We start from the raw sequence: 65,395 nt of genomic DNA, 5'->3' as shown, positions 1-65,395 counted from the left end.
CACTAAAAATGATATAAGTTTCATCTTTAATGCATCCATAATGTCAGGTCTAAATTTGACCTTGGAACATTTATTATTAATAACTCACTTTCCTTTAATTTATTAGTAATTCCAATTGTTCGGCTAACATGGAGCTGGAGATAAGAGGCTTTTCATTGCCTTCAAAAATAGTTGGAAAATTTTCCAATTGGTATAATTTTGTTATGCAATATATGAAGTCTTTTTCTGATAATTTTTAGAATATAAAATATTGTGTTCTATGTCACAAATTTAATATTTGTCATTAGTTAGAAAAATGATAGCATGACTTTTACTAACTCTTAAATAGCGCCTTCTTTGTTTTTATTGCTAATGATGGGTTATGAAATGATATAATTATATATATATATAAATTCTGTGACGAAATGTGAAATTTGCAATTCAACCTGGTCTCCTCTATTTGATAAAAATTATTTTACTGAGGTTTTAATGCCTAAAAAGATAATCTTTGGATTAAGATCTTCAAAGTGATTTGGATAAGGAACTCGGTTACGGTTAAATATACCGATATCCGGTTTGGAGATTATTAATGCACATATTGAATACTGAATAATTGCCAAGTTTAACATGATCTTTTTTATTTTCGGTTTTGGCAAAGTGCCAGAATTATTTTATTTTGCTCATAAATCACGAACGGTTTATTCCGCTGCTGCCCGGATAGAAGATCAATTAACGGGCTACACAATGGTATAGGTTTCGGTAATTGATCCTCAAATTGTTCCGCCAGCTTTAAAATTTCTCACTTTCCTTATTTTGCTTATAACTCATTAACCTTTGATTTCGCTGATGTCTGGTTTGAAGATCAATTAGTATCACTTAACACTCTAAATATTGGCATATGTTTTGTTAGAGGCAAAATATGGGCAATGAAAGCGACTCATGAAGCCAAATTATAAAGAACAGAGATGAGGATGATTAGATGGATGTGTGGGGTATCTCTGAGAGAAGGAAAAACTAGCAAGGAATTACGAGCAAGATTGGGTGTAGAAATGATTAGAGTGGTAAGGTAATACGGCGAAATAAACCAAGATGGTTTGGGCATGTGGAACGTATGACAATGACTGGGTAAAGAGATGCTTCTTGATGAAAATAAGAGAATCAAGACATAGAGGAAAGCCCAAGATGATATGGACAAATGTGATATTGGTGGATATGAGAAGCATGAATTGTATATTGATGCTCAGGACCATCAAAAATGGAAAAGAAAAATCAGAGAGAAAACTGGCCTACCTGGGTAAACCTGGAAATCTCCATAAAATGGAGAAGAAGAAGATTATCATATATTGAACAAGTTAGTGCAACTCGTCCAATCAAAGAATATACCTACATGGCTAAGATATGAAATAACATTTCCATTAATTATTTGTCCAAATTTTAGATACTATTGGCAGCAGAGGTTTACTTGTGAATCAGAAGAGTAATATTGCAACGGTAAAAATTATTCACTAAATTTTATAAAAAAAATATGACATTAGATGTAACAATTATTGAGCCTTTTCATGATCTTTTGCCTCTGTGAAGTGATAAAATTTAAAATATTAATACTTTTTATTTAACAATAAATTCCTTGTAAACTATTCACAAAAATTCAAAGTATGCTATAAAATAATAAAAATTAACAAATTTATACAGGGTCAGGCTGGAAAAATATTAACTCCATTTTAAAAGTAAGGTTTTCTAAAATTAGGCTGAGTCGAGGGCGATCTTTTTTATTTAAAAAATCATTAAAAACTAAATAATTTTATATAATTAAATATCGATAGCGATTTTCCTTGATATTAAGGAAATGTAAATTTTTTAACGTTTAGGGAAAGAGGGGATATTAAATAAAAAAATTTATTTATATATTCACAGATAAGCTGACACTTTTTTATTGTTTGCCAATGAGGAATATTATAAGGTTTCTTTAGAAGTCCAAACTATAAACTTCCAATGGTGAACGTCCAAATTATTCATAAAAAAATCTAATTATCATAAACGATAATATAAACATTAATATAAAAATATGTAAACAAATAACCCATAAATCTCACATTACAAAATCGGTTCCAGTAATCCAATATACCTTCTTTGTTCTTTTCAGCTGGCATCTCCTAATCTCCTCATTCTCCCTTCTTCCCCCAAGGAAAATTAAATCTTCTTGTCAGAAAAAATGACTGATATTTAGTATATTATATTAAATTTATTTCTTCTTTTTTCTAACTGCTACAACAGTTTCAAACAAAGACGCTCTTTCAAATTGTTCATAATATTACTAATAATCCTTGTTCGAAAAATGTTGGCCATACATATAGGAAATTAGTTGTGCTACCAATAATATTGGGAAAATATTTCTAATATTTTAAAAATGGCCCCTTCTTTTATTTCATATTTAAATGATCGTGGGCATCAAAGCATAATTTATTCTCAAATAATTGGACAAAATAACTTTATCTTAGCTTAGGTGATCACGTGTTATTACCTATCCGTGGGACAGATAAAACTAATATCTGTCCTAAAAATTTAGAAGGGAAAGTATTAAAAACTGAACAAAATAAAATATGGGTAGGAACCTGTGCCGGAAGAATTTCAACACCATTTATTGCCTCTAGTCTATAAAAAACTATAAAATTAAATGATTTTGAAGTTCCCAACAAAGATATATCAATCATAGGTAATTAAGCTATTTTTAGAGTAACCACATATACTCCTCAAATTAATTCATGTACATAAAATATATTAATTTTTTATTTATACTGCTAAAAATATTTAGGAGCTTCCCGGAACGTCACAAACTATGGAAAACACCGTTATGCAATTGCAAAATGGTTTGCATGAATAAAAGGTACGAGTGTTTCAAGAACAACCTTAAATGTTAACAAAATTCATATAGCATTGAAGAATTGTTGCAATAAATAATTATTTTTAATTTGGATTTTTTTAAAATATATATTCATGTGAAAATATTTATGATTTTATAAATTTATAAAAACAAATTTCATTCTTTATATGCCTTTATTATTTACTTTTTTTAACATTCTTTTTTAAATCCCTTATTTTGGCCTTTTAATCATATCCTTTTTGATAATTTATATCAGTTATTTTATTATAACAAAAAAAGAAAATATTATAAAATATAAACAAAGCAGATATCAAACTTGAGGTCTGCATTGGGCGGGGTTTTGGCCCGCCCGCCCACGCCCGCCCATCTAAGTGGGCGGAAGGATGGGCGTGTGAAAAATTTTTCGAAAATGGGCTGGCGGGCGGGTTAAAAAAAATTTGAAACTATGGGCGGGCTGGGCGGGCGGGTTAAAAAAATTTGAAACTATGGGCGGGCGGATTAAGAAATTTGAACAATAGGCGGGGTTAAGGAAATTTAAAATTTTTGTTCAAAAGTAAACTAAAAAAATAATTGTTTAAATGAACTATAATAACAATATTTCTTTTTTTATTGTACCAATCGTTTTTTTTAAGTGGAGAACATTTACCTAACTATATTATGTAATAAACACAACAATAAAACTTTTTTTCTTATAAATAAACATTTTTTCTATTAAATTTTTCCTTTTATGGGAATGTAATAAAACTATTCTCTTAAAATTTCCTTTTTTTGGGTTTGCAATCTGCATTGTATTATTTTATTTTAGTAATAATTGTTTATCTTTATAATTGCCTTTTTCATTTTTATTTTATTATATAATATATAAATTTTATTTTTTATAACATAATTTTTAATAAAAAAATATATTTTATTTTAATTTAATTTTTATTTTAATGAATAAAGAAAATATATCTAAAAAAATATAAATTATTTACATAAATTAAAAGAAAATTCAGATAATAATAAACTAAAATCTTCAATGTGGAAACAATTTTAAATCATTTTCGATGAAAATGACAAAAAGCTAGATTGAATTCGCTGCAATGATTGTGAATTTATTTATAAATATAATAACAAAAGTGGCACATCCTTCTTCCTTCATCATCAATGTTCACTGGCAAATTGTGAAGATTTGATAGATAATAAAAAAATATCCGAATATTTTCAAAAAGACAATTCTCAATTAAACAAAACGATAAAATCTGTAATCGCCAATTTTGTAGAATATTGCGCTAGAGATATTAGGTATTTTAATTTTTATTAAATTATTCTTTTATCATTATTTAGGCCATTTTAAGCCATTCAAGGACCAGGATTTGTAAATATTTTACGAAGATTTTTAGACTAAGGGGCCACATATGGAAAATTGGAAGACGAAAAAATTATTCCTTGCCCCACAACCGTTAGCAGGCACATATCCAAAGTTACTAAGGATCTTAAGGAAATATTACTTCATAAAATTGGAGAAATGATAAAAAATTCTATTTGCTCATGTGCTATAGATATGTGGTGCGAGGATTTTACAAAAACCGATTATATATCTTTATCAATCCATTATATACAAAATTGGAAATTAGAAAAAAAATTTCTTTTTATTTCAAAATTTCCAGAGGAAAAAAAGACGGGAGAAAATATTCTTAAAGAATTATTAAAAAAATTTTAAAACTTGGTGTACCCCGAGAATACTTTTCCAAGCTCATCTTTGTCACCGATCAAGGAGCAAATATTAAAAAAGTGCTGAAGGGGTAAATTTTTTGTTAAATTTTATAAAATTTATCTAATTGGTAGATATTATAATAATTTATGAGAGATTCTGTTCTGTATACACCTAAATAAAAACATTCATATTTAGAGAACTATATTTTCCGTTTATTTTTTTAAATATTAGATTTAATAGACTAAACTGTTCAGCACATATGTTGAAGACAATTCTCCGCAATGCTTTCCAGCCAACTTTTATTTTGGAAATTACTCCTGAGATTAATAACATTTTGATCACTGCAAAATCGTTGACCACATTTTCAAACAAAGTGGCAACATAAAATACTGAGCAAGACGTTACAACAAAATATTGATATAAGATGGAATACAAAACATAAGATGCTACAAAGCATTTATATAATGTATGAAGAGATTTTATCCTTACAATCTCGTGATATGAGTGAAAAAATGGGATCTATGGGAAAGGAAGGTTTAAAAACATTGATAGATTATTTAAAGCCATATAAAGATGCAACTAATGTTCTTGAGAGTGACTGCAGGCCTACACTACAAAACGCTCTTATATGGTATAAAAATTAGTATTTTGGGATTTATGCATATCATTTCATTATTTATAAAAAAATAGGTATAATCTTCTTCTACATGAGCATAATCAAATAAATATGGATATAATGGGAAAAACAAATTATGAAAAAGAAATAGATTTAATAAAGAAAAGAGCTAAAAATATTATTTGAAAAATTTGAAATCCATATGCTTCATAAAATTTCAACATTTTTAATACCAAAGTTCCGACAAATGAGGATGTTGACATCGGAAGAAATTAATGAAGTAAAAAAAACATATTGAAAACATGTTGGATTTGATTTGCATCGAACAATATGACATCAACGTGGATGAAAATCTGATTTTACCCCTTTCTCCAAATGCAAAGAGAAACAAATGAAAGGGTATAAATAAATCATAAAATTGCTTGGCTCTATTAAATGTAATGTTTGAAATAAATAGCATCCGCTTCAAAATTAAACCCCAACATATGGGAGGATGAGGTTGTTACAGAGGAGAGTATTGTACCTAAAGATATAACAAAATATTTAAATCTTAATACCAGTTTTGATATGTATAATTTAGCAAAATTTTAAGTTGCATATTACAATTAATTTAAATTTTAAATTACTTTATTAAATTTATTATTATTGGTTTCACTTTTATTTAAAGATCTCAATTGAGGAAGAGGATATACTTCAAATAGATATCCTACTTTGGTGGAAACGACAAGAAAGAGATTTGCCAAAGCTATCAAGATTAGCAAGAAAAATATTTGCAATCCTGCAACTAGTGCTTCTTCCGAGCGCGGATTTAGCATTGCGGAAAATTTTTAGAACAAAGAAGAACGTGTTTGAATCCAGAAAATGTCAATTCATTGTTATTTTTGCATTATAATTACATATAATATTAATTTACATTTATATTTTTTTCATAAATATTCAATTTGACCAAATAAATTGTCCATAATTTACATTGATTATTTTTATACTTAGATTAATTTCCTAAATTATAAACTTTTTGTAGAGTAATGAAATATTTTTATTAGATGCAAAAAAATGAAAGAAACCATAATTAAATTTTATAAGCGGGTTTGCGTTAAAATTTTTTTATAAATAATGGGAGGGCAGGTAAAATTTATAGACTAATGAGCGGGCGGGTAAAGAATTTTAGACAAATGGGCGGGGCGGGCGGGTATATATTTTTTTGAAAACTATGAGCGGGCTGGGCGGGCGGGTTAAATTTTTTTGAATACTATGGGCGGGCTGGGCGGGCGGGTTAAAATTTTTTTAAAACATTGGATGGGTGGGCTTTTGGTCGAAAAACCCGCCCAATGCAGACCTCTATACAAAACCACGTTTTTTGAGCAAATTAAAAGGTCAAAATTTTCAATTGGCGGGAGAAATTTGGTCAAATTTTTTAGAAGAAATATGAATAATGCGAAAAGTTTCTTTTATAGATCTAAATTATGTAGACCTAGAGAGGGCCGACTACCCGCCCATTATGTTTTTAGAAAATATATATGCCCCCTCATAGTTTTGATAAAAATATATTCTCTCCTGACAAATGAGTTAATAATTAGAAATAAAAATATAATTTAATAGTTTTAGAAAATATGGGGATTATAGCTCGAATCCCCACGTTGGGATTCCGTATACCAATTCGACATATATACATTACTAATATATTTTTAATGTAAAATTCTATATTTATAAAAAGGATCAATACAAATTTTTTGTAGACTAACTGCAAGTTAACCTTATCGTAAGGAGAAACCATGATTGTAAGTGAATTCGTATAAAATATCCCTAAAAGATTAAACCAAACTGTTATATCTGATTGAAAATTTTAAATCAGTATAAATTAGGCTATTTTTTTTTATCATATAATCATTTACAAACTGTAAAATATATATTATAAGTTACTATTTTTTTAAAAAAAAAGCATTTTAATTTTTTAAGTTATTTTTCGCTCTGGCGGGCTCTCTGAGAGCTCAGCCAGGAATACTAGAACTGATATTACATAAAAAGGTTCATTATTATGATCTAAAATCTTCGATAGCTTATTAAATATATTTTGAAATATATATAACAAATTTTATTTATTTTAGCAGAGTAATTTGTAAGATATAAGCATTTCGTGACGATTGGGGTCTATCAAACCCCACTAGAATAAATTCGCAAGTTTTTTTTAAACATTATTTAAGATAGACATTTTTATAAAAATTTCTATTTTATTTAGAAGAATAAATAATAATGAAATGTCAGTTTCAATATCCAATATTAGGGCTAAAATTTTGGTACATGCTATAATTATCCTCATCCTTTTTATTTAAGCATAGCAAATTAAAAAATAAATATTTTATATGGTTTAAGGTTAGTTCTATCTTATATGAAAGTATAACTAAATAATGAATATAAATGGAGATTAATATATATTCATTGAAATTGGAGTTTAAGACCCCACTAGAGCATTTATGTCAATTTTTCCACCAGAGTATTGAAGTGTTAAATCACTTTAAGAATGAACTTAAAACAAAAGAATAAATTATATAACTGGTAATGTAATACTGATTATAGATAGAGCTTGAAAAATTAGGCCCAAGGCAGATTAATAAATAGAATATCTAATTGGTATTTATATAGAAAATTAGATCCCATCTTAAATATATAAGAACCCCCACTACAAAAAAAAATTATTAACTGATTTTATAAAAGTGGTAATAATTTATATTTATCAGACCTGGTCAAAATTTAAGGCTTGGCAAAAAAATTAATAATATATAGCATTACATGAATTAGACCTATACAAAAAAGAATCAAATAGTAATAAATTTGGAATAGTAAATTATTCATTTTGTAATACAAATAAATAATTATTTCGAATATATATTACATAGTAAAGTGTATTTGTTTATTTTCAGTTTTTTTATGCAATTTTAAAATTATACCACCTTTTTTAAATTTTATTAGAAATTTCAAGCCCTATTAAAGGTAAAAATATAATACATTTTAAAATTAATATAATGACTAAGATGAATTAATTTGAGAACAATATAAACACAGCACACTTTTTCAATCCTAATAGATTCAACTCCAATCATGTTGCAATAATATTGACTTTTTTAACCTAAATCATCAACTTTTTTATCTATAAAAACTAATTAGATAATATGTTATAATTAAAACTTTTTAAAATAAGAATATATAGTATTTAACTGTAAATAGTGATGCATAATCACTCCATTTTAGCCGATTTTTAAAAACAGCTAACTCAATATTTTAACCAAAACCATTAATCCTCAAGATTTTGCTATTACAGTTGTAACCTTTGTGCCATCTATGAACATAATTTCCAGGTGTTTAATATTCTTCTGAATATAACACTAAGTTAGCCGTTTTTAAAAATCGACTCAAATGGAGCAATTTTGTATCACTAACTATAGATTCAAGGGGTTTTAAATATTTTATAAATGAACTTGATTCATTATAAACTTCAACACTCAAATTGCATATATATAATACATATTCAGAAAGAACAGTTGGTAAGCAAAATATAATTCAACAGAGTTAGTCAAATTTTTTAGCTAATATTTATAATATTTAGGATAATTCAAGCAACATTTATTTATACAACCATGACAATATATATAGATCCGGACATCACATTATAATAGATGATATGAGTGTTAAGTAGTTAACCTTCACCCAATATTATCTTAATCATAAATATAAAATCATTATAAAATATATCTAATTAACGAATATACTAATTCATAAAATACAAATAATATAATGATATATTCATCAATATATTTCCATGATATTAATAATAATTATATATGTATACTTTCGATATTACTACATTTCCCCTTAATTAATTGTAAGGATACCTACATCTCTTAGAGGCATCCACGACTTAAAGTTTCTCCTAAAAATCTGTGTTCGGTCTCCATTTACCTTTATTAATCTCTCAAAAGAGCATTAATATTAGCTGCCTTGGTAAGATTAATCGAGTATCAATATCGTTTCCTTTGTTGATTGATCTCCCACTGGAGAATCGATATTGATAGATATCCCACCGAAGTATCGTTATAAAGGCCATTGTATGCATAATCTCCCATTGGAGTATCAATCTCAATAAATCTTCCACTGGAATATCGTTTATCGAGTCCATTGTAGATTGGTCCTCATTGTGCTTGAACAGCTCGAGGTCACTGTTATCCTAGAGCTGTCCAAGAGATCACTATCCTTGGATGGCCCATGAGGTCACTTTTATCGGAAATCGCTAAGAGATCGCTATCATTCTTGAATGGCCCATGAGGTCACTATTATCTTAGAGCTGGCCAAGAGAACACTATCAATATATCGCACAAGAAGTCATCATTTGTCTTTAACCCAAATATGTCTACATCTCACTCCAGGAAGATCTCTTTGTTTTGCATAGGTCACGTGATTTGAGAGTCCAATATCCTTATATCTATATGTCTAAATTAGTCTGGTTTCTTTACCATTATTTATTTGGAAAATGTCTATATTATCATAGTTCAATATAATCCATAAACTCAATTCCATGTAATTGTCATTTTATCATTAATAATCCTATGTTTTCCCATATAATTGTTACAATAACGTTCATTTCACTAAGAGTAATCAATTTCCATAAGTAACAAACTATACCATATTTTCATATACATCCATATGATTGTTAAATTATTATTAACAAATTTCCAAATATTCACATTTTCCAAAATTATTCAGTCATTAATGATTATAATTTAATATTTTTCATATTCTAATGTTTAATAATTGTATTGTGAATTACTGTTGTTAAATGGCTGAGCCAAGCCGGCTTAGCCGAAAACTCAGCCAGTTTTTGAGCCAAAAATTCGGCTCAGGCTCAAGCCGGCTCATTGAGCCGGCTGGCTCAGCCGATTCAAGGCTAATCCGGCTAGCCGTTTAACAACGCTAACAAATAAATAAATTTCGAATCAATAGTCGGCTTGAGCTAAGTCATGAGCCCACTTGAGCTAAATTTGACTCAAAAAGCTGGCTTAAGTCAATTTTAGACTCAAAAACTAGATGAGTTTTCAGCCGTTTACCAATACTAATCTTAAGTAAATTTCGGCTTGAGCCAAAATGAAGGTCATAACAATTAAAAAAGGTCTACGACACTTATTTCATCGGTATAGCAAACTTTTGTTTTTTTTCTACCGAAGTATAAATATGATATTGCACGAAGTATATTAAAGATCTGCAAGAGTAGGCCCGGCCAGTACCTGGTCCGAACGGGCTTCGGGCCTATATTTTAAAAAAAATCAGGTTCGGGCTGGGACAGGCCTAATATTTTTTTAAAAAATTCGGGCCTGGTGGTGCTCAGGCCTGATAAATTTTTTTATCTAAATTTATCAATTTTATGTTGAATTTTTTATGCAAAATAAAATATTTGTTTTTATTTATAGAAACTAGACGCCATATAACATATATATCGTTTATTTAGAATTATTTATAAAAACTAATTTCTATATTTATAAATAGGGCCAAGCCGGTAAATTTTTTCATAAATAATTTCGGGTTCGTGCCGGGTCGGCAAAATTTTATTAAAAAAATTTCGGGCCAGGCCGGGTTTCAAAAATAAGGCCCGATGCAGATCACTAAACTATATTATAATTCCTGATGATATTAAATGATTACTTAGACAAAACTCATTCACAAGTCTAATATTACATAAGTATTCATTTAAAAAAATGTTATATTTATTTTTAAAAAAATAAATAACATAAAAAAATAATATACCACCCGAGACGAGAGTGGCAGCATCCGGAAATTTTAAATCATTAATTGTATTTGTTTGAAATTTACTTTTTACAAAGTTAGATTTTTTATATTTTTTTATTATTAAATTTTTTATAATTATTATAAAATAAAATCCATGCTTTTTTAGTTTATGTAAAAAAAAAGTAAATAAATTCAAATAATTTATTTTTTTTAAAAAGTAGGAGAAAAGTAGTTAGTTACATAATTTTGTTAAAATTTGTAATCTTAAACGAGATACATAGTCTTTTGTTAATTAAAACAATTTTGATTTCATAAATTTGAATCTGCATATTATTTTATTAAATCAACTAGCAATTCAATTTAATTTAGGTTTATGGCAATATGCTAATTGGCTCAGCATCCGATTAGGAATTTAATTTTTTCTTAAATTTTGAGGAATATAAATATCAGTTTTAGTTTTTGTCGCTAAATTAAAAGGTTTAATTTTTCCTTGTTCAATGGTTTCTTTATTTTAATGATGGCTCATTTATTTCTATTTAATTCCTAATATAATTAATTTTTATTATTTTTGGTTAATTTGTAAAACTTTGACACTGCAGAATCCAGATTATTTTTTTCGTTTAAATATAAGACAAAATATTACTATAAATTAATGATGTTACTGGCCTAATTTTAAAACAGGCCTGAAAGTTTTTTAAAATTTATCCTATCCGGAACGAGTTTTTTAATTTGTTCCGAAAAGTTCGACCAGATATATAAATAATTTTTCCGCCCAGCCCAATTTTATATAAATTTAAAATTTTTTTATTAGAAAAAAAAATTTTTTAAATTTAAAAATATTAGTGCTTTGTTTCTTGAAATATTTTTACAATATAGATCTCAATTTGACACAACTTAATGATAATAAGCCAAGCTCGGCCCATTTTTTTAAAAAATATATCCTATCAGGAATGAGTTTTTTAATTTGTTTCGAAAAGTCCGACCCAATATATAAATAATTTTTCCGCCCAGCCCGATTTTATATAAATTTAAAATTTTTTTATTGGAAAAAAATTTTTTTAAATTTAAAAATATTAGTGCTTTGTTTCTTGAAATATTTTTACAATATAGATCTCAATTTGACACAACTTAATGATAATAAGCCAAGCTCGGCCCATTTTTTTAAAAATATATCCTATCCGGAATGAGTTTTTTAATTTGTTTCCAAAAGTCCAACCCAATATATAATTTTTCCGCCTAGTCCCATTTTATATAAATTTAATTTTTTTATTGGAAAAAAAAATTTTCTTAAATTGAAAAATCTTAGTGCTTTGTTTCTTGAAATATTTTTACAATATAGATCTTAATTTGACACAACTTAATGATAATAAGCCAAGCTCGGCCCATTTTTTTGAAAAAATATATCCTATCCGGAATGAGTTTAATTTGTTTCGAAAAGTCCGACCCAATATATAAATATTTTTCCGCCCAGCCCGATTTTATATAAATTTAAAATTTTTTTAATGGAAAAAAATATTTTTTAGACAGGCCTAAAATAACATAAAAAAGTTTAATATAAATATTTTTAAAAATTATTTAGAAAAAACTACCTCTCTATATATACAAAAAAATAGATAATTTTACAAAGATGATTAAAAAAAACATAAAAGATTTCACCTCAAAGATTGTTTATTTATAAGAAAATTCTCCAAAAAATTTATCAAATGAAAATTTAAAATTCTTATTATTTTTGAGTTTCAAAAATTTTTTTTGCTTAAAAATTTGGACGCGTGAAAATCACTAATAAATAAAAAATAATATTACAATACAGGGTTGCCATGCCTCCCCCCATCAGTGGGAGTCTCCCACAATTTTTTAGTTTACCCACATACATCTCACTCCCACAAAACTCCCACAATTAGAAATCTCCCACAATCTCCCACAAAAATCTCCCACAATTTTTTAATTTCTCCCACAATTTTTTTTTTAGCATTTTAATGTTTTTAATATATAAAATTTTGAGAGACAATATTTGATTATTTTTATATTTTTAAAATAAATTTTAAATATTTATTCGAAAAATATGTCTAGTTCTTTTATTTTATTTTTCCGCTAATTTTAAATTCTCCATCCAATCCAATCCATTCGACATTTTCAAAATTTGAAGTTAGAATAGTATGGGAAACTAGTGCTTTTTTTATATTTTTATTTATATATACCATGATAGTTATCTTCTAGGTGAGATTTAGATTGTTTTGAGGTTAAAGCACTAGTTTCCAATACTGATGTTGTTTTTTGGACAATAAAATGTTATAATTAAATATATAAAAAGAAAAATTATTTTCAATATAAATTGCTTATGTACTATTATATATTAAAAAATATATTATTAATATTAGAAGTAATATTTTTAAAAATTAGCAATCTTAGAAAATATTATTATCCTAATCATCTTTAATCTAAGCTTAAAAAATCCTAAATATTATACATATTTTATATTTTTATTTATATATACCATGATAGTTATCTTCTAGGTGAGATTTAGATTGTTTTGAGGTTAAAGCATTAGTTTCCAATACTGATGTTGTTTTTTGGACAATAAAATGTTATAATTAAATATATAAAAAGAAAAATTATTTTCAATATAAACTGCTTATGTACTATTATATATTAAAAAATATATTATTAATATTAGAAGTAATATTTTTAAAAATTAGCAATGAAAGTGGAACTCATCTTAGAAAATATTATTATCTTAATCATCTTTAATCTAAGCTTAAGATATCCTAAGAGGCCGAGTTAATGGTTAAACAAAATTATAAAATGTCATGCCAGGATTTTTATAAATATCTTAATAACGACGGTAAACGTTTAGTTCCATTATTTAAATCTCATATAAAATATAATTAACTATAACTATTTGACTTTCTATATTTTATAAAATCTTATTTATACATTTGCATAAAATCAAATAAATTTATTTTTTACATTGTAAAATTAATATTTTGAATATTTTGGCAAATCATAAAAATAAAGAAGCAATACAATCTCCTCAAACATGACATCATATTAAATCTTATTAATAATTATCCGATAATAGTAATATTCTTACTTTGGTATTTCTGCAGCATAATTTAGTGAGCCTTTATTAAATTATATTCTTCTGATTGCAACTGCATATTAACAGCATATAGTAGATTTCCTATATGTAAAATTCCTAAATATACTTCTGCCATTTATTTTTGAAAATTATTTTCAAATAGGACAGCTTTTATAATCTATTTATTTTTTAAAGGTTTGTATTTTAAAATTCTACGATGGCGCGTATTAGGAGGAACCTGTCAACCAACATTATGCTGACTCAATTCTGTAAATACACTCTGGTTTTTGCCAAATTCACTGAGGAATTATTAGATCAGAAAGCTACCATGCAATTCATTGGTAATGCCAAATCTGCCATATTTACCATTATATATGGTTAGCTATGTCTTTGGATATTTCATATCTGGAGAAATTTTTTTTAATAGTTTTATTAAAATGACATTAATTTTGTTGAAATAGGGGAGGATCAAGGGAAATGTTTTGATATCTCCTTATTAGATGCATCTGTTAGATTTGCATATGTTTGCACATCTTTCAAATCGTCAAGAATTGACCTTCTGGATTTATATCCTAAAACATTGTTGATAGCCTTGCTCATTTTGTGTTTTACAAAGTATTCTATTCATTTATATTAGTCGTTAAATATTATGGGGAAAGATTCTACCAACATTGATATGTTGAGTAACTCTCTGAATGTTGTACTGCATGATAGGTATTTACCATTTCCGCAACTGTAGTTGCATCTATATTATTTCTTATTTTTGAAGAATATTTTTGTTTTGAAATAGATGTTGATAGAATGCCCTGTACTGATTTATGCTTTGAAGATTTTTGATACCTCAAAATATCATATTCCCTTCCCCCATTTATTTTTTTACATTGTAAAATTACAATTTTTTATAAAATTTTATCTTGTTTACATTCTTTTGTATTTAAAAAAGATCGTTGGTTATTATTTTTAAACAAAATTAATATATTATAATAAATCAATATGTTTTTTTAATAATAAAGATAGTACTCTAAGAAATTTTGTGTCGTACAGTAATTACCTATTTTGAAAAATAGTTGGGTATTTTATTTTGGAAAATAGTTAACTATTTTATTTTGAAAAAGAGTTGGATATTTTATTTTGAAAAATAGTTAGGCTATTTTATTTTGAAAAAGAGTTGGATATTTTATTTTGAAAAATAGTTGGCTATTTTATTTTGAAAAATAGTTGGCTATTTTATTTTGAAAAATAGTTGGCTATTTTATTTTGAAAAAAAGTTAGCTATTTTATTTTAAAAAAAGTTAGCTATTTTATTTTGAAAAATAATTACCTATTTTATTTTGGAAAATAGATTAGATTTTATATTTATAAAAAATAATAAGTGGATAACTAAGTCAATTCTAAATCCCGGTCCTTTGCAGGCCGAAGGCCTGCAAAAAAATTTTTTTTAGCAATTTCTCCCACAAATTTTTATATTTCTCCCACAAAATACCTAATTTCTCCCACAATTTGAAAATTTTGACCTGGCAACCCTGTTACAATACAACAATAGCAGCATATTATTTTTTTTATTAAAAAAACATCAAATCAATAAACTATTTTCATAATATATAAATTATTATGTTTAAAAATAAATAAATAAATATTATATTGTTTTAACATATTTAAATAAATAAATTTTGGCTTAAAATAAGACTCGAGCCGGGTAATTCCATACCAAATCAATAACTTTTCGGCCCGACCTTTTTAATTTCGATAAAATTTTGTATGCTTAGAGAATATCATTTGAAAGCATCGAATCCAAAATTTTAGCTTCCTAGTACTCATAGTTCCAGAGATATCAATGGTCAAAAGTGCCAAAAATGACCTTTTTTCGAAAAATACGATTTTTTGAAATTGAGATAAGGTAAAAAAATAATGATTTTAAAAATATAAGTTATATGTCATTTTGTAACTCTATTAAAGGCCTTTTATTAAATATTAAAGATTTTTTGAAATATTACGCGGTTTTTATTTATGTTATAAATTTTAAACATAAAAATTCCAGGTGTTTCGCTTTCCAAATTTTTTTGAATTTAATATTTTCTTATTCTCTAACCTTATATCTATTCATAAAAAAAATTTAAACTTGGGACAGCCATGGGTTTTTTAGTTATTACGATTTAAAAAATCAAAAATAGATGGCGCTCCTTTATAAAAACGTATTTTGTTATAATTATTATTTTTTAAAATTTTTTTCACTTTTAAACATAAATAATAAGATTTTCCAGCATTACTATCAGGAAAAAATATTATATAGATCGTTTGATAGGCTTACTTATTATTAGAGATTTGCAAAGTTAGGCCCAGCCCGGACGGGCTTTGTGCCTAATTCTATTTAAAATAATCGGATTCGGGCCGGGCCGGGCTAATATTTTGAAAAAAATTCGGGCTGGGTCGGGTCGGACCTTGGAAACTTTTTTAAATATATATAAATTTATCAATTTTATATTGAATTTTTTATGTAAAATAAAAATATTTGATTTTATTTATTGAAACTAAACGACATATAACATATGTCTTTTATTTTGAGTAATTATAAAAATTAATTCCTATATTTAAATAAATTCGGGCTGGGCCGGGTAAAAAAAATTTCGGGTTCGGGCCGGGCCGGCGAAACTTTTTTTAAAAAAAATTTCGGGCCGGGCCGGGCTTGAAAAATTAGGCTGGATGTAGATCACTACTTATTATTATTGATAACTTGTAAATAGTTTTTATAATAAATGATTAAATTACCTAAAAACATAGTTAAGATTCCGATATCTCATACAATAAAATATAATAATTAATTGTTGAAAGATAAAAGCTAGTTTTCATGTACCTGCCCTAATATTAATTAATTTTTATTTTACAAATAATTTGATATTAATTATTTTTCTTCTTAAAATTATTTATAATGTATAAATATAAATGCGTAAATCCTTTTAAAGAATCTAAATGCTTTAATTATAAAAAGAACCTGCGCAAAGTCATGACGTGGATGACACAATATCCAAACATTGAGGCGGAACATTATATTTGTGATAAATGCCGTAAAAGGTTATCACAAAAAAATATCGAAAATATAAATTCTGATAGTGAATATTCAACGCTACATATCATATGCCATATAATTCCAAAATCATTTTAGAAGAAAAGGGGAGTCTTTCAACTCCAAATCGAAAGCCTGCAAAATATCTCAATCAAAAAACAGTTGATATTGTTTAAAATTTTTTTTGCATTGATAAAGTTAGTAGATATTACCAGGAAAAAAAGATTGCATATCTATCATTGAAAAGGGGGAACGAGTGAACGCTCAAAAAAGGTTAGTTCTTAATAATTTGAAAGAATTATATAATCATTTTAAGGCGAGTAATTCAAACTTAACAATTGGATTTTCGAAATTTGCTAGCTTAAGACCAAAAAATTGTATATTAGCAGGGTCTAGCGGAACACATAGTGTATGCGTTTGTAGCATACATCAGAATATTAAACTTATGATTTTAAGCTGTGAATTAGCAACATTGACTAAAAATGTTATAACTTATAGAGATGTTATAGGCAGAATGATTTGCAAGCCCCCGTTACCCACCTGTTATTTTGGTGACTGCAACGAATGACAATATATCCACGTGAATATATTTGATTGAGGATCTGATAATCGATGAGATTAGAGGATATGTAACATGTGCATATGAAAACGATTGGTGGTTAGGATTGTACAAGAAGTGAATGTAATTAGAGATGAAGTAAAAAATAATTTTCTTCACCCTAAAGGACCAGCAAATTCTTTTGTTTATCCAGCTGCACAAAATATCCTTTTCATACCAAAAAATAATATTTTAACAATAGTTAGCCCATCAACGGCTACTGGGCGTACATATAATTTATCGCAAAACGAAATTTTCATGGCAAAAAAACTAAATTTAATGAAAAACCGAAAATAGGTAATATCTTTCATGAATTTTAATTTATCTATTATATCTTTAAAATTTATAAAATAATTTTTTGAAAATTAAAATTTTTTACAAAAAAATGATTATAATCGCAGCTAAATAATCTCATTTCATGATATTAATGCTGGAAAATCTTATTATTTATGTTTAAAAGTGAAAAAAAGTTTTAAAAAATAAAAATTATAACAAAACACGTTATTTTATAAAGGAGCGCCATCTATTTTTGTAAAAAATATTTATTTTTTGATTTTTTAAATCGTAATAACTAAAAAACCTATGACTGTCCCAAGTTTAAATTTTTTTTATGAATAGATATAAGGTTAGAGAATAAGAAAATATTAAATTCAAAAAAATTTGGAAAGCGAAACACCTGGAATTTTTGTGTTTAAAATTTATAATGTAAATAAAAACGGCAACAATGTTATTTCAAAAAAATCCTTAATATTTAATAAAAGGCCTTTAATAGAGTTACAAAATGACATATAACTTATATTTTTAAAATCATTATTTTTTAACTTATCTCAGTTTCAAAAAATCGTATTTTTTGAAAAAAGGTCATTTTTGGCACTTTTGACCATTGATATCTCTGGAACTATGAGTACAAGGAAGCTAAAATTTTGGATTCGATGCTTTCAAATGATATTCTCTCAGCATACAAAATTTTATCAAAATTTAAAAGGTCGGGCCGAAAAGTTATAGATTTGGTATGGAATTACCCAGCCAACTCTTAATCCGGCCTGAGCCAACTCAGTTGGCTTGAGCCTGAGCAAATTTTGGCTACGACCTCGAGGTCGTAGCCGATAAAACTTGGCTTTTTAACAACACTATTGTGAATATACTTTATTATTCTGCAATTTCATGCAGTTAGCTATAAGCATGAACATTTTCATTTGTACCAAATTAACTATCATATAATTTTCTGCAAGCTCATTCATCAAACAATTTTTGTTTATCAGCAATTATAATAATTCATTACTTTGTTCATATTAAATCAGATATAATTGTTCCTTTTCATTATCTCAATATTTTAATATCAGATTTCAAGATCATAATTCATTCATTACCATTAATATATTTTCCAAATTAAGTCCATTAACAACCATAATTTTATCTTTATCCATGATTTAATTTTATAAAATATCCAATAGATATTGCTCAAAAAAATATCACATTTACAAAATAGTTCATACTTACCATGACATTTTCCAATCATTCTCCATAATTTATTTCATAAAAAATCCAATTAATTCATATTTTAGGTTCTTTGTCTCGTAGTTGCCACTTTAATAAATGAAATTACATTAATACAACCATAACAATATATATATATCTGGATATTATATTACAATAGATGATATGGGTATTTAGTAGTTAACCTTCACTTAATATTATATTAATCATAAAAATATATATAATATGATAAAATATATCTAACTAACAAATATACTAATTCATAATATACAAATAATATAATATATTCATATATATATTTCCATAATATCATTAATAAATATATGTGTATAATTTCCACATTACAACAATATTTGTATCAGTTTAACCTTTTTAGGGATAACAGTTCATTTTATTGATCAGAATTTTAGGACAATAATAGTGCAATAAAAATGTAAAAAAATTTTGCCAACATTTTTTGTCTAAACTATTTTAAAAGCAAATTATTCAAAAATGAATTTAACTATAAAGTGAATATAAACCCCTATAATAATCAACCAACAATTTATTTTTACCTTGTGGAAAATTTACTACTAAGCTTAATAACCAGAACAGAATACACAAAATAATTCTCTAAGAAACAGGAAAACTTTGACTTTAAAAAAAAATTTCTATTTTAAAAATTAATTTTATAAATATTTTACACAATTAGATTAAGGAGGAATAAAAAGAAATTAATAGATATAGGATTTAAATAATAACTATACTTTCTAATTATTCTTTGAAAGCATTAAGTAAATATTTAAATTAGATTATAAAAAAATAATAATTAAATTACTTTATTCATTAGTATGTCAAAACAAAATACTATATCATAGAGACAAGTATATAATCAAAATATTATAATTTAATATATAAAATTCATCAAAGAAAAATAAAAGAAATAAATTAGACTAATATGTAAAATAAAAGTATAAAAAAAATTATATTTTAATATGATCCCATTTATCAAAATAAATTAATATATTTTTTTTCTATCTGTCATTGTCCTTATTATGCTTCCATATCCAGTAACATTAAAAATCTATATTGTTATATAAAAAAAGTATTATTTTTAAAAAAGAACTTTTTCATGCCAATTTAAAAGTATGGAAGAATTACCACCTTCAGGGTATTCAAAGCCTTTATATATATATTTCATTAAAGTGTCTAAATTATCCTTTGTTAAATTATTAATGGCAGAATTGATATCGCCAGATTTAAATGAATATACAGTTTGCATGACATTTTTAAAAATCTTTTCCTAATATAAAAAAAATATAATATAAAGTTAGCTTTTTTACTCGAGAGTGAACATCTTTAACACCTGTAGGTGCATAATCTAATATAAACCTTAGTGCTTCAATATTCCTACCAGTAAATTTTAGGTTAAGGATATTAAAGAATTCATGAGTAAATAAAATATATTATTAACATTAATATATTTAAAAAGGATATCTTTGTAGCAGGTGTTTCAAATCATTTTCATTAAATACTTTTTTCAAACCTTCAGTATTAGGTTCATCAGTTAAAAAATTATCAATCACAGTATCGTCAATATCAAGTTTTCTAAATTGAGATTGTTGCGCCATCAGAACTGTTTTCGCAGGCATTATTTCTTCTCACATAAAAATTTAACATGCGACAGTGTAGGTTTGCCGAAAATAGAATGGATGGATTACCTAAATTTTACTCTGGAAAATAGCGTTTATACACTTTGAAATAGAAAATGTGTTATAAGCAACTAATAAATTAATTCATAATCGATCGATTTTTATTAGCATTTTTATAATAATTTAATCCCATATTTTTGTTTTAGGTTTCTCCTTTCGGCATTCTGAATCTGGAACTTAATTTTAACTTTGTCACTACCTTATCTTGACCGTTATTTTTATTTAATCAGGCTTGGGATTTTACCTAACTTTTTTATTTCCCATGAGCTTTTAAGTAAGTGGCTTTTCCTCTTGCAACCACTAGCAACTGCAGTCTACATAAAAACTTGTGGATAGGTTTCTCTCTTAGGTTACCTCAAAGTTCTTAATCCAATTAGATGGGATTTGAGAGAGGTTACATAGCTATGCTATATCATATAGCAAAATAATCAATGCGTTGTTAAACAATTATATATCCAGGAAGAGAATCAATTAAATATTTAAAATGATATCGTTATTGAATATATTACTTTATTATGTTGATTAGTAAGGAGTACCTCTAAATAATTGATAGTTAATCCGTATAAATTTGCAAAGATATTTCCTTTCTTCATAAAGCAATGTGCTACAACTAACAGATTTTATTAAAAATGTAATAAGACCTATGATATTCTTACTCACTTTTGATCTGCTAAAATCATACATGTAGCACATAAATACTTAGTTAGCTTTAAAAGAAGACCAGGTCCTTTCTGGAGTCGAACCTAGGTAGAAGTATAAATTAGTTCATCCGCTAACCTCTATAAGAGTTTTTTAGTTGATAATGATAATTTACAGCGCAATCTAATATTTAATTAAAATCACATAGAAAATAAAAATGTTCGTCACTAAGTATCATTAACCTATAAATTTATATTTTTATTGGTTACGTGTATTAGTTTATAGTTACATTAATTATTCGATGATGAAGCGTCACAAGTTTACTACTAGAGAAGTAATTAATTTTTTTTATATTGGAAACATATAAAATTTAGATTTACAAATAAAGGTAATTTATATGTTTTTAAGTAAAATTATCAAATACTATCTTATTAAAGTTATTGTGGGATTTTAAATTTAATTAAAATTAATGATCGATTAGATAATCAATTTTGACTAATTCTGTTTCTACAATAAGTTTTTATTCTTTTGGATGAATATCCCCGTAAGAGATATGCAAAGCCTGGCCCATCCGAAAGTTTTTGTGCCAGGTCGGGACGCTCCGGGCAATTAGATAAATAAAAATCGTGGCTTTTAAGACATTTTTATACATATTCCATATTATTTATGATTTCTTTATAATGATAAATCAGTAAAATAAAAAAGTGTTTAATTCAAACATTTCAAAAAGATAAAAATACTTATAATTATTTTATATTTTCCCTTATACATGAAAAAATATAAATTATGGAATTAAATATTCGATTATAATATTATAAGATGAATGAAGGATTGAGTCATAATTATGAATAAAATATAATTTTATTCTATATTTTTATATAGTAAAATAATTTTATATAATCTTATTCCCTATTTTATATAAAATTATAGACCGGGATAACCATTTATAAATTTTTATGGCAGCCGGTCATTTTTTGAATTTCATACTAATATTTTGACTAATACTATTTGAAAAATTATTATAATATGCTTATTTATGTGTATTTTACAGGGTTGTGCATTTGACCGGTCAAATACAATTCGGTCAATTGACCGATATTTGACCGGTCAAATATGGTCAAATACGGTCAAATATGGTCAAATTCAAATAAATGTTTTTTACACCAATATTAACTTTATTTTGCATTTATATAATATTATAATAAATCTATGTATAATAATAAATATCATAATATTTTTTAATTCATTCTATAGTCAATGTTTCACCCTCCGTGGCAGAGTCTTGTTCCGATTCATATTCAATATCATTATTTTCTTTAATATTTTTAATCAATCTTAAATTATGATACACTCTTACTAATTTTCCTGCTGTAGAAGCCTTTAATCTATTTCTGTTTTTCGTGTGAATATTGCCCCAAACCGACCAATTTCTTTCAGAAGAAGAAGTCGAACTAGGAAATGTTAGTAAAATATTAGCGACTTCTCTTAATGGGCAAGGTGGGCAAAATGCATTCCACCAACTTGAGGCCGAAATTTGATTGTTTCTTATGGAAGTTACAACTTTCCACATATTATGGCTATTAAATATACCGCTTTTGCTTCTGAAATTTACTATATTACTCAAAATATTTTGATTATCACCACCTTGTAAAATACCCAATTCTTGTATTATATTACATGCTTCATCAAATTCAGTATTAGTAAGATGCTCCCCTTGATATTGGGGGTCCAATAAATAAGCAGCATTGTGAGCACATGTATTTATATCAGTTTTTCTCTTTTCAAACATAACCTTAATTTTTTTTTCTTGAGATGGAGAAAATATAGAATCATGGCATGATTGTATTATGTGTTTTTCCAAATTAAGCATCTCGTTTTTTACTTGGGCCAAAGTACATTTATCCCCTTGCACTTTCAACAATGAGGTAGCTAAAGGTTGGAGTATAGCTAAAAATTTTAAATTTTTCGTCCAAAATTCTTCGTTTAATATATTATTGGTAATTTCTATGGGACAATTATCACAAACAGCTTCTTCAACAACTGATGCTTTTAGAGCTTTCTTGCATATTTGAATTTGCTCCATACATTTTATTGACGATGCCCATCTTGTTTGGCTAATTGTACTTAATGTAGATGGTATGCCATGAAGATTCTTATTACGGGAAAATACTGCAGCTGGTATGTGTTTATTCTTGAAAAATTTAACAATTTTTTTAATTATTGAAATATGGTCACTGAAGGCGTCCAATCGTTCAAAATCGTGAAAGAATAACTGCAATGTATGCGCTGCACAACCATAACATTGTATATGATTATAAATAGCTTCAGATTTTAGAATTCTCCAGGCTGCTTTCATGTTAGCGGCATTATCAGTAACTAAAGAATATACTTTTACCGGATTCAATTCATGAATTACATTTTTAAATTCCTGGGCAATATAATCTGCCGTATGGCGATTTTCCTCAGAATTTAGAAATTTGTAGAACACTGGAACAGGCGTCATCACCATAAAATTAATAATACTCTCGTTTCTAATGTTGCTCCAGCCATCTGATACAATTGATAAGTAAGGAGCTTTATCTATTATATCTGCAACTCTCACCTCCATATCACCTGACGCTTTGTCTAGAAGATATCCAGCCAGCTGCCTTCTCCTGGGTAATGTGTAAATAGGACGTATTTTTTTTAAAAATTCTTGGATGTAAGGATTTTCAGTGATGTGGAAAGGTAAATTGCTCGCATATACAGCCTTTGCAAACAATTGATCCAGCTCATTTTTTTCTTTGGGATTAATTCTATCTATGAAACCGGTTATACAAGATTGAGATTTATATTTAATCGCCTTGCTTGTAGATTGATTAGAAATAAGGGAATCAAATTCTCCTGAGTCACAAGACAAAATATTGTTCATTTGATAATCATTCTCACTAATTTCACCCAATTCTTCATTAGAGTTAGACTTAGAATTATTACAAATTACATTTGTGATATTTTTTGTAGAGGTTGATATTTTGGAATTTGGATAAAATTTTTCCTTAATTATAACAGGGCACATAGTACAGCTGCTTAATAAATGTTTGACCATTCTATCAACGTGGGTGATATAGGACATCTTGCAAAACTTGCACACCGCTTTAACTGATTTACCATCGCGTACTTCTTGAAAATGTTTCCAAACATGATGCTTTGGTTTGACCATAATCCCTAATATATTAAAATTTAACAAAAAATGATTTTGATTATTGTAAAGTTAATCAATCTTAACTATTTTATAATTATCGACCAATTATTCCAATAATTTCTTAATATTATAAATATAATATAATAAACTTTTTACCAGAATTGAATAATATTCCGTAAATCTGACCAGAACAATTAAAATGAAAATTAATTTTAAAAACCAAATATAGCAAGTGTAAGTAAAACAAATGAGAATTAATATAATTTATACTCGGCTAAATATTAAATAAAATTTAAATTTATTAAAAAATAAGAATGAAAAAATTATATTATGATTATAATAAATCGGGTATTTTTATTTTTTTTAAGAAAAATGAATTGAAAAAAATAAAGAAGGCGAGAAACGGCAATGATTAGGCAAAAAAATAACTAAAAATATTACTATATTTAGAAAAATTACATATTTATATTTTAATAAAAAAATAATAAGATTGATAAACATGCTTTTAATGCATACTAGTTAATTATATCAAAATATTTATTCGCCATTAATATTTTAGAGTATTTGACCGTATTTGACCAGTCAAATACTCCTCCGGTCAATTGACCGACATGCCAACCCTGGTATTTTAAGAGCTGTTTAACTAAAATTCTAAATTTATAAGTAACAGTAAATTAACAAGAAAATAAATTAAATAAGTTATTTATGTTATAATCCAGTAGCGCTGGGAGAGGCACAGGTGTTCGAGCCCCCCTCCACCCTTAAACTTTGATTTTTTTTTACTTTTAAGAATAAATAAAAGTCACTTTAAAAATTTTTGTAAAAAATGGTAATTTTTTTGAGCCCCCTGAGTTTGCAAAGGCTAGTGATACCCCTGATATGATCCATGACAAATACAGTACAGAGATATCAAGCACAATGATTCATAAAAAGTTTTAAAAAAATAGACCCGGGGAAATATAATATAAGAAATTTGCATTAATAAAATTTATATAAATATTATAGTATAGAATGGAGACTAAAAATCTATTGGCCAGAAAACTCGTAGAAAATCTTAGGACCGTGTGTACTTTAGTAAATTTTTAACGATTTGGGGAGTATCTGAATTTTCGTAAATTTCAGGCCCTCGGGTAAATTTTTTAGAAATTTTTGGGCGGGGCCAAATTTATGGCAATATTTTTAGAAAAATCTAGGCCGAGCTGGGCTTCAGGCAAATTTTTTCAAATTTTGGACTGGGCCGGTCAACTTTTACAAACGTTTGCAAATTGAGATTGTTGAAGACAAAATTAAGATAACTCTGAAATTTATCACCAAATGGGTATACATATTTAAATTTCCAATATTTCCTTTATATTCTTTTTAATCATTCTCTAAACACTACCATTAATTCGGATTCTAGCTTAGTAAATATTACTTAAGAATACGTTTCATTTAAATTAGTAAAAAATATTTTGAAAATTTATGTCAAAATTTTATGAGCTAATGAATATATTTAATAAATTTTTAAAACACAATAGCCCATAGACTTTTTATAAATTAATTTTATTATTCTTCCTAAAATGAATGATTTTAAAAAATATATTTGAATATATATAATATAATTTTTCAAAGTTTTTTTCCTCTTTAATTATTTAATAAGATTAGCTATTTTCTTAGGTTCCCCAACGCTTATTTTTAAAATATAAAATTACCAGTGTTCTTATAAGCTACTTTTAAAGGGTAACTCGCTACCGCTATTTTACAAAAAAAGTTTTTCAAAAATGTAACAATCTTACGACGACTCCAAAAGGATTATTTACCTTTTGTACCGTTTGGATTAATTGTGTCAGCCGAAGAGTACTATGGCATCAGTTTTCCAAGGCCTAGAAGGATTTTTTATTAAATGGATGATGTGTTAATTACTGGTGTAACATCGGAACAACATAATCAACGTTAGGAAGAAGTTTTCAAAAGAATTCGTGATAAAGATCTGAGGGCAGCAGAGAAAAAAGTGTTCTTGGGGTAACAGAAGTTATCAATTTAGGACATTAAATTAATGGTATGAAGGTGAAACCTTTGGATAAAAATTAAGCCGTCAACCAATAAAGCGGAGGTTATGGTAAATTATTATCATAGATTTTTGTATGAATTTACAAATATTTCAGTACCTTTATATAAATTTATACAAAGGAATTCATTTTGAATGCCAGTGAAGAGCAAATGGTATTTGAAATGTTAAACAAAAAATTGAGGAAGAGCCGATTTTGGTGTGTTTTAACAATGATTTAGAAATAATATTAGCTGTTGATGCATCTAATCAAGGTGTTGGAGGTACATTATTGCATTTAACTGATGGTTTGGAAAGACCAATTTTATTTTATTCAAGAGTTTTCGAGAAGTAGAAACGCGATATTCCGTTATTAAACAAGAAGCATTGGCAGTCGTCGGGAATATTTAATCGGAAAAAAATTTGTAATTTATACCGATCATAAACCATTAATTCATTTATTCAAAAAGGATAATCGATAATTAATGTTATCTCCATGATTACAACGGTGGTTGTTATTAGTGGGAAGTTTCAATGTGGAAATTAGATATCGTCGAGGCAAAGAAAATTGTTTGCCTAATATTTTATCCAGGTTGGGATTGATGAAGAAGATCTCGACTTTAATAAAAATAAAGTAATGGATAAAGAGAAAGAGAAAACATTGGTTTTCTCTCTTTCACATATGTAAAAGGTGTTTCCACTAATTGGAAAGATCTTAAATTTAATACTTTAAAAGATAAAAAATTGAGTCAGATAAAATTATTCTTAACGGGAAACAAACCATGGAAAAAATAATTATAAAATTTATTTAAAAAATAAAAAGAATTATCTTTGGTGGATGATTTTTTAAAGCGGATATAGAGCCATATTTCCTTTTAAATTACGAGAAATTGAAGATTTATTACATGCAGGGCATCAGGGTCGGGATTAAATGAAATCTTGGGCTCGTTAATATGTATGATGACGTATGAGCAATGATATTGAAAAAATTACAAGGAAATGTGTTCCCTGTAATTCGTGTGCCGTTATGCCCCGTGTTGTAGGCCAAATGTGGCCCAAATCAAAGAGACCGTGGGAACGTCTCCACATCGATTTCTTCGATCTGGATAAAAAATATTAATTTTTAGTGGTTGCATATTCAGATCATTGCTATTAGAAAATTATGGGCATTATTCGGTTTACCGGATACAATAGTGTCTGATGGGGGTCAAGCCTTCATAAGTTATGATTTCTAACAGTTTAGTCCGGAGACGCAGACCCAACACATTCTTGCTCCACCGTATCCATCCTAGCTTGAATGGACAAGCTGAGAATATGCTAGCAATTTTTAAAAATTGGATTAAAAGGCTGGAAACCATAAAAATGAGACTTATATGTCTCAGTTATATTATATTTATTCTCGCAACCAAGAAGGTGTCACTCCTTGGGAATCCTTCTTGGTCCAAGAACAAAGGTTCCATGGATTTATTAAAATTAAAGAAAAAGAGTGATATAATCCCGTTAAAGCAGATGGTTAGGTTTATATGGGCTCGTTTATTCGACCATAAGAATAAAAAATGGGAAAAAGAATATAGTAGAAAGGGGGGGGGGGGTTGAATCGCATAGAGTTAAAGGACGGAACCTCAATGATCATAAACCACGATCATATTAAGGCCATGAAATAAATATATATAATAATTTATTTTATGTTTGTGGATATAATTAACCTTATGAATATTGCATAGATGATAACATTATATGATTATTTCTTAAATTACAAATATACTTATGTTTATGTGATTTTTTGTCAATATTTCACCAAGTGAATATACAGAAACATTAAATGATAAAGCATTTTTGTGTCATGCATTAAAATCTCATTGATCTTCTAGAAGTGAAGAAATTTTAAGATATCCTTTGACATTGTTGGGCACTGTAAATTAAAAAATTCAAAATATTGTGGAAAAAAAATTACTTAGTTTTATGGCACCATATGTTATTTTGATATTTTGATTTGGTTGTACAACAAAAGAAAAATTTTGATTGGGGTTTAACACATGTATGGTACTTTTGTAAAAGATTTTCTCTTTAAAATTTTTGTTGGACACTAAATTAAAGAATTTAAAATGTTATCAATTTAAAAAGTTTAACACATTATTTTACTTTAAGAATAAGGTATTAATGAAAATCATTTTTACAATAACATGTGCCATTTTGTTGGACATTATAAATTAAAGAATTTAAAATATATTGGATAAAAAAAAATTTAATTTTTTTTTAACTAACTAACTCAATTAATTATTTGTAATTATAAAGTTTTTATTAAATATAAACGCAATCAAAATTGATTGAGATGACATCTCATTATATCCAGATTACATTAATCACCAACCAGTAATACAAAAAGAGATAGCCTCTAATGTGATTAAAAAACTACGATGTTTTAATTGCAATGCCGATGATCATTTGGTACAACAATATAAGGGGTATTCCAAAAGACGTGGGCTACAATCAAATAATAGATACGATACAACATCCCTGACAAAAAGGTTTATTCGATCATTTGGAGGCAAACATGGTTAGCCATCAGATAAAGGAAAAACAATCATGTCAAAGAAAGTTGAAGTCGATCCATCAATCCATGGTGTGTCAACGACAAATACTCGAAAGAATGTCAAATTGATGTGTTTGGTTCAACCTATGGTCAACCTGGAGATAAACGATACTGGTATGATGATGTCTGCTGCAACCGTTAATCAATTGTGTTCAATTCAACCGATGGGCAATTTGAATGTTAATGATACCGTTAGAATGTCGTCTGCTGGTAATGTCAATTTATGGGAAAATTTAAATGTTAATGGGTGATGAATAAAAAAGCAATAATATATTTTTTGAATATATTTAATTATGGAATATAATAATAAATGATATGTTTACATATAGATCATAATATATATTATAACTTAGTTTTGCTAGTGAATGCCTCGTGCCCATAAAGGGGGGGGGGGGTATGTCCTAGTTATTGTAAAATTTAAAATATTTTTCTTCTTAGATGTCAATAAATAATATTGCCTATTGTTGATTGGTGTTGATTGGTAGGAGATTAAACAAAGTGTTATAATAAATAAAAAATAATATATCATTATTATTATTTTTATACTTATAATATTTTATAAATTGGAAAGAATTGTGATTTAAATATTAATAATAAAAGAAAATATAATGATTTTTTCGACTATTTTATTTAAAGAATAATAGTAAGGTAATTGAGTTTTAAGAAATTAAAGATTTGAATTTATTTTATTTATTTTTTAATTGAAATGAGAAAGTTGAGGTTTAAATTGAGGTCTAAGAAAGTAAATTTGTTGTATTCTGGAAATTTGACATAATATTCGGAGGAATAATAGAATCAGGTTTATTTTATCAAAGAATCCCATGATATATTTTAATAAATTCATGAACCAAGTATTTTATTAAAGAATCATATTTATTTTTCACTGAAAATACATATAAAATTTGTTGTTTATATAATAAAATATTTAATTTAAGTTATCACCGAAGGTAACAAAATGACCTTTCGAAATAAATTGTAATATTCTTTTTTTTTGATTGTGTAAACTAACTTATATAAACATAAAACGAAAAAAATTTGGTCAACATCATTATTTTTAGAGTTATGATTTCCATTCTCAATTTAGTCATTTTTTTTATAGATTTTTGGGATTTTAAAAATGTATTTTCTTTTTGACTGTGTAAACTAACTTATATAAATATAAAACGAATGAAATGAAGTGATTTATTTATGATAAATATATATTATATGTTTACAATAAGAAAATATATGTCCATATATACTTTTTCAAAATAGTTTATCTATTTTAATCTATTACAATAAATTATAGCTTAAATAAAACCATTAATAAAATACAATTTATATTAATTAATACATTACAGTTCTCTCCGTTACAAATTGAATTCATCATTATAACGCAATGAGGGTCTCGAAACTCTTTTTTTTAAGAGTTGTATTTCTATTATATTCTGCATTGTTTAAATCCTCAGTCATTGTTATGGGTATTTCCTTAGCTTGTACATGAGCATCCCTCAGTTGGTCGGCATGCTTGTTTTTAACAATACCCTCAGATTCAACATCACTCAATATCGCACTTTTCCGTCGAACCACTGTCCCTTCATGCCATCTAGCAGTCCTCTACCCAAACCTTTTGCTTTTCTGCAAATTCACGGAGCTCAAAGTTCCTATCTTTATAATATTTTTGTTTCCATAATGCGTTTTCAGTCTTTTCCCTCGTATATAATTTTCATTGATCTAACGTCGTCCTGAGCGGCCTTCCAAACATCATTTCGGCAGGGGATTTACCGGTAGTTGCATTTGGAGTATTTCGGTGAGTAATATTCGCTAAATTAATTGGGGATGAGTTCCACATCTCTTTCCAGCATAGAAACGCGTCTTTATCGTACGTATATAGCACTCAGCCAAACCATTCGGTTTGGGGCTATAAGGTCTGTTTTATATTGCTTTTTAAAAGAAACGTTTTGAATTTAGATACAGTAAACTGAGTATCTTTATCTGAGACAATGTAGTGAGGTAACCCAAATCTGAAATAATTAGGCAGATTATTTATTAAACTCACCGAATTAATGTGTTTTAAAATTGCAACTTCAATCCATTTGGTGAAAGCGTCTACGCAAATTAACCAAAATATTCCTTAGTCATATCAATGTGTATTCATTCCCAAGGTCGGATAGGAATGTTCCAATTGTATAACGGCACTTCTGGCTCCCGGTCTTCCTTCCTGACAACTCTTGCAGCTTTTAACCTACTCTTTAAATCACGATCAAGATTTGTTCAAAAAACATAGTGTCTATATAATGATTTCATCCCCACTATCCCAGGATGTCCTTGATGAATAACATTCAAAACCTCCTTCTTTCTTTAGGTTATCGGGAATAATAATTCTATCATTATAAAATAATAATCCTTCTTCAAGAGATATATTATTTTTAATTAAAATGAATTTTTGACTCATTTTGTGTAAACTCATAAATATAAAAATTGAAATTTCCACAATAAATAATTTATATAAAAATCTTTAAATCAATTAGAAATAGCAATATTCCACAAATCTTATTAGATAAATAGAAATTCATTATAAATTTTCATAAAAAGATTGAAAGGCCTCTTTCTTGCACATAATTAATCTTAAAAATATGAATTAAAAGCCAGGACGATTGATAATTTTTAAAAATATATTCATCATTTTTTTAAAAATATAGGTAAATTTTTTTAATTTATCCATTTTCAGATTACAACCTATCTTAAGAATTTTTACTTTAATGTAGGACAAAGGCTAACGAATTCATTATTTTTAAAAAAATTTTACAGCTTAAATGTTACCTATGTCATATTCCAAACTTCTTATTCACTAATCCTATTTTAAAAATAACAATTTTCCTTTTTTATTATTTTTTATCTTGGGTAAATTTGGATATAAAGGTTTGTGCAATTCATTTTTTCGCAAAGACCGACACATGTTTTTGTATGAATCTGGTTCCGTCTAATTTAATTACAAATTTAGTTTAGATTAAGTTCCGACTCACATAATTTTATAATAAATAAGGTAATTTAAAAAATAAAACATACAAACGGAAGCGGTTTCAAATTTTCAAGTTTAAAAACATAAAAATTTTATAATAAAATTAGTAAATATGTATTTCATTTATTACATATAACGGTACTTGAAATAATATTGTATTTACATAATATTTTATTCACCAATGTAAAAATGTTGTTTACAGATATGGGAAAAATTTATTATATTATTATTATTAATATTTTTATATTTTATCGTCAATATTTTTCTAGCTAAAATTTTTAGTTAGCCGTTTTTAAAAATCGACTTAAATCGTCGGACCAGGCCGGCAAAACATTTTTAAAAAAATTTCGGGTCGGGCTTGAAAAATTAGGCTCGATACAGATTACTACTATAAATATTTGGCCAACATCTTTGTCCATTATAAGGTGATAAATCTGATAAATATAGCTATCTTAAATGCCTTGATAAAATAAAATTATACAATTTAAATTTAATAAAATATTTATATTTAGAATTATTAGTTATTATCGATGTCCGATTTGTATAATATATGTAGTGTAAATGTTGGAATGACTGAAGCTGGGATTTTGTGTGATTTTTGCCGGAGATGGATTCACACTAAATATATCTCTAAATTATCTTCGAAAATGATGAAAGATTGGGCAGGTTGTAAAGAAAGTTTTATATGCTCATTATGTTATAACATAGATGAGGCTTTACCAAGACTAATTAAGAATATCAATATCAATTGCAAATTAAATGAGTTAAGATATTGGAAATTCATTGGAGAGTTTCTGAAAAATATTTAAAAAACAAATTAATAGGTAAGGAAGACATTGTTTCATTTAAAATAATACAAGCGTTTCAACCCCATATTTTAGGTCAATACTCCCAGAGATTGGCTATCTGCGATGGTAACTGTTTCTATCGCTCTATGCCTTTAGCTCTTCATAGACACGAAGGTGAGCATTTATATATTACTCTTCCAACAGGCATTGAAATAATAATAAATAAAAAAATTATGATATAAATTCAAAATTTTATAATAATAATAAAACCATAATTGAAGAGCAAATTGTATCGGCCAATTATACAAAAATTTTACGTGATGTTTTAATTATAAATAGATTTTCCCAGCTCTTGCATCTTTATGCAACGAGCGCAGCTTTAAAACACTGCAGGTGTTGCGATAGGATTTAGTCTATACACCAAAGTTATAAAAGGACATGATGTTAAAATTCTTCGAAGACTGATATTAATATCATGTGGGCTTGCATGATATGCCCAAAAAATTTCGCTGCTCTTTTTTCAAATCATTTTTGCTATTTGTGGGTGAAGACATCATCATTCAAATTTGTATATATAGATTTGGAAAGTCCAGTAAAATGTAAATCTATAAAACTATCTCCTTCTAGAACACCTCATTCTTGAACACTTTCACATTCTACACTTTCAGATCATATTAATAAACTGAAAAATAAAAACAAATCTCCATCTATAGTATTTTCTAGAACACCTTCTTCCTTTAGAGCATTTTCTCTTTCTAGAACGCCTTCTCCCTTAAGAGCATTTCCCCTTTCCTGAACACCTTTTCCATCTAGAATAATTTCTCTTTCTAGAATACCCTTCCAACTATTTGTAATTTCTTTTTCTAGAAAACATTCTCCATCTAGAAAACCTTCTCCATCTTGTGCCTTTCCTTCTTTACCCTCTCCATCTAGAGTAATTTCTTTTTCTAGAAAACCTTCTTCTCCAAAGACTTTCCTCTTTCTAGAACATCTTCTCCATCTAGAGCAATTTCTCTTTCTGGAATACCTTCTCGATCTATAATATTTTCTCTTTCTAGAACACCTTCTCCATTTAGAGTATCTCCTCTTTCCAGAACATCTTCTCCGTCTAGAGTATTTCCTCTTTCTTGAACATCCTCTCCGTCTAGTGTATTTTCACCTACTAATTTAATATATGGAGAGTTATAAAATCCAATCTGTTGTAGTATAATAATAAATGTATACGTAGATAAAATATAATATTATCTATAAAAAATGTCTATCATTATTATTGATTTTGAATTTAATTATTGATAGATTCATTGATTAATTTTTGTAGATTCGTAAAAATGTTGGATTTTTGATAAAATTTTAATAAAAGTGATTTTGAAAATTATTATGTGTACAATTACTAAATTTAAGAAAATCTAAAGGTAATCTGGTCCTTCGACCCAAAAACAATTCCACAGGTGTAAAACTCTCCTTATTTTTAGAATTATTATATGTTAACATATAAATTTTGCATAAACTTTATATATTTTAATAACCTTTGAAAATTATATTTTCTTATTTACTTTTAAATTTATTTAATGATCTTTTTTCCTTTTTGTGAAATATATTTTGTGCGACCTTTAAAAAAGATATCGTATTTGTATATGTAAAACGTTAAAATAACTTTTCTCAAAGTAACCTTAAAACAAATTGTAAATTGTAACTTTTCTTAAAGTAACCTTAAAACAAATTGTAAATTGTATATATGTAAATAGTATTAAAATAATAATATATATAGTTGTGAAATTTTTAGTAGTGATAGATATATAGAAAAAAATAAAAGATTTCAAAATGAATTTTAAATAATATCAGTCTTGCCTCTCCTGCCTCTCCTGCCTTCCCTGAAAATAGCATTATAATACCATCCAAATTTCAGTTTTTTCTATTTTAGCTTTTTTTTATCCAACTTATCACTATGGCTACCATTCTCTCAGCCTGAACATTAGAGCTAGGAGGATATAGCCGAGCCAACACATGTTTTATTTGTAATGAGGTACAAAAATGTCTAAAATTCTTACTTATAAACGCTGGACCTCCATCTGACACAATAGTTTTAGGAATATCAAATTTAGACCACAATTTTTTTAATATTTTAATAACAACTTTGGTTGTTAACCCATTAACTTCTTTATATTCAATCCACTTCGAATATCAATCCACAATTAAAAAATATGTTTTTCTATCCAAGTCAAAAAAATCAATATTAACCCTCTCCCATGGTTGATTTGACTTTGGCCATATACTTCCTATTTCTTTACGGGGTATTACGGCACAGGTATTACATGGGACACATTTATTTGTAATTTTTCAATTTCCAAATTCATACCAGGCCACCAAACATATTCACGAGCCCTTGATTTCATTTTATTTTGGCCTTGATGACCGGCATGTAATAAACATAAAATCTTATCCCCCAATTTATATGGGATCAGAGCACGATTTCCCCGCATTATACAATCATCCACAATTGATAATTCTTTTTGTATTTTCTTATACGAATCTTGTATATTTTTCCAAATTTTTTTCCCCATTAAACACAATTTTACTTGGCTTAAATCTTTGTCTTTCAAAGTATTCAATTTAAGGTCTTCCAAGTTGTAGGACCTCCCTTTATATGATAAATTACGCACTAATGCATCTTCCCTATCCAAAAGTATATTGTCAATTATTTCCGGATCTGCACAATCCGATCATAATCTAGACAACACATCAGGCAAATTATTTTCTTTTCCTCGCCGATATTTAATTTCCACATTAAAACTTTCCACGAGTAACAACCACCGTTGTAATCTCGGGGACATCATTAATTCTTTGTTATCTTTTTTGAACAAATGAATCAATGGTTTATGATCAGTATAAATCACAAATTTTTTACCAATCAAATATTCACGACACTTGGTTAACCCAAAAATAACCGCTAAGGCTTCTTGTTCAATAACAGAATACCTAGTTTCAACTTCATGAAAAATTCTTGAAAAAAAAATAATTGGTCTTTCTAAACCATCAATTATATGTAACAATGCACCTCCAACACCCTTATTAGATGCATCCATGGCTAAAATTATTTCTAAATCATTATTAAAATAGGTTCTTCACCAATTTTTTTTTTTTTTAAATTTCAAAAGCATTTTGTAGTTCAAATATCTACTCAAAATGAACCCCTTTTTTTAATAAATCGTACAATGAAGATGCCATTTTGCAAAATCCTCCACAAAACGATGATAATAATTCAACATGCCCAAAAAAGATTGTACTTCAGCTTTGTTACTTGGCTGATTCATAATAAATATATTTTTTAGATTTTATCAAGAGGTTTCACTTCAACCCCATTAATCTGATGACCTATATATATTACTTCCGTTACCCCCAGAACACTTTTTTTTGCTAGCTCTCAAGCCCTTATCACGAATTCTCTTAAAACTTCTTCAAGACGTTTATTATGCTGTTCTGGCGTCACCCCAGTTATCAGCACATCATCCATATAATAAAATACACCTTCTAACCCCTGAAAACAGATGCTATGGTACGTTGGAAAACAGGTGCTGACACACTTAATCCAAATGGTAACCTGCAAAACGCAAATAATCCTTTAGGTGCAGTTATCGTTAATAATTTTTGAATTTCCTCCTTCAAAGGTAATTATAAATAAGCTGACGAAAAATCAACTTTAGAAAAATATTTTGCACCCTACTAGCCAAAATTTCTTCAATTCAGGGCAATGGATATTTAACTTCAACAACCCACCTGTTTAAAGTTACTCTAAAATCAGCACATAGTCTCAACTTTCCATTAGCTTTTTTCACTGGAACTAATGGTGTAGCCCATTCACTATATTCCACTGGAATAATAATGCCATCTTTAACCCAACGGTCCAATTCGTCTTCAATTTCCTTTTTCCACTCAAAGGGAACTCGTCAACATGCTAAAAAAATGGGTGAAAATCCTTCTTTAATTTCACATCCACTTTATAATCATTAAGACATCCCAAATTGTCTTCAAAAATTATACCATATTTTTCCAACAAAATAGACATATTTTCACACATTCTTTTCAACTTAATCACTTCCAAATCATCAATTTGATCTTCATTAAATTCCATTTTATTTTTAAGATTATCCAAGTTAACCATTAATTTCTCGGAAATTTCACACATATTAGGATTAATAGGAGGATTCATTTCCTTTTTTATTAAATATGATATTACTATTTCATGAATTTTATTTTTGACATTATCTGTCATAATCTTGCATTTAGTATTTTTTAATATCAAATCACTATTTGTTGTAAAAATATTCCAATAGTTGTTTAGGGGACCAATTTTAGTAATCCAATCCCAACCCATAATTGTTTCTAAATTTTTTTCTACCATCCTTAAGTGAAGAAAAATTGTTAGATTATTTAAAATCACTTCTGATTTGGTTTTACCCAAAACCAAAATTTCGGACCCATCAAATTGTCTAACACACATTGTTCCTTTCTCAAGTGTACCCTCAGGCCAATATTTATAATAATTTGCTCTATACATTATTGAAATGCTTGCCCCAGTGTCAAACAACATTTCTATATTTTGTCTATCAAATTTAATATTTAGACCAGGACAGGAACACTGATTAATTTCTCTTTCAATCATTAAAATTTTCACTATATATATTACAAATTTTATTATTAATATATGATTTTTCAAATTTTATATGATTCTCTTTCAAATCATATAGTCATTGAAATTCACTCAAGGATTGAACACAATTCATAGCCACATGACCCATTTTCTCACACTTAAAACACATTTGGTCATTATCTTTATTATTCACATTTTTTTCACTTAAATCTAAAATAATAGAATTCTTAATATTACGCACCACTGAACTTATCAATACCGGTGGTCTCTTGGGAAAACCCTCTTTAAAATTTGTTTCTTTTACTATGCAATTTTTCTTTATATGTCCTGTAAAACCACATCGATGACAAATTATATCATTTTTGTCATTTAGGGGAGACCAGGGCTAGTCGGTGCAATTTTTGTCAAAATCATCATAGCTCTGAAAATAATGATCGTATAAGATCTTACAAAATACCAATCGATACCTTAAACATCTAACTATAAATATATACTGTTATATTTTTTAAATATTTAATAATTTTTTCTCTAAAAAAGTTTTAGTAAAAGTCATTTTTTGAATCTAGTAGCCCCGAACCCGTGGCTAGTCGGATCATCGATGGGGATAGTCGAATCAAGTAGTTTATTAGGCTTCTTATAAGGCAAAAAAATTTTTTTTTCACATTTTAATATATAACTATGATGCTTTATTTATATAATGTTTTATTTACAATTATAACAAATAAAATAACAATCTTTTTTAGCACATGACCCATGCGACCAACCTTTACAAACTCTACATTGAAGCCAATCTTCAGAATTATGAAAATTTTTACTAAATGAGGGGCTAAGAATAGAAGGAAAAGTGTTGGGAAGAGAATTAACAGATGAGCTAGGAATAGACATAATTGAAGAATTTGGTGGAGAATATCCAGGACTTTCTCTGAATATAAACGATCTATCATGATCTGCTGAAGGAATAAAATCCTCCTCTCGAAAAATATTTTCAATAAGGGTATATTCCACACGATTCAAATCCTTTTTGAATATTTTAGAGGAGGCTGCCAAAGGTTAAATATCCTTTATAATAGAGGGAATATCATAAAGGGAGAAAGAGATCCCACGGTGATTTCGCATCCACGAATCTATCCCATTATTATATAATTTTTTTAAAGGCCCATATACTGTTCTGTCTAAGGGTTGTAATTTATGAGTACAATGTGGAGGAAGAGATAAAAGTATAATACCATTATCTATACAATATTGAATAGCTTGATATGATTGATGGGATATGTGATTATCCAAAATTAGCAAAATTTTAAATTTCTGGCTACATCTGGTATTATAAACAATGTGATATAAAAAAGTAAGAAATTCATCTTCTTGCATCCATCCAGATCCGTTGGATGCACCAATACATCCCTGAGGACCGTCTCTTATAAAAATTTTTACGTGGAAAAATAAACATGGGGGGAATATAATTCCCTAAAGCGTTAACAGCCAGCGCCATTGTTAATAAAGTGCCTCGCTCTGCAGAAGTGATGGCTCCAACTTGTTTCTGACCCTTCTCCGCAACAATTTTTGATGGGTTTTGCACAGTTGTCAGGCCTGTTTCGTCCATATTATAAATTTAATTCATGTTGATCCAGTATTCCTTTATATGGATTAAAAAAATATTGAACAGCCTCTTGATTAAAACCAGCAGCTCGAGCTAAACTAGTGGCCTCAGGCGATCTTAGAGAAAATCTTGGATTTCTTCTCATAAATGAAGAAAACCATTCTTCACCGGCCATTTTATTAATTGTCCATGATTTGGGTATTTTTTTGTTTAATTGAATAGCATGATAATATGCTTGAATCTTTATCTAATAATATATAAATATAATATTAAATTTTTTTAAATACCTTTTTAACAGATAAACCATAAAACGTTTTACTACATGAAATAAGATATTCAACAATTTTATTTTCTTCATCATCATCAAAAATTTTTTGTTTATTATCTTGGCCTATCTTGGGCATAGTGAGACATTTTATATTTTTTATAATATCTCAAAAAATTTGTTGTAGGTATACCTAATAAAATAAACAATAAATTTATTCAAAATATATTTAATTCTATATTTAAATATAACATCATTTGATCTTATTATCAGGCCAAAATCATATCCTGATTGAATCATATTATATTGTCAATTATAATAGATATATATATATATAAATATTTGTTTGCTAGATATAATTCATTTTAAATCATTGACCTTATTAACAGGCTAAAATTTGTATAGTAAAATGTTCATATTTAATAAAATGTGATAATTTGAATCATATTATATGTTAATTATAATAGATATATAAAAATATTTGTTTGCTAGATATAATTCATTTTAAATCATTGACCTTATTAACAGGCTAAAATTTGTATAGCAAAATGTTCATATTTAATAAAATGTGATAATTTGGATCATATTATATGTTAATTATAATAGATATATAAAAATATTTGTTTGCTAGATATAATTCATTTTAAATCATTGACCTTATAAACAGGCTAAAATTTGTATAGTAAAATGTTCATATTTAATAAAATGTGATAATTTGAATCATATTATATGTTAATTATAATAGATATATAAAAATATTTGTTTGCTAGATATAATTCATTTTAAATAATCAATCATATTATCAGGCTTAAATTTATATATACAATATATATAATATATCTATGATTATATATATTATATTATCACAATTCATATATAAATGAAGATTTTAGTTAGCAAGATATTTATTTAGGTCTTATTAAATTGATATGTATTATGAAAAATTACATTAATAAATTTATATAAAATTATTATTTAATATATTACATTTATATTAAATTATTATATTTAAACCTGTAATAAATGGTATTTTTCTTAATGAGATATCATTTCAATACAGTTTTATGGCTTCTTCATAGTCCTCTTTGGTAAAAAATTTTCTGTTTTGAATTTTGCGGATATATTTACGTACCATTATATCATAAAAATTAATTGATTGATTGCCCCGACAAGCAACGATTCAACTAACCTTAATGGTGGTAATATTACTAATATGATCTTAACATATATTTAAGCTATAGATATCAATCTGAAACTTTCCCAAATATTAAAATAGATATTTAACTTTCATATAATGTCCATTTTGTCATGTTTAAACTTTTAATTTTTAAATACAACCTAATAATATTAAGTGAAAACATTGTAATTTTCACGTCAAAAACATGTCATAAAAGATAAAAATTTAAATAGCTAAATATTATAAATCATTTTCATCCCCAAATATGGATATTATAGAATTCTACTTTATAACAAAATTTCAATTCTTAATCGTTACTGGTTTTAAAATAAAATCCTTTGAACCGACAAGCCCCTTGCGCCGACTAGCCCTGGTCTCCCCTACTTTTACATTCATATTTTTATTGATTTTTTGATCACGCGAAAAACATTTTTTCCCACTATGACTCCTTCGGCCCCAAATATCACAAATTTTACTAAAATTATAATTTTTATTTCTAATTGTATCTATATCTTTAGAAATATTTTTTAAACTTTCTCTAATTTCTTACTTGTTTCCCTTTCCCCCTTAACAAGATGAATCCTCTGACCCAACATTACAGAAACAAAATTTATACCAATACGTCTTTTCCCCCTCTCACCTCTTTCACAAATTGATTGTAGTCATTACATATTAATCCTCTGACCCAGATAATATTATAAAAGTATTTAAATTACCTCCCGCATGCCCATCGAGTGTATTTTTCACTGAAAAATTATTCGTATTACCAATTGCATTGTCATTATTGTAAAATTTTAGTGGTTGAGAGAATTTATTAATTAATATAAATACTATTACATAATCATAATTAAAATAAGAAATATAAAAAATATAAAAAAATTAAAAGATTAAAAATTAAGTTCGTAAAATCATGATCCTTCTTCTTTTTTTTAAGTAAAATAATCCCGATTATATATACTTTCTTTTCCTATTCATTTACATCGTCTTTATTCAAAAAATCTAATAATTCGTTACGTTTTTCTGTTTAACAATCGATTTGAATATAACTTCGATTTGCTTCTTTTTTTTCTATTTTATTTCAAAGTAATTTACATATTACAACAATTGCTTATTTTTTTTTTTGGGGGGGGGGGGGGGAAGTGGGGGTGATGCATATTAAATACAAGTAATTGTTTATTAATGGATTTTGTATTGTAGAAGACTTAAGGCTTAATTATATTATATTTAATATTAAATTGATGTTTTGAAAAGATATAAATGATTTTTATTTTAATATTAAATTGATGTATATATACTTAAATAATTATGATAACTTTGACTTTTGTTGTTTTTATTTGATATTAGTTGAAAATAAAGAACTAAATTATTAATATTCCTAATCTTCACGGATTCCACATTCTAAAATTGATGATATATTATTAACCTTCAATCTTCCGTAGTTATTCAATACGATAGCCCACAATTTATTCTATATTATTTATTCTTGTTCATTAGTTTTTCATTTCGACAATTAATAATAAACTGAATAGCTATTAATTCCGCATTGAGCCCAGCACCACAAACCTTAAGTCTGTCAAGATATTCTCACGAAGATTCAAGTCTGTCAGGCTTAGCATTGAACAATTCAAAAATACGCGTAATTTTGTTCTTTTCAACTTTCTTTTGTATTAAATCTTGTTGATATGTTAAATTATCAATGTTATCCATGATACTCACAGCCATCTCTTTACAATGTTTCGAATAGTTTATTTTTTTTTGTAGCTTCATCTACAATTTTCTCCGCAATAAATTTTAGTCTAATGTTCAATAATACCTTGATCTTTACATCTTTCCTATTTCTGGTTTATAAATGTAATAATAAGATACCCCCCCCCCCTCAACTTAATATTTTTTTGGTCGATGTTTAGTAAATTAGGTTGTTACAAGATTTCTCGCCATAAATTATTTTTCCAATTTTAAAATATGCCTAAAAATATTAACCAAAAAAAATACAAATGCCTAATTAAAAATTGCAAATCGCATAATATAAGAGATGATAATGGATAGATCACATTAGAAAAAGACATGGTGTGCTTAATTTTAACGATATAAAGAAAAACTTTGAAATAGTAGCTTTTAAGAATGTTACTTAAAATTGTACAAATAGCAAAGTAGTTTTTTTTATTAAATATTTAATTATTTATACTTACCTTATTATAAAGGGTATTAAATCGCAATTTAAGAAAAAAAAGTAAGAATTGGGAATTCAATGCTGTTGGTATAATAAATATTTTTAATTAATATAGTTATCTTTTAAAAGTGTCCTAATAATAAGGAAAATGTGTTAGAAGAAACAGTAATGATTCTGATAATGATCATGAAATTAGTGAACCTGAGGTCATTTAATTACTCTTATTTTTTATCTCTGCTTTTTTATAGGCAGACACAGAGCAGAGATTTGATAAAGTAGAACAAGAAATTCCTATTATCTCTCTACTTTTAATAAATAATAATTTAGCTTTATTAAATTTTAATGAATACAACATATGCAGTTTAACGAAAGATTTAATAATGATTCGATGAAATTTTTACATTAAACATCATTTTTTACGCCAAAGGGAATGGCAGAAAAATCAATTATTAAAGAAGATATCGAGTATATCTGTGAATTTTACAATTTAAATTCAAGTCAAATTTTCGAAGAAATGTTGAAGTTTAGACATATTTATAAGATGGCCAAAATGGGGAATGTAATTATTACTCATGACCTAGAGCAGAGTTGTTAAAAGATCGAATCAAAAGATCGACGATCCTAGATTCGATCGCAAATTTGTCAATTTTATGAGAATTATGATTCTAACTTAAATTGAGGATCGAGATCGAGATCATTTTGTTTAAAATTCGATCCCGATCTTTTTAAAAATTAATTTTTTACTTAAAAAGCAATAAATAAAATAAAAATTTTGAAAATTAAATTAAAATATAATTTTGAAAATTAAATTAAAATATAATTTTTAAAAAAAATATCTATCTTCATATTTTATCAACTTCCATTCCACCATTTATTTTATAGATATATTTATTCATTTCCTAAATTTTATGAGATTTAGAGCTCTTACAAGTTATTTAATATAAATTTATAATAATATATTAATATTTATTTTAATAGGTAAATGTAAATGTCCATTATAGATTTAGAAGATTCTATTGCTTCTACTATTGATGTAACAGCAGATATAAGTGAGAATGAGAATCTTTTACCATTTTTGAAATTACGTAAGTATTTTACTTTATGTGAAATGGATGAAAGCAACTCTTATAATATGATCAGCACCAAATGCCGTCTCTGTAAGAAGATAATATCATCTTCCAAAATATCATCCTCGAACTTAAAGAGACATTTACAAGTAATTCTTTTAAATTTTTTTTATTTGATAATCTTAATGTCAACATGTTTAAATTTAATTTATTACATTCCTGAGTTGAACAGGTCCTACAGAAATAGAATCTAGATACAGATTCTTTATAAAAAAAATGAATTATTAGATACAATATAATTAATAAAATATTTGATGAAAAGTTAATCTTGGTATTGTTATTTATATATAATAATTAGGCATTTATTTTTTAATATTACTATTATATTAGTTTAATTTTCAAAAGAAGAGTATTTATAATAAATGGAAGTGTAATAACTAATAATTAAGCCTTTATAATGTATTTTGACTTTCTTTAATATAATTAAAACATCCAGTTCAATGTTATTTGTATTGAACTTAGCAATGTTTCACCAAAAGAAAAATAAATATCTATTCTATTATTTATTTATTATAATATTTTAAATCTAATCAATTAGTTTTATAGTTTCAGTTTGAGCTTGATTATATAATCCTCTTGCCAACATTTTTAGGGCTTTTTTTAATAATATATTTTAAATTGAAAGTATTTTTTGTATCATTTGACTCAATCCATAAGTTCTTAAATGCCAAAAAGCCTCATTATATTCATAATAGGAAAATACTTTATCAAAATCTTTGGCCCATATCATCTTGGGCAATTTTTAATAATGATAGACAATTTTATAAACTTAAATTTTTAAGATAACCTACCCCCTTTTAACTACTAATAAAACATACTTTAATATGTTTAACAAATTTGTTGAACCCTTAATCCATAGTTCTTAAATGCCAAAAAGGCTAATTATATTCATATATAGGAAAATATTTTATCAAAATCTTTAGCCCATATCATCTTGGGCAACTTTTAATAATGATAGACAAAGACAATATTGTAAACTTAAAATTTAAAATAAACTATATGAACCTTTTTTAACCATATATAAATTAAATAATATACTTTAATATGTTTAACAAAATTTGTGATGAACCCATATATCATTTTTTTGTTTATATAGGTTTTACATTCAGCCTATTGTTTTTTTTAACTTTAAATTTCCATATAAAATTTTAAAAATGAAATTTGATTCAGGAGAAGTTATTTTCATCCAACTTTGATACATACTATTTTTTTCTTTTATAAAGAAAAAGAAAGCACAGTGAATTTAAAAATGAGATTATCAAACACCTCAACGAATTCTCTACACAAAAAAATATATCACTGCAAAACCAAAGTGGTTCTGGTTGCAAATCCAGACAATCTAAATTAAATTTTAACAATCTAAACATTCCAGCTGTATCGCAAAAAACAGCAGACAAGGTTATCATGGATTTTATTACTGACACCTTCCAACCACTGTCTCTGGTTGATGATCCTTCATTTGGAAAAATGATTAAAACTTTTTCGCCTGCGACAAAAATTATTTGTCGCCAAACACTGGGCAACAGAATATCTACTTCCTTCTCTTATATGACGACAAATCTTATAAGAGATTTGTCTGAAGTTTCTTATGTGTGCACCACTGCTGATTGTTGGAGTGGTCATCGAAGGTATATTATATTAATATGAATTTTATAATGTTTATTATATTAGGGCTTTTATTGGACTTACTGCACATTAGCTGGATCCATTAACTCTTGAGAGAAGGTCAGCCGCTTTGGCACTGAGGAGGATAATTGGGAGGCAAACATATGATGTTTTGGCCAACGAAATCATGGGTATCCACAAGTTCTATAAAATTCATAATAAGGTGGTGAGGATGGTGACTGACAATGGAACCAACTTTGTCAAGGCATTTAAGTAATATTTATATTTAGCAAAGAATATTTAAATAAATTAATTTTTTCTAGAGTTTTTGGAGAAAATGAAGAAGATAGTAGTGAGGATATGGAATTGATAAATTTGGATGACATATTATCCGTTGATGACCCAATTATTCCTACTATCAGCCTACCAAAACATCAACGTTGTTGTTGCCATAATCTTAACCTTATTGCAACAACAGATGCGGAGATGGCAGATAGTGATCTCAATTATAAACGAATATCTAGATCCACTTTTGCAAAATGTTTTGCTTTAGTTAATAAACAAAATATGTCGTCAAAAATGACGGATATTTTATTGGAGAAATTGGGAAGATATTTAATAGCTCCCAACAAGACAAGATGGAATTCTTATTACCAATCCATGAAATTAATAGATAAGATGCTTTCTGAAAAGTTTTCAGAAGTAGAACAAGTATGTGATCAAATTGAATTTGCAATGTTTAGGCAAGAGGAATGTTTTTTTGTTAAAGAGTATGCAACAGTAATACAATGATATTCTCTAAATAAATTTAAATTTATAGGTTATGGAACCTTTGGCGATCTCGTTAAAAATCTTGGAACGGGAGGATAATATGGAGCAGGGATATCTAACTCCTGTTCTATCGATATTGATAGATAAATTAACGAAATTTAGCTGCCTGCGGTATTGTCAGCCCCTTGTAGATAGTTTTCTTAGAGGTATTGATAAAAGGTAATATTTTTATATGCAATTATTTTATATTATCGGATATCTGCAAAATATATTAAAAAATTGCAAAGATCTAGCAAATTTAGTAAAATATTTTTAACAGGCCAGTTCTACTAAACCTCTGATATCTAGTAAAATATTAATGGGCCGTTGAAGACATTAAAAATTTATTAGATTATTTGAATTTTAAGCTAATATTTTGATTAATATTCTTTGTAAATAAATTACAATGTTAATTTCTTTGTATATTAAGTATTAAGTTTACATTTAATCAATATTTATGATATGACCCAAATATAAATAAATACCATACAGATGATGTGCCAGACTTGACTGTAAAATTTAAAAGGGTTAAGTTTTGCAGATACTTGATTTGATTTATATGAATAAAATGAACACTTATTTAATAATAAATTAATTATCATTTCATAATATAGATTTCCTTCACTGTATGAAGACAGTAACATTTTGGCAGCCATGATTCACCCTAAATTTAAACTTAATTGGCCTTATATTAATCTGCCACAAAATATAATGGTAAAAGAAAGATTAGTTGCCCATTTGGAAAATATGCAGGAACAACCATATGCGGATACCTCAAACGAATGTATGGATGACATTGATGCTTTTTTGGGGAAAAATACTGTACAAAATGCTTGTTCCGTTAAAAAAATTTTTTATTCAAATGATGATTCCATGAATATTTTTAATACTTATATTAATTTTAAAAAAATATTTATTGAATATAATACACCTTTGCCATCAAGCGCTCCTGTGAAGCGCTTGTTTAGTAAAGCTAAACATGTTCTAAATGAAAGACGCGGATGTTTAAATGATGATAATTTAGAAAAAAATTTATTATTAAAAGCTCATATTTAATTTATTTTTATATTAGTTAATTTTGCATCGGTCAGAAATTTCCTTCAGAAATTTAAATAGAAAAAAAGATCGTGATCGCGATCTTTTTTTTAAAAAAAGGTCGATCCTGGATTTCGATCCTCTTTTTTTAAAAAGATCGGTTAACAAGCCTGACCTAGAGGTTCAAGAACCTAAAGATTTATCAGATTCTGAGAATTGTAAATTTATTTAATTAAAATATTTTTACCAATACATTATTTAGCTTCTTCTGATGATGATGATAATTCAGGGACTTACGATTAAGATTGGAAAAACTATTCATTTATTTTACCTTATCGTCTACTTTTAAATTTTTCTGCTTTCCCTAATTTAAGAATTTTATATAAATATTTATTAACCATTCCTACAACCTCATGTACTGCCGAAAGAGTCATGAGTAAAATTAAATTGATTAAAACAAGACTTTCTAGTACCATGAAAGATTCATTTCTCAATAATTTAACCATATTATCATTGGAAAAAAAATTATTTAAACAATTAAATATTGATGAAATTATAAATTCTTTCGCTTTCTCTTCCCCTAATTTATCTAAATTATTAATTTAAAAATTATATTTATAAAGTATATATTTTTTGCATTTTATTTATATTATATATTAAAAATTGATGCAATAAAAATTATTTTTGAAATTTATGGGCGTCATAAAATAATTATCATTTTTCAAGGGGGGGGGGGGGGGGTACTTTTCAGGGGGGTATTCTGCTTCATTCGCTAAGTGTAGGGGCCACTGTCTCATTCCCACTGGAATTATTCATTTTCTGAATATTCAAAGTTCAATTAAAATCAAATTTAAACTATTTTTTATATTTTCAGAAAAATCTAAAAATTTATCAGGAATCCACAACATTAGAATCATCTAAGTTGCTCACTTTATTTGTAACATATCTCTTCTTAATTATTTTAATTAATTGTATAATAAAAATCAATGAAATATATAAAATTAAAAAAATTAAAGCTGTAACCACACAATTGGTCACATCCAATTTATCAAAACTCGAATTAAATACTTTAAAAATATTATTCTTATAAATTTGCATCTTATTAAAAGTAGGATTCCTATGATTACTAATAAAAAAAATAAACCATGTTCTCATTAAAATATTGATAATAAAAAAATTTTCATTACAATTAAATGACTGCGTTGTGTACAAAAATATATTTAAACAAAGAAAAATATTTTTTATCTTTTTATTCGGATTCGAATGATCTTCACAAGTCAAATTTCTTCTTCGAATAAAAATGATCTTTTTTAGGAACCTCGTCCTATAAATTTGTTTCTCTCTATTTAAATATTTTTCCAATTAGAATTTCGATCCTGGTACAAGGTGCACTAATTTAGTAATTGTACACAGATTAATTTTCAAAATCACTTTTATTAAAATTTTATCAAAAATACAGAATCTATAAAAATTAATCAATGAATCTATCAATTAAATTCAAAATCAATAATAATGATTGACATTCTTTATAGATAATATTATATTTTATCTACGTATACATATATTATTATTATACTACAACACAATCGAAGCTCAATCTTAAAATTTTGCTGAATATTTATATATACCACTTTCTCCATCCAATCAGCCTTCGATATCTATAGAACTTTATTCGTTTAAAATATCCTTTAAAGCTACCCTTATTGAAGAAAGTTCTATGGCAGGGGAAGGTTTTAAAAATTTATGAATTAATGTCTTTATTTTTACATCCTATAAAAGTAATGAATTTAATACCCACTGGAGTAAAAAATAATATAATTTTTTTAATTAATATTCAATTTAATCTATTAAAAAATGTTGGCCAAAAATCAGTCTTTGAGGATAATTGCGGAGCCTGGACTGGAAAGCCAATAGGATTGAATCATTCAATATATTGTTTAAAAAATTTCGAATTTTTTGGTCACTAAAATAATTTATTTTCTAAAGAAAAGCATATTAAAAATCATAATATTTTAAAATTAACTGAGCCTCAGTGATATATAATTTTTTTTTTTTACAAATAAAATATTTTATTGAATTTCTTTTTACATAAAACTTAGTTAAAGAAATATAATTTCTAAATTTATAATTATATAATTAAAAATAAAATTCCATAATTGAGTCCCCAAAAAGGAACCATAATTGTGTCTAAAAATTTCTATTTGAATTTTTTGTCGAACAAAAAGAAATCTCTGGGTTCATTTGTAAAAAATCGTATTTTATTACCCAGATTTTTATAAAACATAAATTTTGAAGGCGAAAAATGCCCGTTCGTAGAAGTCACTACTGGAGTGAATATGAAGTTTTTAAAATTTTTGTATTTGGTTGTCTTTTTAATTTCAGCCTGTATTATTAAATTTTTATGTTTGAAGGGAATGATGAGACTCACGTGTAATCCCATATAAGTGATTTACCGAGGGCTAGGGTATGGTTGTCATACCATTAGGTCTTAAGCCATCTACTTGAGATAAGTTTGATGGTTCAAGATTGTTCGGAATGTGGGCATCTATTAAGCCTATTTAATATATGGTTTACTGCTATGTGACGTTGATGTCGCCCTTGACAAAATATACAATTAAGGCCATGCCTACCCTTTGAATCGACGGGTGATTTGTATGCAAGCATGAGGCTGTACGATGTCACAACCTAGACTTAAACCAATGGTTTCTGATAAGAGATTACCAAGGTTACGACTAGGGAGTTTTAACCATTCATGGCCACCAAGTCTGTCAGATAATTGAAGGAGTTGAATGCAATCTATAGGTGGATTAACTGATCAGGGACCCGGAGTGAACCGTAACGAACCGTTAAACCATTATAAACCGTTATAAATATCTAAATAATAACCGTAACCGAACCGATATAATTATTTTTTGAAGGAGTAAAAAGAACCTTTATAAAAAAAGGTTAAACCGGTTCAAACAGGTTCAGTTTTTATATTTTAGAAATGGAAATAATTTGAATATCCAGAATTATATAAACTTGCTCTTATAGTACTGGCGGTTCCCGCAACACAAGTTTCTGTAGAAAGGGCCTTTTCGGGGCTAAAATTTGTGTTATCGTCACAACGAACAAAAGGTAGATCCATTTATATTAGAAAATAGATTACTTATACGTTCAAACAATATATTTATTAATGAGTTATTTTGAGTCATTATATTTTTTATATATAATTCATAGATGCTTATAATAAAAATAAATTAGACGATGGTGTTGCTTCAATAAAAAAAAATTTCTAACCGTAATGAACCTTTATAAACCTTTATAATTAGCTGAACCGAACCGAACCGAACCTTTATAAATTTTTTCTTTAGAACCGTAACCAAAACGTAACCAAATAATTTTTTACATACTGAACCGTAACTAAACTGAACCGTTATAAATAACTGTTCGGGTCCCTCTGACTGATATATCTGTTTGGTATTTTGAGATTAAAGGTGTGAAAAATAATTTGTTGTGATGATTGATGGTAAGTCAGTGTTAATGGGTATTTTCCTTCCATTTATCACTAGTGTCATTTCTAATAAACGATCGGTAAGGCATATGAAGCCAGAAATCATAGAATTGTTTGATAATCTGGATGATACGAATGATGATAAACCGCCAAGTTTAGAAGGTAGCTGAGCAAGTGACCAATTGAATGAGTTTAAGTTTATGTTTAAAATTATTTCTAGAATTATTTTAAATTTATCATGAATTATAGATATGAATTCGTTGTTTTTGAAAAAAGGTGATTATCGGAAAATGTGCAAAAATTTAGGTATATAAAGGCATTTGCGTATTAAAAATAAACTTTGGTGTGCCGGTAGGTGACATAGAATGTGCTCCATGCTGTAAAAACTTTTAAAAATGTTATTAAGAAAATCTTCAGGCTTGGTAGCATTGGCTAATGGGGACCCAAGTAGGGTTAAACTATCGGGAGCAATGATTTTGTAGCCTTAAAACTTTTGTGGCTTATTGTTTAAAAAACTTAATTCTGTTTTATTTTTGTTGAGTACCAGGCCGATAGTTTGGGAATTGATTTCCAGGTATTTTAAGATGCTAAGTATATTAGTTGAGGGGCCACAGATAATCCCATTGTCTAAATACCATAGATTAAGATCTAGGTCGAAATTATGTTTAATTTGGTAGATGAGATGATGGATTCCAAAACAAAAAAGAAAGGTCCTAATGGATCCCCTTGTTGGTTGTCTTCTTGGGATAAAATCTGAAAAGATCCATATGTCCGAGGCGTCTGAAAGCCATATGAGAATTCAATAAATTTAGCAGTGAAAAGTTTCATAGAAGAATTTAAAAAAAGAGGTACGATGTAGGTTATTGAAGGCATTTTTGAAATCTAATTTACATATTACAGAGTCTGGTGGCGGGTTTTCTAAGTAAATTCTTAAGGTATGAGCTGCTATTTCGCAGCCGCCCTTGGTCCCAAAACCTAGTTGATACGAGTTTAAAATGTTAAAGTTTGATGCGTTCGATTATGATTTTGGCTATTAATCTTCTGAAAAAGGAGCCTACTGCAATGGGACGGGTACTACCATCTGGCTTGGATAAAACAATAAGACGTGCACCAAAATTGGTGAGTTTGTTTTGGAATATCATTATTAATTCTTTTATTACAAAAAGTTGTTAAAACCTTGATGACAGAACTATGGGAAGCATTTTTTGAATTAATTAAGTATTGAAATAAGAGGGTCTGAAACCATCAAGACCCCCTGCTGAATTTTTGTTGAAAGTTAACGGGATTCGAATTCAGATTTTTTAAACAATTAAATTATATTTTTTTTCTTCCTTTTTTTGCCTCCAGGCTGGCACCAGAAAATTTTATTTTTTATAGATATTTAATATGTATTTCTTTTATGCTTTATTAAATATGTAAAACTTTTATACGGAAAACTAAGCAGAGTTTGACTAAAGTTTCGCTCGTCCCCAGCAGTGGCCCCTACACTTTCTGAGCGCTGGAAGCAGAATACCTCCCTGAAAATTACCCCCCCCCCCTTTAATCGAAAAAATAATTATTTTTTGACACCCATAAATATCTAAAATAATTTTTATTGCATCAATCTTTTAAATAAATATTATTTTTAAATTAATAATTTAGACAAATTAGGGGAAGAGAAAGCGAAAAAATTTATAATATCATTATTTAATTGTTTAGATAAAATTTTTTTCCATTGATAAAATGGTTAAATTATTAAGAAATGGATCTTTCATGGTACTAAGTAAGAAGTCTTGGCAGTATATGAGGTAGTAAGAATTTATCATCTCTTATATTATCCCTTGTGCAATTATTAAATAAACATTTGTATTTTTTTGGTTAATATTTTTAGGCATATTTTAAAATTGAAAAAATAATTTTATGACAAGAAATCTCGGATAACAACCTAATTTGCTAAAAATCGACCAAAATTTAATAAGACCCCTCATTTATTATTTTATTTAATATATATTAACGGAATAACGAGGTCGAGTCCGATATCATAAAATAGAAATCACTTGGTTATGGATGAGTTTAGCAATAAAAGAATTAAATAAATAGAAGCAGTTGCGTCGGACCCCCACCGTTGCAGGAGCCAGTCCCCGGGTAGGGTTCATATTGCTTTGAATAATTATTGCAATAAATTTTTTTTAATGATTTTTTTTATAAATATATATTCATGTGAAAATATTTAATATTTTTATAAATTTACAAAAACAAAAATGTCTTAACCTTATCTTTTCATTCATTCTATGCCTTAATTTTATACTACTTACTTTTTTTTAAATTCTCTTTTAAAATCCCTTATGCCATTTAATTATATGGTGACAGCCGCAAAAAAGGTAAGAAAAAGAAATTATATTGTTTTATTTTTTTTCTTGGGGATTCGGAATATTTTTAAAAAAAATTTTAAAAAAAAGATCCCGAATAAAACGTGGGGATTCCGAATCCCAAATGATTCCATATCCCAATACGACAATAATATAATGTTTTTTAATATGATATTTATAAAATATATTATTTTTTAGGATGATTTTTTGTATATTTATTTATTACGTAATTTTTTTCTGATATATCTTTTGATTGCTAAAATTTTTTTATTTTTAAGATTTTTTGTGTTATATGATTTTTATAATATATTTTTTGAGATAATATATTTTAATTTGTTATATTATTTTTTTAAATATATTTTTTGATTGTTTCTTGATATATCTTTTGATATCTAAACCTTTTTTTATTTTTTGTGTTATATGATTTTTTTTAATAAATTTTTTGAAATAATATATTTTAATTTGTTAGATTATTTTTTTAAATATTTTTTTTTATTTTTTTTATAAAAGTAACAAATTTTTCATTTACGTATTATAATTAAAAATATATATATATAAAATCTAATGATATATAAAAAATGAATTAAAAAATAATTTTTTGATTGATATTTTTAAAATGATTTTTATATATTTAACTTTTACGTAATTTTGTCTACTATATATCTTTTGATCGCTAATTTTTTAGGTAAAAGTGACAATTGTCATAATCGTTAATTTTGAACTTTTTTGATTTTAAAGTAAATAGGTAAAAATATGTTTTGTAAATATGTTAAATTAAAATTTCAGTGAAGATATACTATAGAAAAGTGACAATTGTCATTTGTTATTTTTAAACTTTTTTGAGATTTTTTTAAAGTAAATAGGTAAAAATATGTTTTGTAAACATGTTAAATTAAAATTTCAGTGAAGATGAACTATAGATAAGTGACAATTGCCATAATCGTTATTTTTTAACTTAATGTTTTTTTAAAGTAAATAGGTAGAAATATATTTTGTAAACATTTTAAATTAAAATTTCAGTGAAGATGTACTATATAAAAGTGACAATTGTCATAATCGTTATTTTTAAACTTTTTTGAGTTTTTTTAAAGTAAAAATATGTTTGTAAACATGTTAAATTAAAATTATTAAAAATAACGACCTTATAAAATTTGTGAGAAATTTTTTAAAAAAAAGAGTACAAACCCAAAGATAATAAATTTAAAACATAAGCTGGCCAAAGGCCGAAGAGAGAGCCTAGAATTATTTAATAAAATATAGTAAAAAAAATTACCCAAAAGGCCTTCATTTCTCAAAAAAATCTTAGATAGACTTATAATGTTTAATGTATATTCTTAGTAATTGTTTAAAATAAATATAAACATGAGGGCTAATCATATTTAATGTGCGATATATTGCAACATTGAAAAATGCTAAAATTTATTTTGTTTATAAATATATTCATGAAAATATATTTCGAAAAGCTATTTAATACTTTGATAGATTTACATTTCAATATTAGCTCTAACTTGTAATTTTAGATCGTTCACTAAAGGGAATAAATATTTTAAATATATTTACTCACGGAATTGAAATAAATAAGTCAAAAATATTATAGTTCGTTGATATACAAAATAACCCATGCAGGATTCTATATTTAAATATATTTCGCAGTTAAAATTTTAGAAAAAAATTAATTAATTTACAAAACATATTTTTTAACTATTTACTTTAAAAAAATTTAAAAATAACGATTATGACAATTGTCACTTTTCTATAGTACATCTTCACTGAAATTTTAATTTTAATATGTTTATAAAACATATTTTTACCTATTTACTTTAAAAATAACTCAAAAAAGTTCAGATTATGACAATTGTCACTTTTACCTAAAAAATTAGCGATAAGATATATCAGAGTTGTTAACGCTCCTTTTTAAAAGTAGCGAGATCCAGCTCCCGCTCCTACCTTCTCAAAAGGAGCGAGCTCCCGCTCCCGCTACTACATATTAAAAGGAGCGATCTCGCTCCAACTAATGGAGTGCCGCTCCATAACCGCTCCTTTGATTTTCATTTTTTTAGAAGGTACACGAAACAAAATCATATTTTTTTTATCAAAACGTTTTATTTATATTAAATGATATATCAAAATATTTATAATCTTTTATTAGCTTTTAAAAGTAATAAATTTTCTAAATTAGAATCTAACAAACACCCATCCTCTCTCCTAAGACCTGTTTTGCAATACTAAATAGGCGCTCCACAGGAGCACTGGAGGGAAGCGGGGTATTGTATTTTATATAAATATTTTTTAATTCAGGGAATTGTTCAAAAATAGTAATTTTGCTATCATTATTTAAAAAATATCTATCCAATATATTATCTTCATGTTAATCAATCATGGAATCCAAAGAAATCTTCCAAATCATTGCAAGGTTCCCGTGAACTAGTAGTAGCTATTTTTCCGTCGGGTATTTGTTTCCTTAAAAAATTAATTAATCTGCCTTTTAGTTCCATATTTTTTGGATTTTTTATCCATTCCCAATTCAATTTGAATGCAGGATGGACAATCGCTGCAATGATATTATCATCATTATAAATATTTGAAAATCTGCAATAAAGTTATTTAAATAGATATAATTTATTTTTTATTATAAACCTTTTATTAATACCGCTTATAAGAGACTTTACAAGAAGTTGGCAAAACTCTAAATCTGTTAATTCGTTTAATTTTGAAATAAGTTTAGAAATGGTTGGACTTAGGAAACCCATGTCCATATGAAGCTCCCCTTCAAGGATTTTTAGAGCTTTTTTCATAGGCTCCATAACCTAAAATTTATTTATTTCACTAAGATAACGATTATATTAATATTTACTTGACTATACTCTTTAATAAATTTACGTTCTTGGGAGTTAAAACGTATAAGCCCATGGTTATCACACAACTCATCAAGGTCCTTTTGTTTTTCATCTAATATTTTATCTAGCAAAACCATAGACTCATAATACGAATTCCACCTAGTGGAATTTGGGCATATTAGATACCTACCCAACTTTCTGATAATATCGTCGCCATATTTGTAGACATTTTTGTTTATTCCACAAAGATTGACACTTTTGGAATAAACTTTGAGATACTATTTGAAAGCTTCTATCACCTAAAGCTTTCTCTGCGTCAACTGTTGCCACCAAATTGAGATTGTGGCAAGCACATCGTGAATGTTGAGGGGGGATAATAAAAGCTTTCTGCCCTATTATTTAGGATATCATCAATATCCACAAATTGGAAATCATCATCCATCTCAGAACTTTTATCTTCAAACATTCTAAAAAATAAAAGGAAAGTTATAATTTTAAAATAAATATTTAAGATTACCTGAATGCTTTCACAAAGTTCCTACCATTATCAGTAATGGTTTTTTCTGAATTTTAAATATTTTATGTATATCAATTATCATCTTGGCCAAAACATCAAAAGTATGCTTGCCTTGAACACGTCTTAGGGCTAAAGCTGCTGATTTTCTTTGCAATGATTTTGTGTCAATCCAATGAGCTGTTATACCCAAAAAAGACCTTTATAAGTTAAATTAATCAAGCACATTTAAAAATATAGGCACTACCTTCTAAATCCACTCCAGCAATCAGCTGTGGTACAATTATAAGATACTCCAGAAAGCATTTCTATAATATCATCCATATTTTATCATAACGCAAACCTATCTTTGCTATTAGTGTTTGGCGGCACATTACCTTTGCAGGGGAAAACGTTTTTATCATTTTGACAAAGCTAGGATTGTCTACAGTTGATAAAGGAACTAGTGTCTCAATGACATAATCAATGATTGCATTATCTCCTTCAGTTTTTGTAGGTTCATATATTTTTTGACTAAAATTTAATATTGACTGTTTTTTCTCAGAAGACTTTATATTTTGGCTAATATCTTTTTTATTATAATTATTGATATGATTTCAATTTTTGAATATTGATTAACATGTACTCTCTTAATATAAATTTATAAATTAAATTAAAATTTATTTTATAAAAATCAACTTTATTTTTAACTGATAATCTAAAACATCAAATTATTAAGGTAGATTTTTTAAATAAGAAATTGACAAATATTTAATGAGCAGTATAAATATCTTTTTAGGTACTTTATTTTTTTTATTTTTTTTATTATTTTGTTTTATTTATTTTATTAATATAAAATAAAAATAAATAATTATTTTCCAAGTTTATTGATCAAAATAAAATAAGAAAAAATCAAATTAAGATTAAATAAAATAAAAATTTTACCATAATAAAATGTATATTTTTAATTTGGATGTTACAATTCAATTTAAAAAAATACCTTAAATTTAGAAAAAAAATGTATAAAAAGGAGGTTGAACAAGTAATGAGAAAATTAAAATAAATATTAAAATATAAAAAAGCATCATATCTGACAACCCAAGCTCAACTAATATAATGAATTGCCCAAAAATAATTAAAACTATTTTAAAAAAATTATTACAAAATAAACAAATATTGATTTTACTTTTTAATGTTTTTTTAAATTAAAGCTTGAGATTTTAGAGAAAGATATCCTTTTGTTGTTAATACATAATAGGCATTTGGCATTAATTTGACTTTATCATCTGTATCATCTATAATTTTGAAATATTTTTTATATGGTGGAAATGGATATTCGGTTTCTTCTTCTATGAACTCTAAATCCATAATATCTAAAACTATTTTTTATTATATATCTATAAAATGAATATTAATATGACTTACAAGATTTTTCATAATATTTTCAATATAAAAAGGAAAAACTGATGTTTAATGTTTAAAATGATTAGATGAAAAATCAATATAAAACTCGGCTCAACATTTAATAATGAATAAATTTAAATAAAATAAAATTTTATTTTCATTAAATTTTAATTAACAAATATTATTAATATATAAAAAATAATATAATTTATAAAAACGGAGGTGGGACTACAAGTTCCCAAAAAACATGCGTAATTATATTTTAAAATTGTGATTTGAAGGTTTTGTTTTAAAAAATAAAATTCTTTAGGTTCTGATGTAAGGGCTCTTGGTTTTATTTTATTTTATATTTGATGTGAGAAAACTATATTGAATAAAAATATATTATTTTTAAAAAGAAAAAAAGAAAAAAAAAATATAATTTATATATTAAATTTAAAGGAGCGGTGGAGCGGCGCTCTTCCGCTCCAACCTTAAAAGGAGCTACTCCAACTCCCGCTCCTCATTTTTAAAAAGGAGGGGCGCTCCAGCTGTTTTTGAATAGAAAAAATTACGTAAAAGTTAGATATATAAAAAATCATTTTAAAAATAAATATTAAAATAAATCAATCAAAAAATATATTTAAAAAAATAATATAACAAATTAAAATATATTATCTCAAAAAATTTATTAAAAAAATCATATAACATAAAAAATAAAAAAAATTTAGCGATCAAAAGATATATCAAGAAAAATTTACATAAAAAATAAATATATAAAAAATCATTTTTAATAATTTATGGAAGGCATTGCAAACAAGGTACGAGTAAAAACAAACTTTTATTGAAAAATTTATATAACTGTTTTTTACAAAAATATATTACACTTTATATACATTTTCAATAATGAGTTTTTGTAACTATTCACAAAATAAAAATAAGGTTTTTTAAAATGTTAAAGACAATTTTTAAAAGACAATTTGTAAAAGGTATTTTGAATATCATATAATATAAAAACCTAAAAATATAAATATAATATGTCATATTCAACATCTCCCCCTTTTTCTAAGTAACTCTTCCTCCATTTGTCATCTCCTTCATAGCTCCATATATTCATTTGTCAATCTGGCTCGAATTAGTTTGTGCTTTGTATCATCGCTCGTCCAACATCGTTTGTTGATCCGTTGTTTGCATTTGACCTTTCCATTTGGTTCCAGTCATTCGTTTCTTAATTGCTCCATAAGTCATTTGTTCGTATATCTTTGATTGTTTGTTTGACCAACTGATTATCGTTAGTTGAATCGATTATCGAACATCATGAAACATTGTTGGTTGAACATTGCTTGTTGATTTGCTGTTTGTATTGATCATCCTATTTCTCTTTCAAAATTTTATATAAATATTTTTTTACAAAATTTTATTTATTTATAACAATCATTTTCTATATCGTAGGTCATATTTCCTGTTTTGAACTTGAATTTTTGTTTGACTTTGAATTTTTTTTATTTTTTGACTTTGAATTTTCAAATTTTGTTGCACTTGAACTTGAACTTGTTCACTTCTTCCCCCTCATTTTTTTTCTCCTTTGTAGTATTTTCATTTGATATTTTGTTGTTGTTTAGCCTCAGTCATATCTTTTCATTAATTTTAGCTGTTATCCTTATCATCTAATCATTCGCTTGAACATCATCTTCACACTAGCTTGTTCATCTCGTTATTCATTATCATTGTTATCAATGTTTGTAAATATATATTATGATCAATATAGAATCAATCATAAGTATAAGAATCATGGAATATAGAATAATATAATATTTGGAATTGTTTCATTTTATATTATAATTTTTTATTTAATTATTTTTATTTTTAAATTTTACTCCTTTATTTTCAATTTAAACACTTTTTTTATATCATAATTTCTCTTTAACTTGTTCTTTATAACAAAATTTCTCTTTCTCCTTCCATTTTCAACATACAATCTCCATATCGTACTCCTAATCTCTCTTTCAACATCACGATATTTAATCACCTTTGTTTTAATTTTCTTTTCCAAAGTTTTTTTAAATTTTTTATTAATTATAAAATTTTTTATTTTATTATTTTCTTCAATTTTTATTTCATTATTGTTTTTAATAACTATTATTTCTTCAATTGATATCAAATGATTTATTTCTTCTAATTTATAATAATTTATTTCTTTTTTAACATTTAATTTACACAATTCAATTTTATTCAAGTTTTTATTAATATTATATTTATAATTTTCATGCTTTTTATTGTAATATGTACCTTCATAATTTTTACTATCTACTTCTCTATTTTCCTCGATTATATTTACAATTTTATTAAGTATGTTCCCAAAAACCTTTATCTACGTCCTTCCCAGAATTGCAATTTTGTCATTTTGGACTACATACGCATCTAAATTTTGAGTTTTGTCTTCATATTTCACTTTTATTTTAACGATTTCTAGCACCTCTATTCTTCTCCCATCATAGCCAGTCAGTTTCGTATCCGATTTATTCAAGACTTTGATTCCTATCTTTCTAGCAATATTAATCGGCAATATAGAAAATCGTGACCCGGTATTTATCTGCATCTCTACCGGTATATCGTTAAGGTATATCGTAACTTTGTAATCATCATTTTCCTTGTCATCATCATCCATTCTATTTACGTCAAATCTGTTCTTGTATGACTGATTATTGTTCTGATTATTATTGTATTTAGGTATGTATCTCGATTCGTTCTGATGTCTATAATATCTATAATTATTTTCATTATATTTGTAATTATCATTATTATTATATCTATAGTTATCGTAGTAATTATTTTTATTGTTAATTGTAAAATTATTATACGGTCCTGGTCCATTATACCCCCTATCATTATCATAAACTCTAGGATTATAATGGTTTCTATATCTTGGTTCATAATTATTTGTATGTCTCGAATCTTCATAATTATCGTATCTCGGTTTCCATTGATATCTATGTACGTGCGACTTCATCCCTTTATCGTTAAATTTTATTTACTAAATAATCTTCTAATTAATCTATGGATTTTGTTATATCATTATTGTCTTATTTTAAATATTTCATCATTAATTTTATTATATTTTTATTCAATTTTATATTTTAATCATCTCTTACGTGTTTTTAGAATAATATTAAAATCATTTTCTATAATCTTCTTTCGCCTAGCTTCACCATGTTTCAGTATAATTTGTAGCGTCTTAATTCGCTGCCACCATTTTAATTTGGAGAACTCTTTGTTGATTTTCAAATTTAATTTTATTATATCTCTCTATATACAAAATTCTTGTCATTATATACATTTTTTATAATAGCGTATTTACATGTTAACAAAGTACATTTGTCCTTTACAATTTCATTTTTCGTTACCGATCTTTTCTTATCTTTTATTACAGTGACCTTTTAAACTAAAAAATATAATAATCAATTTTGGTAATATTTAACATATTTAACATTTCCCTTTTTTTCAATTTTATGTCTTCTTTCCTTAGTTTCTTACCTTCACTTCCAGTCATTCGTTTCTCTGCTCTATTAGTCATTTATTCGTATATCTTTAGATTGTTTGTTTGACCATCTGATTATCGTTCGTTAAATCGATTATCGAACATCATGAAACATCGTTGGTTGAATATCATTGTTGAAACGTTGTTGGTTGAACATTGCTTGTTGATTTGTTGTTTGTATTGATCATCCAATTTCTTTTAAAATTTATATATATATTTTTTACAAAATTTTATTTATTTATAACAATCATTTTCTATGTCGTAGATCATATTCTCGCTTTTGAACTTGACTTTGAATTTTTGAACTTGAACTTGACTTTGAATTTTGAATTTTGGACTTGAATTTTCATTTTGTTCTCTATCTCCAACTCTTCCCCCTCTAAAATTTGGTGTTTTATATGTCGAGTCGTCTTTTACGGTTGATCTTTTCTATATTTGATCTAAATGTCTTCTGATGATTTTATTTCCGTTGTCTATTTTGTATGATAAATTTCCTTCTTTATGTGTTATATTCCTTTGTCCCAAATGTTTTACTTAAACGTTTTGTACCAAATTTTATCTCCTTTTTCTATAGTTCTATTTGTTGATATTTTGCGATTAATTTCGTTGTTTATGTCTATGTTTGGTTTAACTAAGTCCCATTTTGTTCTAATATCTCTTGAAAACATTAATTTGTTCGGAGTTATATTAGTTGTAGCGTTAGGTGTGTTTCTATAATTAAACAAAAATTTTTCTAAAGCTATGTCTAAATCTATTTTTTTTTGTTGGTTTCCATATTTCTTTTAAGACTCATTTTCATTTGATATTTTGTTTAATCATTTGCTTGAATATCATCCTCCCATTAGCTTGTTCATCTCGTTATTTATTATCATTTTTATCAATGTTTGTAAATATATATTGATAAAATAATTTTGGAATAATTGAAATGATAATGGAATAAATAATTTATCAGAATTAATCATAAGAATAAGAATCATGGAATATAGAATAATAGAATTTGTCTCATTTTATATTATAATTTTTTATTTATTATTTAATTATTTTTATTTTTAAATTTTACTCCTTTATTTTTCAATTTAAACACTTTTTTTATATCATAATTTCTCTTTAACCTGTTCTTTATAACAAATTTTCTCTTTCTCCTTCCATTTTCAAAATACGATCTCCATATCGTACTCCTAATCTCTCTTTCAACATCACGATATTTAATCACCTTTGTTTTAATTTTCTTCTCCAAAGTTTTTTTAAATTTTTTATTAATTATAAAATTTTTTATTTTATTAATATCTTCAATTATTATTTCATTATTGTTTTTAATAACTATTATTTCTTTAATTGTTATCAAATGATTTATTTCTTCTAATTTATAAAAATTTATTTCTTTTTTAACATTTGGTATTAATTTACATAATTCAATTTTATTCAAGTTTTTATTATTATGATATTTATAATTATAATTTTCATGCTTTTTACTGTAATATGTACTTTCATAATTTTTACTATCTACTTTACTATTTTCCTCGATTATATTTACAATTTTATTAAGTATGTTCCCAAAAACTTTTATCCATGTCCTTCCCAGAATTGCAATTTTGTCATTTTGTACTACATACGCATCTAAATTTTGAGTTTTATCTTCATATCTCACTTTTATTTTAACGATTCCTAGCACCTCTATTCTTCTCCCATCATAGCCAGTCAGTTTCGTATCCGATTTATTCAAGACTTTGATTCCTATCTTTCTAGCAATATTAATCGGCAATATAGAAAATCGTGACCCGGTATTTATCTGCATCTCTACCGGTATATCGTTAAGGTATATCGTACCTTTGTAATCATCATTTTCCTTGTCATCATCATCCATTCTATTTACGTCAAATCTGTTCTTGTATGACTGATTATTGTTCTGATTATTATTGTATTTAGGTATGTATCTCGATTCGTTCTGATGTCTATAATATCTATAATTATTTTCATTATATTTGTAATTATCATTATTATTATATCTATAGTTATCGTAGTAATTATTTTTATTGTTAATTGTAAAATTATTATACGGTCCTGGTCCATTATACCCCCTATCATTATCATAAACTCTAGGATTATAATTGTTTCTATATCTTGGTTCGTAATTATTTGTATGTCTCGAATCTTCATAATTATCGTATCTCGGTTTCCACTGATATCTATGTACGTGCAACTTCATCCCTTTATCGTGATCGTATTTCATCATCCTAAATTTTATTTACTAAATAATCTTCTAATTAATCTATGGATTTTGTTATATCGTTATTGTCTTATTTTAAATATTTCATCATTAATTTTATTATATTTTTATTCAATTTTATATTTTAATCATCTCTTACGTGTTTTTAGAATAATATTAAAATCATTTTCTATAATCCTCTTTCGTCTAGCTTCACCATGTTTCAGTATAATTTGTAGCGCCTTAATTCGCTGCCACCATAATAATTTATGGAAGGCATTGCAAACAAGGTACGAGTAAAAACAAACTTTTATTGAAAAATTTATATAACTGTTTTTTACAAAAATATATTACACTTTATATACATTTTCAATAATGAGTTTTTGTAACTATTCACAAAATAAAAATAAGGTTTTTTTAATATGTTAAAGACAATTTTTAAAAGACAATTTGTAAAAGGTATTTTGAATATCATATAATATAAAAACCTAAAAATATAAATATAATATGTCATATTCAACAATTTTAAAAATATATAATTAAAAAAATATATCAATCAAAAAATAATTTAAAAAAATAATATAAATTATTAAAAGAATCATCTAACACAAAATAGCGATCAAAAGATATATCAGAAAAGTAAAAAATAAATTTATAAAAAATCATTAAAAAATTTTGAAAAAACATTAACAATCTTTAAAATATTATTTATAAAATATATCTAACAAAATCTATAAATTATAAAAATTAAATTTATAATAATAAATTAATATTAAATAAATAATAAATTGATCTCAAATAATTAATAAATTTATTAATTTGTAAAATAGAATACATTGCCTGATTTAACCAGTCAATGGCAATGTATGTACACTTTGCCGAAATAACAAATTCACCCTGCCTACCACTATAACAATTGCCGAAAAAATTCAGGCAATGTATATGTCGTAATTTTTAAAAGGATCAGAACTATCCGGAATCATCACGGGTTTTTAAGGGATCCCTTTAAGAATTCAATTTTTAAGGGATAAAGAACTATACGGGTATTATCACGTTTGAACCATGATATACAAGAATCTAAATTTAAAATATTTTTTTTAAATTAATTGTTATTTAATTTTTAATAGTGCTGTAAACGTTACTACAAAGAAGAAACGCGTTCGTTACTCGTAACATCTGAAAAATGGAACGCGTTACCGTTACCGTTACTCGTTACCGTTACTCGTTACCATTTTACAAAAGGAACGGGCGTTACCGACTTTTCAAAATGCAAAAAAATATTTATTTTTTTCCGACAATATATAATAAAATAAAACTATACAAAAAGAACATATAAGATAAGATCTTTTTATAATAAAATTTTCATATATAATTATAATATGAATAAAATTATACAAAAATAATATATTATAAGATAACATCTTTATGTAACAATTTTTTATTTATTTTTAACAATTGATTTTTAAAATTTTGATCAGATAAACATGAGCGCTTAGTAATCAACATACCTTTCGCCGTGTTAAACACACGTTCTATTGGCGCAGAGGATGATAGAATGGTGTTAA

The 65,395-nt window shown here is 26.4% G+C and overlaps 2 protein-coding genes across 3 annotated transcripts; both read right to left on the bottom strand.

Annotated features, from left to right (window-relative positions):
• Positions 1-19,996: 19,996 nt before the first annotated feature.
• LOC135922119 (actin-related protein 2/3 complex subunit 5-C-like) lies at positions 19,997-20,884 on the bottom strand. 2 transcript variants are annotated; one of them, XM_065456534.1, is made up of 4 exons: positions 20,656-20,884; positions 20,502-20,574; positions 20,285-20,461; positions 19,997-20,242 (listed from the first exon to the last, which is right to left on the bottom strand). In XM_065456534.1, exons 1-4 carry the CDS (start codon positions 20,808-20,810, stop codon positions 20,177-20,179), a joined length of 471 nt encoding a protein of 156 aa, XP_065312606.1. In that variant the 5' UTR covers positions 20,811-20,884; the 3' UTR covers positions 19,997-20,176. The 2 variants fall into 2 exon arrangements, with proteins under 2 accessions (XP_065312606.1, XP_065312607.1); XM_065456535.1 differs by having other exon boundaries at positions 20,323-20,461.
• Positions 20,885-22,752: 1,868 nt separating this feature from the next.
• Positions 22,753-24,420, bottom strand: LOC135925551 (uncharacterized). The gene has a single exon (XM_065460943.1). It carries the CDS (start codon positions 24,418-24,420, stop codon positions 22,753-22,755), a length of 1,668 nt encoding a protein of 555 aa, XP_065317015.1.
• Positions 24,421-65,395: the final 40,975 nt, after the last annotated feature.

This window comes from Gordionus sp. m RMFG-2023, chromosome 1 (assembly GCF_954871325.1).
Source record: "Gordionus sp. m RMFG-2023 chromosome 1, tfGorSpeb1-WG-v2, whole genome shotgun sequence".
In the NCBI taxonomy this organism is placed as follows: Eukaryota; Metazoa; Nematomorpha; class Gordioida; order Chordodea; family Parachordodidae; genus Gordionus; species Gordionus sp. m RMFG-2023.
Note: the sequence above shows the minus strand (reverse complement) of the source record. Positions and strands in the feature narration are given on the sequence as shown.

What these genes read in the sequence shown, in the direction of transcription:
- LOC135922119 (XM_065456534.1), bottom strand. Translation starts at nt 20,810, where the DNA reads ATGCCTGCGAAAACAGTTCTGATGGCGCAACAATCTCAATTTAGAAAA. An exon ending in TTGAAACACCTGCTACAAAG is followed by an intron (nt 20,575 to 20,655) that starts ATATCCTTTTTA and finishes CCTAAAATTTAC; the next exon opens with TGGTAGGAATATTGAAGCAC. An exon ending in TTAAAGATGTTCACTCTCGA is followed by an intron (nt 20,462 to 20,501) that starts GTAAAAAAGCTA and finishes TTTTTATATTAG; the next exon opens with GAAAAGATTTTTAAAAATGT.
- LOC135925551 (XM_065460943.1), bottom strand. Translation starts at nt 24,420, where the DNA reads ATGAACAATATTTTGTCTTGTGACTCAGGAGAATTTGATTCCCTTATT.